Here is a 60,996-nt window from a genome sequence, read left to right as displayed (position 1 = left end):
CCCCACTTCGAGGATACTCTTTGAGCCTGCCCTTTGCTCCAGCTTCCCTCTGGCCGCCAGGAAGAGCAACCTTTCCATTCAGAGGTCAACACAAGCAGCTACAGCTTTAGTTCGAGGCTCGGCCAACTCTCAACCTCTGTGGTGACTGACTAGTCCCTTGCTCTGTTCCTCATGTCTTCTGTCCGTCTCGTTCATCTCAGGTTTCACGCTGATTGCCTTTTATCGCCACCCACCCCCAGGGCTTTTTATTTCTTTGAGGTAGTGGGTTAGAGACCGAGGGCTCACCTTACAGTGCTCTGCTGTTGAGCTGCACCCTCAGCCCTCCCCAGGGATCCTAGACAGGCTGCTCTACCACGGAGTTAGAGTTCAGTCTGGTTTTGGTTTTATTTTCTGCCTTGCAGCTGCCATCTTCTGCTCTCTCCTCTGAGTTCTGGTATGACGGGTGTGGGCCACCACGTCTCGCTCCATGATTCTTATACTTGTTTGTGTCTTATTTTTGAGCAGATCAAATGTAAAGAAAAGTGATAAGCAACTTGAAAAATAAAGAATAGACTTTTAAAAATTTCAAATTTTTAAAAGTCTATTCTTTATTTCTATATTTATATTTGTTTTATATTTTATATTTTTAAAATATTGGGTTTATTATTATTTTTTTGAGACAGCGTTTTTCTGTAGCTTTGGAGCCTGCCCTGGAACTAGCTCTTGTAGACCAGGCTGGCCTCAAACTCACAGAGATCCTCCTGCCTCTGCCTCCCGAGTGCTGAGATTAAAGGTATACGCCACCACTGCACAGTACCACCAAGACCTTTAAAGTCCTGTCTCTGGCTGTCGTTTCCTGTGTCCATTTCCTCAGCCCTCTCCCTCGGCTTGACTCACTCCTCACTCCCTTCCCGCAGTCAAAAGGGAAGGCTAAGGTCTAGCCAAGGCTAAGGTTGTCACCCCCTTTCCTACTGCCAGGGCCAATTTCACACTCCATACCATTGGCCACCTTTTTTGCCGGCAACATAGCTGGAGCCCAGGCGTCTCATTAGCTATGGGGTTGGCAGAAATAAAAAAGTCAGCTAAAGGTGTCGTGAGGGGGCACACACCATAATCCCTGCCCTCCAGAGGCTGAGGCAGGAAGAACATGAGTTCCTGCTCCCCTGGGACTACATAGCCAGACTTCAGCTCATGAAAGAAACAAGGGCCAGCAGGATAGCTCAATGGATAAGGACTAGTCGCTGAGCCCGAGGAGGATCTGAGTTGAATCTCTGGACACACATGGTGGAAGGACAACCAACTCCTGGAAATTGATCTGCATATGACTTTATGGTATGTGTGCAGACATACTACACAGACACAGACACGGGTGGGCAGATGGGTGGACGGATGGACAGACGGTTAGATAGATGTTAAAAAACAAAAATGGGGGTTAAAGACACGGCTCAGCGGCTAAGAGCACTGACTGTTCTTTCAGAGGACCTGGGTTCAATTCCCAGCAACCACAGGGCAGCTCACAAGTGTCTGTAGCTCTAGTTCCAGGTGACTCAACACCCACGGCAAATACCAATGCACATAAAGCAAGAACAAAACAAACGAACAGAATCCTGAGGAAAGGGTAGAGTGTCGTTCAAAGCACAACGTGGGCTCTTGAATCCGCAGCAGCTTGTTCATCTTCCCAAAGCCTGAATAAGTTTGGCTTGGCCAGCATTTCATCCCTGAATGGGGCGGGACCCAGGAAGCCCCTGAGTTTGTGCCTGCTGTGGGAGGAAGGATGTTTCTTCAGTGGCTTAGTCACTGGTAAGTTGTTCACGTTCTTCCACTCTCTTGTAAGCAACAGGAATAAGAAGAAACACGGGACCGATAAGGTGGCTCACTGGGTAAAGGCTCTTACCGTGTGGAAGGCTGATGACCTGAGTTCCATCCCTAGGACCCACATAAAGGTGGAAGGAGAGAACCGACTCAAAAACATTGTCCTCTGCCCTCCAAAGCTTGCTGTGGCATGTGGGCAGCGCCATCACGCAAACATCATACTGCCACTTCTGCTAATAGCAGTAGTAAGATAGCTAAGCGTGGTGAAGGCACTTGCTACCAAGCCTGACAATCTGAGTTTGATCCCTCGGACCCACAAGGTAGAAAGAGAACCAACTTCCATAAGTTCTGCTCTGACCTCCACAAAGGCTCCTGGCATGTACACTCATGTGCATATACACAATTAATTCATTAAAAGAAGAGAGAGAGAGTGAGCAAAACCCATCAAATTGAGCATTCAGAACACTCAGCAGTTCCGTTGTAGGTATCTTTTTTTTTTTTTTTTTTTTTTTTTTTAATGTAGCCCTGGCTGTTCTGGAGCTCACTCTGTAGACCAGGCTGACCTCCAACTCACAGAGATCCGCCTTCCTCTGCCTTCCGAGTGCTGGGATCAAAGGCCTGCGCCACTCTACCCAGCCAGCTCTTTCATACCATGGGGTGAACACTAGTGACCTCTGTTGGAAATGGGTCACCTTCCAGCTGTTCTCGAGGAAACAGTGTTTCACTCTTGGGCTGTTTCGCTGCCCTCTTCCCTCCCTGTCACAGGGTTAGGGGGACCCAATGCATCCCCAGACAAGGGGCCTTGGAGGACACTTGACATCAACAGTATGCTTGGGTCTGAAGTGGGACAGGACATGGTCACTTCCAGGGCCAACATCTCAGTGGGTTCACACAGCACACAACAGTTACGTGCTGTCTGTTACATTACTGTAAAGCCTCAAAGAAGGGATCTTGTTTGGGCTCACAGTTTCCATCAGTCACTCATATTCAAAGAGTGCAGTCGCAGGAGCTCAGGAACAGTTCTGTGAAACCACCAAGACAACAAAGAAAGCATCATCCAGGGCCTGGAGAGGGAGCTTAGTAGTTAAGAGCACTTGTTGCCTTTCCAGAGGACCCAGGTTCAAATCCCAGCACCTGTGGGACAGCATGAGCTATTTAAAAGAAAAGAAAAAAGAATCATTTCTTTAAAAAAAAAAAACAAAAACTGAAACCCTACCTCGAAAAACCAAAAAAAAAAAAAAACAACACTATCTTTAGCTGGGTGGTAGTGGTGCACGCCTTTAATCCCAGCACTCAGGAGGCAGAGGCAGGCGGATCTCTGTGAGTTTGAGGCCAGCCTGGTCTACAGAGTGAGTTCCAGGACAGGCTCCAAAGCTACAGAAAAACCCTGTCTTGAAAAACAAAAACACACACACACACAAAAAAAAAAACACTTTAGATTTATTGATTTTATTCTTATGTGTATGGATGTTTGCCTACCTGTATGTCTATGCACCACATGTGTGCCTTGTGCCTGCTGAGGTCAGAGGAGGGAATTAGATCCTCTGGTACTGGAGTTACAGATGATTGAGTGCTGCCATGTGGGTGCTGGGAACCAAACCCAGGTCGTCTGCAAGAGCAGACAGTGCTCTAAGCACTGAACAATCTCTGCAGCCTCATTGTGTCTTCCTTAGCTTCTTTTCCCAACCCTTAACTCCATACCCTCTCCTCTTCTGTCACTACTAGTTAGTCTGCATTTCTAGATTTTTTTGTATATATTCATGCTATATTATATTTTTAAAATCAGTATCAATTATGCATAATAATGGGTTTCAGCTGGGTGGTGGTGGTACACGCTTTTGATTCCAGCACAGAGATAGAGACAGGTGGATCTCTGAGTTTGAGGCCAGCCTAGTCTACAGAGTGAGTTTCAGGACAGCCATGGCTACACAGAGAAACCCTGTCTCAAAAAAAATCTATAAAATAATAATAATAATAATGGTTCCATCATGGTATTTTCATGGGTGCATACATGCACATTGCATGTTGATCATGCTCACCCTCTTATTCTTCCCAACCCACTTCCTCTTCCCTACTAGTTCCCCATTTACTTTCTCTTTCTCTTTTGGCGATTCAGTGAGTTTTATTGGGGTTGTTGATAAGGACATGGGTATATATATTTTTCAATGTGGCCTCAAACCCACAGCAGAACATTTATCAAGCATCTTCCCTTTTAAGATTTTTTTTACTATTTGATGTAGACATGTGTGTGTATGTGTGTGTCCACATGGTATAGTGAACATGAGTTGCAGATGCAGTCCCAAGTTTCATCATCATCATCAGACAGGTCTCACTGTGTGACCTTGGCTGGACTTGAACTCATGGAGATCTGGCTGGTTTTACCTCCGGAGTGCTGGGATTAAAAGCATACACCAACAAGCATGGCCCAAGTTTCCTTTTTAATGGCAGTATAATATTTCTTTGTATGGCTAGACCATCATTTGTTTATCCATTTGCCTGTGGATTGGTATTTTCATGGCTTCCAGTATGAGATTTGAAAAAGACAAAACTGCCATGGATTTTGAATCATTGTATGGGCATATTCTTTCTTTTGTCTTTTAAAGGTTTATCTAAGTTTTACTTATATGTATGCATGTGTTTACATGATTGTATACCATGTATGTACCAGTGCCTGCAGAGGCCAGAAGAGTGTGTTAAAGACCCCTAGAGCTGGAGTTTTAGACAGTTGTGAGCTGCCCAACATGGATGGGGAATTGAACTCTGGTCCTTGGCAAGAGTAGGAAGTACTTTCTTCTCTTCTCTTCTCTTCTCTTCTCTTCTCTTCTCTCTTCTCTTCTTTTTTTTTCTTTTTCTTTTTCTCGGTTTGTTTTCTTTTTTTGAGGGGTGGGTTTCTCTGTGTAGCCCTGGCTGTCCTGGAACTCGATCTGTAGAACAGGCTGACCGTCAAACTCAGAGATTCTCCAGCCTTTGCCTCCTGAGTGCTGGGATTACAGGCATGGGCCACCACCACTTGGCTTGAGCCTTTTTATGTTGATGCTGTGAATCCCACTGAGGTCTTCAGGCTTCTGCAGCAAACACCGAACCCACTGAACCATTTCCCTGGGTTTTATACCCCAACCCATTCTGCTGTTGCTTAGGGCACCCCTGAACCTGAAACCCTCCCTGTTTCCCTCCTTTACCCTATGATTGAGTTACAGAAGGACTGAGGCATCCTCTCTAACCTCTCAGATGTGCCTAGACTGTACCACAGTCGTTTAAGATTTGCACAGTCCATGAAGGAAGGGACTGGGTCCATGCCATCTCTCCAGTCCCAGCCCCTGGCACAGGATCTCTTACACTGCAAGGGCAGAAATTCACCACCGAGGGCCAAAGCCCAGTTCCACCACCTCCCGCCCACAGGACCCCAGATAAATTACCAAGCACCAATGTGTTCTTGGTTCTTCCTTCTCTTCTTTTGTTCTTCCCCTTTTATGTAGGTTTTCATGTACCCAGACTGGCCTTAAACGCTCTATGTAGCCCAGGCATCCCTTGATCTCACGGTCTCCTCCTCTCAGCCTCCTGAAGCCTGGGATGGCAGGCACGCAACACCATAGTTGGTTTGTGTGGTGCCGGGGCTGGAATCCTGGACTCTGGGTGTGCTGGGCATGGCATTCTACCAACCGAACCGCATTTCCAACCCCTGTCTTTTCTTACTAGTAAACTGTGGAGCAGTCACCCCACCACCTCTGATTGTTGTTGGACGAAGTGAGTCTAAGCCCATGAAGATCTGAGAAGGCGAGGGAGGGACCCTAGTAAGCTCCGAGTGCTGGGCAAGTGGCAGAAATGAGAAGCAGCCAGGTGTAGTGGGTTCGAGGGCATCCTGGGCTGCCAAACCCAAATCATTTCTCAAACAAGAACAAAAAGGATCTTTAGAAGATGGGTTCTGAGGATCTTAAGTGTGTGTCCCTCGCACAAGGACGCCTCCCATCTCCCCGCACTTCATTGAGCAAGGGAGAATAATTCATAAGAAGCCATCTAAGCCACCCCCTTATTCCTCAGCATCCAGGCAGCCCTAAACATTTTTCTTCTAAGGGAGGTTTAGAGCGTAGCTCAGCAGTGAAGCCAGTGAGGCGCTGGGAGTGTGCCCCAGAGGTAGCACTTGCCCAACAAGCACCGGACTCGTGTCCCATCCCCTTCAATAAGCCTTCCAGGAATAGGCTGGTTCTAGAAGTTTCTGCCTTTCTCCACCCCATCTCTCTGATGGAATCCCTTCCGATGACTACAGTTCTCCCTGCTTCCCACCCCGTCTTTACCTTGTTCTCCTCTTGCCTTGCACGAGATGAATGTGAGCAGAGCTGTACCCTTCTGGATCCACCCGAGGTTGTCGCAGCGTGAGCTAGAGCCAGGAGAGGACCTGGGTGACAATATCTTGCCCAAACTTTCCTGATTCCACTATTTTATGAATTAGTATGTTCAATCCAGATAAATTTGAGGTTTTGTTTTTGAGGATTTTTTTTTTGTTATTGTTGTTTTTTGTTTGTTTTCAGAAGTATCTTGGTATGTACAGCTCCAGCTGGCTCGGAGCGCATCATAACCATCCTCTATCTGCCTTCCGAGTGCTGGGATTACCGGTGTGCATCACACTACCTGACTGAAATGTGAATTTTAGATAAATGTTATAATATTTGATAGTAAATAAGGAATAGGGCCAGTAGATTGCTTGGATAGTAGATGCGCTTTCTGCCAAGCCTGAGGACCGGAATTTGATACGTGATAGAAAAAGAGCCAACTCTCACAAGTTGCCCTCTGACTTCCACGTGTGTGCCTTGGCAGGAATGTGCTCAAACACGTAAACAAACAGGCACACACACAATGAGTAAGTAAAATGTAATAGATTGTTTTTCTTTATTTTTGCCATAGATTTATATATTGTGTTTCATATGAAAGTATTTTGCCTGCATGTTTGCATGCATGCACCACGTGTGCACTTTGTCAGAAAAGGGCATCAGAGTCCCGGAAATTGGAGTTTCGGATAATGGCGAACCCATGTGGGTGCTGAGCATCAAACACGGTTCTCTGCAAGAGAAACCAGTTCGCTGGACCCCTGCCCATCTCTCCAGCCCCATGAAATAACTTTTCAAAACAGACATACTGACACCAAAATCCTCGTCACCAGGTATGGTGACTCACACGCGGAGGCAGCAGAACCAGGAGTTCAAGGTCAAGCCTCAGCTACGTGGGACAGCCTGGGCTCAGGACATGTTTCAAAAGCAGAGGATTTTGGGCTGGGGAGATGGCTCGGTGGTCAAGAGCATTTGCTGCTCTCGCAGAGGGCCCACCATCAGTTCCCAGCACCCCAAGGGGAGGATGTTCCAGGAGAGTTCTAGCTGGGAAGAGAAGGGAGCTTGGAGAACAGGGGAGTGGGGAGCTCCTCAGCAGAGGACGGAGGATGGAGCTGACTCCCCGGGGCACCGATAGGGATCGGTGAGCATCTGGGAGCTGCAGACAAGTGGAGCCAACAACCCCAAGTGCGGTTCAAATAGGGCCTGGGGCTGGGGCGGTTGGCTGAGACTCTTCCCACGCTCTCCTTGGCCCGGTACCTGGGGCTCCTCCCGTCTCTCACCCAGTCTACAGTTTCAGAACCAAACATCAAGCCCCCGAGGAGAGGGCGGTTAAAGGTGAGCGGGGCACGAGCGGGGCGGCAGAAAGTGATTGGCGGGCGCCTGAACCCACGGCGCGCGCCACCGCTGCTCCACAGGCCACCAGCCGGAGGAGCGGCTGCCATCCACGTGCTAAGGAGAGAAGGAGGCACCGGACCAAGGGGCAAAGGACACCTCGGAGAGGGAGGGCGGGGGAGCCTGCAGCGCCTAGCCGTCCACACCCCAGTCTAAAAGCCGGGCCTCGTGCAGGCGCAGCGCACGGAGCCCTCTGCCGCTGGCGCTGAGAAGGCGCGGGGTGAGGCAGCGCCGGCTTGAGCATCTGCAGCCCCGCGGAGACCCGAGGCTCAGGAGCCCAGCCCAGTCCCACTCTCCCTGAGAATCGCGTGGAGCTCAGGTGAGCAGGGAAGGTCTTCAGGTATCAGGGGGACTTGGATGCCTTGCGCAGGAGGACTCAGAGCCCCGCCAGACCTCAGGTGCCACAGTGTGCATTCCTAAATCACAGCTGGAGTAGGGGGCTCCCACTTTCTCTGCCCCGCCCCCAACTTGCTCATGAGTGGAGCCAGTAGGGAAAGGGGCAGGCTCAGATGCCAGGGAGGACTGGGCATCAGGAATCCTAATCTATTTTGCTTGACCTTTTAGGATTACCCACTCTGGCTCTCAGGGGTCACCTCCTGGATCCCCATACTGGGCTGGGATTAAATGGTGACCTGGTGAAGGGGGGCCTGACCGAATCCAGGGAGGCAGGAGGGAGGGGACAGATGCCAGGGTGGGGCCTGTGGATTTCCGGTCACCCAGCTTGGCTGCAGGCAGGGGCTAGCTAGGGACCTGGTTGAAGCCTGAAAGGGCAGGAGCTTCTTGTTGGCTCCCAGCCACTCTATCACCAAGCCCGTGACTCTTGAGGCCACCGTGGTGGGAGAGGGGACCGTGTGGCCAGGGCTGGGCTGTGTTTCCGTCTTTAGATTCCTACCTTTGTCAGGCTTTGTGACCTTGGCCCTTTTCGGGGCCTGGTTCTTCCCCTGTGACACTGGAAGTTCCCTCCAGGGCCACCGTATAGAAACAGGGCCAGGATAAAACCACACACCAAGACACCTTGGGAGGGAAAGAAAGGCAGGCCATCTAATCAAGGTCCCAGGTCAGCTGGGGTGTGAAGATCTAGTCCAGTCTGCCAATTTACCCAAGAGCTTGGTGTCTCAGCAAGTGGCCTGTCTGTATGCCTGCCATGGGCCTCCATATCCAAAGGAAGGCTCAAATGGATCTATAGCAGGAGTTAGTGCATGCCTGTGATCCCAGCGCTCAAATGGATGAGGCAGGAGGATTGACGAGTTTGAGGCCTGCCTAAGCTACAGGGTGAGACCCTGTCTCACAACAAACAAAGGGAAAAATGGGGCTGGGATTATAGCCCAGTTGATAGAGTGTTAGCCTAACATGTACAAAGCTTGGGTTCCATACCACACTGTAATACCAGGTGTGGTGGTGCATTGGGGAGTGGGGGTGGATGCAGGAGTTCAAGATCATCCTGGGTTACATGGCAAGTTTGAGGCCAGCCTGAGGAACATGAAACCCTGTCTCAAGACTAAACAACAAAGACTAGTAAAAACAGCCTATGTGTGGTGGCACACGCCTTGAATTCCAGCACTGTGGGGGCCTAAGCAGGCAGATCTCTATGAGCGCAAGGCTGGTCAGCCTGGTTTCCACGAGGCCAGTCAAGGTTACATAGTGAGACCCTGTCTCAAAAATACAATACACACATGCACACACACACACACCGCCACCACTGCCACCACCACCACCACCAATAATAATTACAGCAACAACAACCAAAAAAACAAAACAAAACAAAAACTGAGGGCTGTCTTTGGCCAGAGAAAGAAGGACTGGAAGCCAGGTGGTGGGAACACAAGCCTTTAATGCCAGCACTCAGGAGACAGAGGCAGATGGATCTCTGTGAGTTTGAGGTCAGCCTGGTCTACAGCCTGAATTCCAGGACAGCCAAGGATACACAAAGAAACCCTGTCTCGAAAAACACAACAAATTGGAAGGAAAGGGAAACTCTTTTACATTGACTGCAAACTAAATACCATGTGGGGCTTTTCTTGGCCCCGTTCCTCCTTTATGACCCCCAAGCCAGAAAGGATATTATCTATGCTTTGCAGTTTAGGAAGCAGAGGCCCAGAGAGGTCAAGGCAGTGGCTGGAGGTCGCACAGCCTAGATGTAGCAGAGCTAGGAAGTGAACCCTGGCAGCCTGATCATACATAATGCTGTTTCCCCCTCTGACTCTTCCGCTGTCTTCCTCTGGCTTCATTCCACCCAGCTGTACCTGAGGCTAGAAACACTGTAGGCAAGGAAGTGCTTACTTTGCCCCAGCAGGCTGTGTGGGTGGCGACCCTGTCCTAGATCAGATCCTAAGTGTCCGTATGTCGTATACCTGCCTCCTCCACCTTGCCTCTCTCCGTACCCACATGCCCTAAGCCGGAGACTCCGACAAGGTGGCCTGTCCCTGCCTCTCTTCTTTGAAGCTGATGGTCCTGACAGTGGAGAAGAGGGACCCCCAACCAGGGCAAGGGACAGAACATTGCCAGCGCTAGTCGTGACACTGATCAATACCGCTGTGCCTCCGGGGCTAGACCAGAATCCTGGTTGAGTTGACAGTCCCAGAGCCGTTGCCTACTGGATGGCTCGGGGGGTGGGGGGAGGTCACCTCAACTTTTGTTTCACAATCCGACTCACCAGGTGTGTGACCCGAAATGAATTGTCTCTGAGACACGTTTTCCATCTTGTCCAGTGGCCTGATGCCCTGGCAGAGCAGGCGTGAATGTATTGTGCAGGAGGAGACAAGGCTGACATTCCAGGCAGAGGAGAAGCCTGCGGCAGCCAGCGTCAGAGAGCTTTCCATCCCTAAGTCCCTTTGAAAAAGCAGTCAGACTGTCCGTCCTCTACGTCCTTATTTCCAGGTTCTACCATGTCTTATGATTACTATTATTTTGCATATTGATTTGTTGGTATGTGACTGTATGTGTATGGGCACATGCATGCGGCGGTCAGAGGGCAGCTCTTCAGAGTTTTTCTCTCTCCACCATGTGGGACCCGGGGATTGAACTCAGCTTGTCAGGCTTGGCGTTTGCCAGGTGAGCCCTCTCCCTGGCCCTGTTGTACTTTTTGCAACGACAATACAAGGTAAATGGCATGTCGCGTCGTGGTGGCCTCTGCGGAGGCCAAGCCAACCTCCAAAGCCACTGAGTGGCGCCTGCCCTGTGCTCCTTCTCGTTGTGTAGTGGAGCCCAAGATGGTGCGGTAGGAAAGCTTCAGTCTGTGCCCTGCACCCCTGAGATCTGTCCCAGGAAGCCCCGATCATCTAACTCCATGGCCGGGTCTGACCCGGCTCCTCCCCAGCTAGATGGTAACTTGGCTGTCACCCCGTCTCCAGGGTCCCCCTCTTCTTCTAAGCAATGGGCACAGAATCTACCCAGACACATGAGGAAGCTAGAGGTAATGTCTTCCGATAATGCCCAAAGGGAGAGGCTACACTTTGGAACTTATCTGCTGAGTGGCCTCAACTTTTCCACCTGGAAAATGGACAGGTTGTAACCACCAATGTCTGTGCTGTGCCTTCTGACTTCCAGTCTCTCTTTCTCTCTCTCTTCCTCTGTCTCCTCATCTGGTTTTTTTTGTTTCTTCCCTCATCACTCTCTCTGTGTCTCTGTCTTCCTTTTCTTTCTCTCTGCCTCTCTAGCTTTATCTTTGTCCCTGTGTCTATTTCTCTCTCTGTTTCTTTATGCCTCTCTATTTAATCTCTTTTTCTTTTTGTCTCTCTCTCTTTGATTTCTCTTTTTTGTGTGTGTGTCTCTCTCTCTGATGTGTTTCTTTCTTTGTGTGTATCTCACTCTCTATCTCTCTGCCTGTCCCTCTTTTTTGTTTTAATCTGCCTCTCTCTCCTCTTTGTCTCCCTGTCTCTTTCTCCTCTCTCCTCTGTTTCTCCTGATCTTTTTGTCCTTTCCTCTTCTCTCATCTATCTTTCTCTGCCCTCCCTCCCTCCCTTCCTCCCTCCCTCCCTCCCTCCCTCCCTCCCTCCCTCCCTCCTTGCCTCCCTCCGTGTGTGTGTGTGTGTGTGTGTGTGTGTGTGTGTGTGTGTGTCTCTCTCTCCCCTCCCATGATGCAAGGCCCAGGGCTGGAGACTGTTCTCTGGGGAGACTGCTGGGGGGAACCCTGAGGCCGGTCAGTCTCCTTTGCCTACTTTCCGTTGGTCCAACCCGCCAAACTTCCTTCACAGCAGTGGGTGAGCCCCCATCCTCACAGCTCCTCTACCAGAGCCAGGGACTTTCCAGACCTGCACCGGTATAGTGAGTCTTCCCAGCTTGTCCGTTACACTCTGGCCACCCCTCTGTAAACAGCAGGTACCCACCGTTGGGCTGAGCCTTGCTAGACTCACTGGGTACACAGTACTGGCGAGAGGAGGCCTGAGAGACGGGTCACCCTCCTGCTCCCCGACAGCTATCACTGTCAGGTGTGACAGCCCTGAAGCTGCAGCAGTTTATGGGGTCTCCTCGTGTCGCTCTAGCTGGCGTTGAACCCACAGGTGGCTGCCTCTCTAGTGCTGGGATTAAAGGCATTTGCCACCGCGCTCAGCAAGTTGTTGTTATTTAAAGATTTCTTTTTGTTGGGTGTGATTGGTGGCAGTCTGAGGCCGAGGCACACAGGACTATGAGAGTTCAGTGCGTCCTATACAGTGAGACCCTGTTGTTTTTCAAGTCTTAATTTTGTGTGCATATGTGTTATGTGCACGTGAGTGCAAATGCCCCTGGAGTTCGAGTTGGAGCTGGAGCTGAGGGTGCTGGGAACTGAGCACAGGCCCTCTGCAGAGACAGTACAAGCTTTTAACAGCCGAGGCGTCTCTCCGGCCGTCGTTACTGTTTGTATTGACTTTTTTCTTCTCGGTCCGGGTGGCTGAACCCTACCACTGAGTCACAGTCACCACTCCAGGTCTATTTCTTTACTTATCTGTTTGTGTTGGGATGGGTGTTGTGGTGCGGTTTGTATTTATTTTTAAGAGGGGATGTTAAGAAAGGGTCTCCCAAAGCCCTGGCCTCAAACTCTCTATGTATCAGAAGCTAGCCTTGAACTCCTAACCCTCCTGCCTCGACATCCCAAGAGCCAAGATGACAGGAACATGCTAACATGTTCAATTTCCTACTTTCTAAGACATTTCGAGACAGGATCTTGTTAAGTTGCCCAGGTTAGTGTAAAACTCGCTATGTCGCCCTGGCTGTCCTGGTGCTACTATCTTGGTTTTCTGAGTGCTGGGATTGCAGGCATATGCCACCACACCAGGCTAGACCAGAACTTGTATGAATTTTTTTTTTTTTTTTTTTTTTTGGTTTTTCGAGACAGGGTTTCTCTGTGGCTTTGGAGCCTGTCCTGGAACTAGCTCTGTAGACCAGGCTGGTCTCGAACTCACAGAGATTCACCTGCCTCTGCCTCCCGAGTGCTGGGATTAAAGTCGTGTGCCACCACTGCCCGGCCCAGAACTTGTATGATTTAGATGATTGAGGATATGGTTGAATGCTTTGATTGAACCACTAGATAAGTCTAGCAGGCAGCTGCAGTGTTTGGCTACATTATAATGGGGAATATGTTTTTACTCTTTGCGGGGAGGGCTTTCGAGACAGGGTTTCTCTGTGTAACAGCCCTAACTGTCCTGGAACTCACTCTGTAGTCCAGGCTGGCCTCGAACTCAGAGATTCATCTCCCTCTGCCTCCCGAGTGCTGGGATTAAAAGCATGCACCACCACTGCCCGCTGTTTTTGCTTTTTAAAATTACTGGTGACCCCAGATAGTTTAAGCATAGGTGGTAGCTAATGGAGACCAGGGTGAATGGTTATATTTTATTTACTTTTTTCTTTTTCTTTTCTCTCTGTCTTTCTGTCTCTTTCTCTGTCTCTCTCCCTCTCCCTCTCTCTCTTCCATGCAAGGTTTTACTGTGTACCTCTGGCTGTCCTGGAATTCACTATGTAAACTAGGCTCGCCTCCAAATCACAGAGATCCAGAGTGCTGGGATTAAAAGTGTGCACCACAATGCCTGGCGAGAAGAGTTAAATTTTCATCAACTCTCCCACTAACTAATAGCATGGGGGTGGGGGGCAGGAGGGAAGGAGCAAGACAGGATGGGGGCGGAGGGACAGGATGGGACACTGGAGGTTCAGTTCAATCACTGTACCAGGCATTTTTTGTTACTTTAACAAATTACCAAGACATCTAACATTATAGAGAAGAAAGGCAGGGGCCGGGAGTGTGGGTCCTTTGGGTGAGTGATTGCTCAATGTGCACGAAGTAAGGGATTCTGTTCCCAGCACCATCTGAACCCTTTGTTGTGGTGCACACCCAACACTCAAGACACATAAGTAAGAGGGGTGTCGTGAGTTTGAGGCCAGCCTGGGCTACATAGTGAGTTCCAGTTTCAGACTAGCTAGGACTAAAATAACATAGTTGTATTCTTGTTTTGTTTTGCTTTTGTTTGTTTGATTTTTGAGACAGGGTTTCTCTGTGTAGCCCTGGCTGTCCTGGAACTCACTGTGTAGACCAGGCTGGGCTCAAGCTCACAGAGATCCACCAGCCTCTGCCTTCTGAGCGCTGGGACTAGAGGTGTGCTCTAACATAGCCAGTATAGTTATTTTTTGTTGTGGTTGTTTCCTTCCTCCTTTTCTTCCTCTGTGTGTGTATCTCTGTGTGTGTGTCTGTGTGTCTATGTCTGTGTGTGTCTGTGTGTCTATGCCTGTGTGTGTCTGTGTGGCTATGTCTGTGTGTGTGTGTCTATGTCTGTGTGTGTATCTGTGTGTGTGTCTGTGTGTCTATGTCTGTGTGTATATCTGTGTGTGTCTGTGTCTGTGTGTCTATGTCTCTGTGTGTGTCTGTATGTGTGTCTATGTCTTTGTGTGTGTCTGTGTGTCTATGCCTGTGTGTGTCTGTGTGGCTATGTCTGTGTGTGTGTGTCTATGTCTGTGTGTGTGTCTGTGTGTCTATGCCTGTGTGTGTCTGTGTGGCTATGTCTGTGTGTGTGTGTCTATGTCTGTGTGTGTGTCTGTGTGTCTATGCCTGTGTGTGTCTGTGTGGCTATGTCTGTGTGTGTGTGTCTATGTCTGTGTGTGTATCTGTGTGTGTGTCTGTGTGTCTATGTCTGTGTGTCTATGTCTCTGTGTTTATCTGTGTGTGTGTGTCTGTCTGTGTGTCTGTGTATGTGTGTGTCTATGTCTGTGTGTGTTTTTGTGTCTGTATATGTGTGTGTCTATGTCTGTCTTTGTGTCTGTGTCTGTGTGCGTCTATGTCTGTGTGCGTCTATGTCTGTGTGCGTCTATGTCTGTGTGTCTATGTCTCTGTGTGTGTCTGTGTGTGTGTCTATGTCTGTGTGTGTGTTTATGTCTGTGTGTGTATCTGCACACACAAACATGATTTTGAAGGGGTTGCAGGTGTGGAGGTCAGAGAAAAACGTTTATGGAGTTGGTTCTCTTCTGCCTTTCCGTGGGTTCTGGGAATCAAACAACTCCAGGCTTGAGAGGCAACCCTCACCAGCTGACCCATCTTGCTGCCCAAATAAGGGGAGGAGGGAGTTTCCACCCTCTTAACATAATACCATTGACGTGTGACTTTGGTGATTAAAAACTGTAACTCAAGGAAACAAGTCACAATCAAGCCTCACAGTCACCAATGCCCAAACCTAGTCAGCCACGCTTGCATGATACGGCCGCTACCAAACCACTACACAGTTGGGATCAGTGGCAAAGCTGCTGTCTAGTCTGCGTGAAGCCCTAGGTTCCATCACCAGCACTGCACAAACTGGGTATGACGGTGCCAAGTCTGTGATCCCAGCACTGGGGAGGGGGAAAGAGCTGGAGTTTGAGTCCAGCCTGGGCTACATGACATGCTGTCTCCAAAGGAAAAAAGCAAGGAATAAACAAGCAGCAACAATCGGATGTGTCCCAGCACTCAGGAGGCAGAGGCAGGTGGCCCGCTGGGCATCTGAGACCAGCGGGGCTATCCAGTGACACACCCCGCCTCAAAAAACAAACAAACAACAAACAAACAACCCAGAATAGATTTTTTTTCCTTTGTTCTGCTTTTAAAAAAGAAATGAAGAAGGAAGTGGTGTGGTGGGACAAGGACCAGTCAAGGGGCATGGGTGTGCACCACCGTGCCCACTTCTTTCATATTTATTTATTTAGTGTAGCGGCGGATGTGTAGGACAACTTGTGGGAAGTGGCTCTCTGCTTCTGTTATTGGTATTGAACTCAGTCTTGATGGCAAGAGCTGACCTATCCAGCCCCAGCCCCATCCCCTCCTTTTTTTTTTTTAAAGACAAGATCTCACTATGTAGCCGAGCCTGCCCTTCTTGCCTCTGCCTCCCAAGTGCTGGCGTTCTAGGCACATGCCACCACATCCAGCCCCTGGAAGATAAGATGATCATGTTTCAAGCTGGAATCTACCACCCAGCCGTGATCCAATCAATGGTCACACTTTACTGATTTCTATCGTTTGTGGTGCTGGAGTGGAACCTAATACTCGTGGGTGGATGTGTGGGGGATCTACCATTGAGCTACACCTCAACCTCTCAGTGGGGGATTCCTGGCAGACCCACCCCAAGCTTCACTATGAGGGACACTGGGGCCAGGCTTTTAGGCAGAACTAGAATATGACTACCTATGTCCTGCCCGGGTGAGCCAGTGGGCTTAGCAGCTGTGTGGGCTTCTGGACCCTACCTCAGCCCAGCCAGTGAAGTGACCTGCCACTTCGGTTCCCCAGTCTCCCTACCCCCATTCTATCCCCAGGTTCTCGTTCTGACATCTGTCTACCCAGTTCCCACTCAGTCTTTGGCAAGCATGCTTTCTCGTTGTGTGTCCTCTGTGACCCCTCAGGTGCAAGTGCCCCTGCATACACTGACCTCCACCGTCTGTGGCATTGTTTCTGTCCCTCTCTGATCTCTGCTGGGCATGCGTCTTTCTGCCTGCTGAGTTGCAAGGGGGCAGAGCCTTTGAGCTCCCCTCTCGACTTTCCTGAGGGTCCGATAACAACAAGTAGATCACACGCATGAGGGTGGGTGTTTGGGCAGCAAGGAGATGAAGGAATGGAAGAATAAATAAACGGGCTGTGGTGGCAAGTTCTTGCAATTCCAGTATTCTGAAAGCAGAGGCAGTAGGATTAGGAGTTCAAGGTCATCCTTGGCTACGTGATGAGTTCCAGGCTAGCCCCAGCTACGTAAGACCTGCCGAGAGAGAGAGAGAGAGAGAGACAGAGACAGACAGAGAGAGAGACAGAGAGATAGAGAGAGACAGAGGGGGGGGGAGTGAGGGAGAAAGGGGGCCAGTAAGATGGCTTGGTGGCCTCTGCCTCTGTTTAATCCCTATAACCCACAGTAGACAGAGAGAACAGACTCAAAAGTTGCCATCTGGCCTCCTTGTGTCCACCATGACACCGAGTGTGTGCACACAAGCGCATGCACACTAATAATAACAACAATAGTAGCAGATTTTAAATGGAGAAGTAGGTGAGCATATATATGGAAATACGGCTTAACACAGGAACAAAGTGGCTGGTAGGAGATGGGTGGTGGATGAATGAACAGATAGGTGAAGCCAGGTGAGGTGCCACACACCTGTGATTCCAGTACTCAGGAGGCCTAGAGGTGGGGGAGGGGGAGAGAGAGAATGAACACAACCGACGGCTGAGTTGGATGGGATGGACAGATGGGTGGACAGAGAGATGCTAGATGTAGATGAACAACAGGTGGATCGACACATTGATCACCGCGGGATGGATAGATAAGTCAGCGGATATCTATGGTAGACAACAGAGAGAAGAATGGGAGAACTCATAGGAGGCGTGCTCGTCCAGTTTCTCCACCCCTTCTTCCTCTCTTCTTTGCCTCCTCAACCCCGTTTTCCTCTCGGAGCCAGAGATCAGTGGTTTCTCAGGAAGGACCGGAGGCGGCCTGCACGGAACGGTCACAGCTGCTTGGGTAGCAGCTGTTTTGTTGTTATTGTTGTTTTGACACAGAGTCTCACTGTGCAGCCTCTATCTCACGGGCTCCTCCGGCCTCAGCCTCCCAAGCGAGGAAATTAGTGTTTCGGCACTCTTGGCCTGAGACACTTTTTAAGTTTTATTTTATTATTCTTTTCGAGACATGGTTTCTCTGTGTAACCCTGGAAGTCCTGGAACTCACTCTGTAGACCAGGCTGGCCTCAGACTCTCTCTGCCTCCCAGGGGCTGAGATTAAAGGTATGCGCTACCATGTCAGGGTCACTTTTTATTTTTTATTTTACTTTTGATTAATTTATTTTTATTTTATGTGCATTGGCGTTTTGCCTGCACATATGTCTGTGTGAGAGCGTTGGAGCCCCTGGAACTGGAGTTGCAGACAGTTGTGAGCTGTGGGTGTAGGGAATTGATCTCTGGTCCTCTGGAAGAGCGATCAGTGTTCTTAACTGCTGAGCCATCTCTCCAGCCCCCAACTTTTATTTTCTTGAGACAGGGTCTAGCACCTGCTACGAGGAGGATGACCTTGAACTTCTGACCTTCATGCTTCCATCTCCTGAGTGTTGGGATTACAGCCTTGTGCCGCTTCTTCCAAACCGACGTGGTGATGGGAATCAAATACAGGGCTTTGTGTGTTCTAGGCAAGCCTACAGCCAACTGAACCCCCTCCCCAGTCCTAAGGCTCATATGTTTGACAGGACAATTGGATACTTCTGTTAATGAAAATTAATCCAATCTGACAGCCTTTCTTTAACACAGTTATGTTTATCAGTGTGTGAAGGTCGGAGGTCAGAGGACAGATTGCAGGAGTTCGTTCTCTCCTTTCACCACGTGGGACCTGGGGATCAAACTCGTTGGCAGAGTACGCAGTAAGCACCTGCTGAGCCATCTCAATAGCCCACGTCAATGACATTTGCCTCTCTCCTGCAGGAGCTCAGTGCTCACACAGAAACAAGGAAGTAGCTTCCCTTCTCGTTACCAGTTAGTCACACAGTGAGGCTCTCTCTGGGTTTCGAAACACACTCTCATCCTTAGTCTTTTCTGACTTGGAACTCACATAGCTTAGACTGGCTCCCAACTCACCATAATTCTCCTGCTTCAGCCTTCCAAGTGCTGATTAGAGGCATAAGCCATTGTGCCCTGAATCTTTCTAGCTACATAAGACCATGTCTCAAAAAAAAAAAAATTAAACAAAAAGCTGGGTGGTGATGGCACATGCTTTTAATCTAAGCACTTGGGAGGCAGAATCAGACTCTCTGTGAGTTTGAGGCCAGCCTGATCTATAATAAAGTGAGTTCCAGGACAGGCGGGACTATACAGAGAAACCCTTTCTCAAAAAAAAAAAAAAAAAAAAAAAAAAAAAAAAAAAAAAGCTAATTAATTGAAATACACAAAAAGAAGAAAAAACCCTAAAGTGAATCCTCCAAACACTCCAGTGACTTTACCAGCCGTCTATCACCAGCCCTTACTTCACCTCTCTGTTAACGACACCCCTAGGAGCCTTGATCTTTCCCTTCTGTAAAATGGGCACGGGACTGTTAAGTACATACTTACAATTGAAAGGATGACCAGAAAACAATCACGTATAGTATTCAAGTCTGTAGCATGGGGGCCTGCTTTGTGGGGGTTTCTGTCCTGCCCAGTTCCCACAGCTGTTTAGCCCCAAAGAAAATCACACAGAGAGTCTACATTAGGTTATAAACTGATTGGCCCATTAGCTCAGGCTTTTTATTAACTCTTGTAACTTATATTAACCCATTGTTCTTATCTATGTTAGACACATGGCTCAGTACCTTTTGAAGTGGGGCAGGTCACATCCTGCTTGTTTGGGTGGTCTGGGCAGGACTGTGGAGGAATGAGCTTCCTCTTTCTTAGAATTCTCCAGTTCTCATTGCCTGACCTCTACTTCCTGTCTGGTTGACCCGCCTATACTTCTTGCCTGGCCAATCAGCGTTTATTTCAAACATGATGGCTGGGCGATGGTGGCGCACGCCTTTAATCCCAGCACTTGGGAGGCAGAGGTAGGCGGATCTCTGTGAGTTCGAGACCAGCCTGGTCTAGAGAGCTAGTTCCAGGACAGGCTCCAAAGCCACAGAGAAACCCTGTCTCGAAAAACCAAAAAAAAAAAAAAACCATGATGGACAGACAATTCTCCCACACCACTTCCCCCTCTTTTTTTTTTTTTAAACAAAGAAAAATATCCATAGTCCATTTTTTGGGAATGTGGGCATAGTTTTCCACGCTACTACCAATTGGTTGGGGGCACTGATAATCTTATGGGGACCTAAAGAAAATTTAGAATTATCATCAAGTTCTGACTGGAGTATCCTGTGAGTCTTGATTATCTCAGGCAGTAGTCTTGAATCTGTTCTGGATGTAGAACTCTGACATCTGGGCCATCTGTTCCTACCAGAGATTTCTCAGTAGGTCTTCCCTGATCAAACTTGATCTTTCTTTCTTTCTTTCTTTCTTTCTTTTGGTTTTCCAAGACAGGGTTTCTTTTGTGTGTGTGTGTGTGTGTGTGTGTGTGTGTGAATGGAGCTGTTTTTTATTGATGTGGAAGTGGACTTCTCAGTGAAATCCCCTTGGGTTTAAGACCATGTTCCTGCTTCCTTTCTTCCTCCAACTTCTGCTGCCTGAGCTTCCATGCCAGTAATCCAGCATCCATTTCCTGTGTCAGCAGTACAACTCGTCTTGCAAGCTTCTCCCTTTGAGCTTTTCTTCGAAGTTGGCCTTTCATTGGGGGAGCAGGACGGACATCGGCGAAAGACCCGTCAGGAAGCTCCGTGAGGGGCCCATAGCCGGAAGGGTTGGCAGCCAGTCCCTGTTGAAGTCGCCACTGGCCGCCGGCCCGAGCCACAGCGCTGCAGTGCAACCTCCGGACACCTATGGACAGCCAAGACCCCAATGTAGCCATGCCGTGGCAAAGGGACCCGAAGACAGGGTTTCTCTGTGGTTTTGGAGCCTGTCCTGGAACTAGCTCTTGTAGACCAGGCTGGCCTTGAACTCACAGAGATCCGCCTGCCTCTGCCTCCCAAGGGCTGGGATTAAAGGCGTGTGCCACCACCGCCCGGCTCAAACCTGATTTTTCTTAATTTAGAATAAATCCACCATCTTTTATTTCCTATGGAAGCAAAAGCAAAATCTCTTCTCCAAAAGTAACAATTTTGAAGTCAAGGTATTTTCAAAATATCTATCTTGGATTAATTCAGCCTCATTTATAAGCAAATATCTTTTAGCAGCTGTTGCTCCTTCCTCAGCATTCAAACAATTTAAAGAGAGCACAAAAACATACAGTATTAAGATTCTCTGTGTATTTTTTATCTTTATGTGGCTTTATTTTAACCTCTATTTCTTTTATTTTTACTTTTAACTTTTGGCTTTTTGAGACAGGTTCTCTGTGTGTCTTTGTCCTGGAATGCCCTCTGTAAACTAGGCTATCCTTGAACTCACAGAGATCTGCTTGTCTCTGCCCCCCAGGCATTGGGATTAAAGGTGTGTATTACCACACCTTGAAGTTACAGAAGTCAGTCTACCTCTGTCTCTCAAGTGTTGGGATTAAAGGTATATACCACCACACCCAACTACTCTCTTTTTTTCTTTTTTCTTTTAAGGACTTTAACCTTTTTTTAAAAGCCTGTGTATGTTTTAACACACTGTAAACCATTTAGAGGGGTTTTTTTGTCTTTGAATCTCTCTTTACTGTACATCTTTCTTTTTTTGACCACATGAGTCTTTAATTTACTAAACAATATGGGTAGGATTAAAGCCATGGCTTTGACAGCTAGATCCAGCCCATTTTTTAGTTTTGTGAGATTTTGGGCTCATGGCAGAGGTACCAGCTGGAGCCATGTTTATTGTCACAACTCTATGGCGTTTTAAGGTCCCTGCCAGCAAGCAAGCTGTAGCATTCTGCTCACAAACCACACACAAATGTTTCATAGTCAGACCACCTGCCTGAAAGAGATAGAGTTTGCTCTGGCAGGACGGCCCAGAAAGCCAGCATTTTAACATGGTGTAGCTTTTTTCCTGCTAAGACTGAAGACCAAAAAGCATGCATTTATCTTTTTATTAACACCATTTAGGTGTTTTGTGGCAGGACCTTTTAAAAGAGCTGTGAGGTTTTACAGCTAAAGCTGAGTCAGGAAGCCTCTCTTATATGAGAGTGCTTGCTTGCCTCTAGCAAGCAGAGCAGATCCGAGAAATTGCTGTTACCACGAAGCCATGCTTAACTCTATTATTTTTTTTGTCTAGAATTACTTTTTAAGCTCTTTCAGGCTTTATGTGAATGCAGTAGCCCCACGTTGGGCGCCATTCTGTAACATGAGGTCCAGGCTTGCTTTATTGGGGTTTATGTCCAATTCCCACAGCTGGTAATCCCCCAAAGAAAATCACACAGGGAGTCTACATTAGGTTATAAACTGATTGGCCCATTCGCTCAGGCTTTTTATTAACTCTCTCTTTTTTTTTTTTTTTTTTTTTTTTGGTTTTTTGAGACAGGGTTTCTCTGTGGTTTTGGAGCCTGTCCTGGAACTAGCTCTTATAGACCAGGCTGGCCTCAAACTCACAGAGATCCGCCTGCCTCTGCCTCCCAAGTGCTGGGATTAAAGGGCGTGCGCCACCACCGCCTGGCTTTTTATTGACTCTTGTAACTTATATTAACCCATTGTTCTTATCTATGTTAGCCACATGGCTCAGTACCTTTTTCAACAGGGTAGGTCACATCGTGCTTGTTTGGTGATCTGGTCAGGACTGCGGAGGAATGGGCTTCCTCCTTCCTAGAATTCTCCTGTTCTCATTGCCCCGCCTCTACCTCCTATCTGGTTGACCCACCTCTACTTCCTGTCTGGCTGACCCGCCTATACAAGTCCCTATTTTTGTTTTTGTTTTATTTGTTTTGTCTGCATGAATGTTTGTGTGCCACACAGTATGCCTGGTACCCTCAGAGGCCAGAAGAGGGTCTCAGATCCCCTAGAACTGGAGTTACAGACAGCTTCAAGCTGCTGTATGGCTGCCAGGGATTAAATCCAGGACCTCTGGAAGAGCAGTCAGTGCTCTTGACCTCTGAGCCATCTCTCCAGCCCCCAAGTCTTTATTTTTTTTAATGAGATATAAGTTATGTATTATAAAATTTATCTATTTTCTTTTTCTTTTTTTGGGGGGGGTTCAAAACAGGGTTTCTCTGTGGCTTTGGAGCCTGTCCTGGAACTAGCTCTTGTAGACCAGGCTGGTCTCAACTCACAGAGCTCTGCCTGCCTCTGCCTCCCGATTGCTGGGATTAAAGGCGTGCCCCACCACCACCCGGCTCATCTATTTTCTTTTTGATAAAACTTTGAATTATATTTATTTTTTGTATTTACGTGCGTAGGTGTGTGCCAAAGCACACATGGCAGTCAGAGGAGAACTTTTAGGAATTTGTCCTCTCCTGCCCCCATGTGGGTTCTGGGGCTCAAAGTCAGATCTTCAGGTTTGGTAGTGAGCCCCTTTACCCACTGAGCCGTCTTGCTGCCCCACCCCTTTTCTGCCCATGTTTTCAATGGTTCTTGGCATGTTCGGGGTTGCACAACCTCTTCTACTGTCGAATCCAGCAAGTTGCATCAGCGGAAAAGGAACTCACATCTGTGCCCTGTGCCAGCGGTGGCAGTGACCCACTGTGATCCTCAGTACTCAAGAGGTGGGGGCTGGGGCTCAGAAGTTCAAAGTCATCCACAGTTACAGAGTACATTCTAGGTCACAAAAGATCCTATCATAAAAAAAAATCAAATAAACAATAAATAAACAAAAGTCCTGCCTCCCCGGAAAGAAACAAAAATCAAAGAAAACTGTATCTGTACTTTCTCAGCTTCTGATTCCCTCTCTCACGGACCATGAACATTGTCATTGCCCTTGCCCCCTTTTCCTCTCTTTCTCTCTCTCTCTCTCTCTCTCTCTCTCTCTCTCTCCCTCTCCCTCTCTCTCTCTCTCTGAGACAGGGTTTCTTTGTGTAGCCTTTGCTGGCCTGGAACTCATTCTGTAGACCAGGCTGGCCTCAAACACAGATCTGCCTACCTTTGCCTCCTGAGTGCTGGGATCAAAGGGAATGCTTAATTTTTTTTACTTCATTTTTCTTAGATTTATTTTTATTTTATGTGTATGAGTGTTTTTCCTGCATGTATGTACATGCACCATGTGTGTGCCTGGGGAAGAAGGCATCAGATCCCTTGGAACTGGAGTTACAGGTGTTTGTGAGCCACCGTATGGGTGCTAGGACGAGAACAAGCATCCTCAACTGCTGAGCCGTCTTTCCAGCTCCAGTTTTCCCTTTTTTGGTTTTGTTTGTTTTTCGAAACAGGATTTCTCTGTGTAGCTTTGGAGCCTGTCCTGGAACTTGCTCTGTAGACCAGGCTGGTCTCGAACTCACAGAGATCCGCCTGCCTCTGCCTCCCGAGTGCTGGGATTAAAGGCGTGCACCACCACCGCCCAGCCCCAGTTTTCCCTTTTAAGTTGAATTTTCATTCATTCATTTTAGTGTGTGTGTGTGTGTGTGTGTGTGTGTGTGTGTGTGCGTGCGCACACGCATGCGCACGCACGCACGCAAGCACGAGAGTGGCCTGGTACATGTTGTGATAGCTATAGATAGAGGTTGGCTGGCCCCTTCCTCCGTGTGGGGCTTAGGGATCAAACTTAGGTCTTTAGGTAGCAAGTGCTTTTGCCGACTGAGTCATCTTGATGTCTGTTAATTTATTTGGATCTCTATGGCATGCGGAGAGCAAAGTACCAGATAATTACTTTTTGATTTGTTGTCTCATTTGAGACAGGGTCTAGACCTGTAGCCCTGGCTGGTCCTGAACTCCTGACCCTCCTCCTTCAGCCCCCTTGGACCACAGGCATGCTTCTTCACACCTGGTAATTTTCCAAGTTGTTGTTTAACTGCAGTTGGTCCATTCATATGTTTAGACACATGCTCCAAAAATGAGACAGGCACATAAAGTATGGATTCTCTCTTTCCCCACCCTCTGTGTGCAGACTGATAGGTAGAAAGATAATCAATGGGTAGGTAGCTATATTTATAGAGAGGTGGTTGGATGTCACATACATGGCTGGGTACAAGAATTGGTGGATCGGGCCAGGTATGGTGGTGCTTGCCTTTAGTTACAGTGCTCAGGAGGCAGAGGCAGGCGGATCTCTGAGTTTGAGGCCAGCCTCGTCTACAGAGTGAGTTCTAGGCCAGTCAGAGCTATAAAGTGAGACCCTGCCTTAAAAATAAAGAAAGGTAGATAGCCGGATAGTTGATGTGATAGTGATGCTATTGTCATCTCAACAGAATCTAGAGCTGCTTTTGAGATAAGCCTGTGGACAGGTCCAGAAAGGGATTCTTCTAATTTTGTTCACTGAGATATGACCCACCCGCTGTGGGCAGCTCCATTCCCTAGCTGGGATCCTGGACAGCGTTCATGGAGAAAGGTTATTGAGCCGCAGCACCTTTCCTGCTTTCTGTGTCCTGCTGTGACCAGATGTTCCGAGCTCCCGCTGCGTTCCCCTCTCCTCCGCAGCACGATGGTGCCTTTGAACTATGCACCAGAGCAAACACTTCCTCCCTCAATTTGCTTTTGCCGGAGTACTTTATTACCGCAACAGGAAAAGTAACTAAGGCACCATCGAATGGATGGATGGTAGGGAGAGCGATCATCTGATGAAGGGGTGGATAGTAGATGGACAGATGGTGGGTGAATGGACGTGCAGACAGACACTTGAATGGATAGATGAACAGATAGATGAACAGTAGGTGGTTAGATGGATGGCATCATGGTTTGGAAGAAATTTGCCCCCAAAGGGAGTGGCACTATTAGGTGGTGTGGCTTTATTGGAGTACGTATAGCCTCGATGGGGGAAGTGTGTCCCTGTGGAGGCAGACTTGGAGGACTCCTATATGCTCAAGATACGGCCCAGTGTCTCAGACCACTTCCTGCTGCCTGTGAGTCAAGATGTAAGAACTCTCAGCTCCTTCTCCAGCACCATGTCTGCCTGCAGGCTGCCCTGTTTCTCTCCATGGTGATAAGGGACCAAACCTCTGAAACTGTAAGCGAGTTACCACAATTAAATGTTTTCCTTTATAAGAGTTGCCTCGCCAGGCGGTGTTGGTGCACGTCTTTAATCCCAGCCCTTGGGAGACAGAGACAGGTGGATCTCAGTGAGTCTGAGGTCAGCCTGGTCTACAAAGCGAGTTCCAGGACAACCAGGACTGTTACACAGAGAAACCGTGTCTCAAAAAAAAAAAAACAAAATTAAAAAAAAAAGAGTTGCCTCAATCACGGAGACTCTTCCCGGCAATAGAAACAGTCACTAAGACAGATGGACAATGGGCGAACAAACGGATAAAAAGATGATGACTGGATTGGTGGGTGGGTAGATAGATGGTGGTGGATGGGTAGATAACGAAAGGCATGATGGATACAGACAGACGGATTAGCAAGAGATGGGTAAATGACATACAGTCCAGCTGGAACACAGGTGCATGGATGATGGATGGATGCACAGGTGACAGACGTGTAGATGGGTGGATGAAGGGGTGGGTAGATGGACAGATGGACACAGCATAGCTAGCCGATAAATGTGACTAACTCCTCTATTCAGCAAATATGCATTAGGTTTTTTTTTTTTTTTTCTGTTTCTTGAGACAGGGTTTCTCTGTATAGTCCCGGTTGCACTAGAACTAGCTCTGTCGATCAGTCTGGCCTCAAACTCACAGGGGTCCTCCTGCCTTTGCCTTCTGAGTGCTGGGATTAAAGACATGAACCACCAAGTCTAGCCACCTTTGCTCCTTGTATGTTCGTTTGTTTGTTTTTCGAGACAGGGTCTCTCTCTGTAGCTTTGGAGCCTGTCCTGGAACTCACTCTGTAGACCAGGCTGGCCTTGAACCCACAGAGATCCACCTGTCTCTGCCTCTCAAGTGCTGGGATTAAAAGCATGCTTCACCACCCGGCAAAATGTTTTTCTGAACAATTTATTTATTTTGGTTGTATGTGCATTAGTGTCACATTTGCTCTTAAGGGGGAAGTTGAACTGTAAAAGATTCCTGGTTTTGCCAGGGAATTTGCCACCTAGTGGGAAAGAGAGGCCAGTGCGCACACTGTGAATCTCGGCAGAAGGAAATCCAACTTGTAGTGATTGGAACCAGGGCGTGGGGACCGTAAAGAAAAGGTGGTACTTCAGTGTGGGCAGTCTAAGGGGGAGAAACCTCAAGAGGCAAGCCTGGGAGGCTAAAAGGGCATCAGGAAGGATTGCTGGGAAAAACTGGGTCTCCACACCCAGTCAGGAGTCATCCTGCAACCGGTGGACCGTGAACCAGACTGAGTTATTTTAGAGGCTGTGAACTCTGGGCATCGGGTACTAGAGGGCAAGGGAGAAAGGCACCGAGAGGTCACCCAGGCCAGCTGACACCGTGCCACCTGGAAGAGGCCTCGTGTCATGCCATGTCATGCCACTGTGGACAAAATCAAAACTTTGGGACGCTCTTCTATTTGTTACCCACTACGATGGTTTTTGTTGTTGCTGTTTGGAGGTTTTTGTTTTGACTTTTTAGACGTTTATTGTGTTTATTTCTGTACGTGTGTGTATACGAGTGTGTGTGAGAGAGACAGACATGGAGAGAGAGAGAGAGAGAGAGAGAGAGAGAGAGAGAGAGAGAGAGAACACGCCCATGTGCCAACAGTGTTCTTGGGTGAAGGTCGGGGAACAGCTCGTGGGAGTTGGTTCTCTTCTTCTACCATGTGGGTTCCAAGGATTGGTCATCGGGCTTGGCAGCAGGCACCATTACCCGCTGAGCCATCTTGCGGGCCCTGTTTTGTTTTGGAGTGACAGGGTCTCACTATGTAGCCCCAAGTTGGCCTCAGAGTTGCATGTAGCCAGCATGGCTTTGAACTCCTGGTCTTCTGCCTCTATTTCCCAGTGCTGAGATTGCAGAGGTGAATACCACACCTGGTTTACGCAGCGCTGAGAGATTGAACCCACAGCTTCCTACTTGATGGATGAGTAACCAACTAAACTACAGGCCCAGCCTTGGTCTGGAACTTTCTATGTAGACTAAATTGGCCTTTAAATGTGATGATCTTGTCTCTACTTCCACAGTGCTGGGAATTTTATAAGCAAGCTATCTTTATTTTATTCCTTTCCCCTTTTTTCTCTGTGTAGCCCCGGCTATCCTGGAACTCTCTTTGTAGACCAGGCTGGCCTCGAACTCAGAGACCCACCTGCCTCTGCCTCCCAAGTGCTGGGATTAAAGGCTTGTGCCACCACCACCTGGTTTAAGCCTGTCTTTTTTTTCCATTTGCTTGTTTTTTGAATCAGGGTTTCTCTGTGTAGCCTTGGCTGTTCTGGAACTTGCTCTGTAGACCAGGCTGACCTCGAACTCACAGAGATCCACCTGCCTCTGCCTCCTGAGTGCTGGGACTAAAGGTGTGTGCCACCACTGCCTATCTTTTTTTATTGCTGAGGTCTCTAAAGGTTTTCCTCAGGGCCTGGGAAATAGAATGAGGTACAAATGAAGCTGCTTGTTTGAAGAACAACTGATGTGGGCCGGGGTGTGAAGTAGGGTCACCGAGGATCCTTCCACCCTACTCCCCTAGTGAGTGGAGTCTGTGGAATACAGCTCAGAGATTTTCCCCCTGTGGTAGGAGGCCTGGTGCACAGAAAGCAGCCTCTGAGCCAACATCTTCACATCTTGATCAGGCTTTGAGATCCTTGGTTGTGTTTCCATTACTGTGTGGTGTGTGTGTGTGTGTGTGTGTGTGTGTGTGTGTGTATGTGCAGTGCAGTGCAGGGGATCGAACCCAGGACCTTGGGAAGGTTGGGTAAGCACTCTACCACTGAGCTGTCCTTAGCTGGTGTCTCAGAAGAGGACTTTTACCTGTTCAGTTAGGTAGCTGTTATTAATGCCCAGCCTGGTGTTTGTCCTTTAAAAAAAAAAAAAAAGACAGGATCGGAAACTGGACCTCAGAATCAGTGAGAGAACTTTCTGAGCAGAAAGCCTGCTTGAGTACAGGGGAGGTGATCTAGAGAGGGTGGACTCTCAGGGACCCCCCCTTCTGAACTTTGTTATAGAGATATAGGACAATCATAAGAGAAGTTGGGTGCAAGCTAACATTGGGGTTCCGTCACACAGGATGCTGGAAAACTGAACAAAGGCAGGCGAGGGACATATTAAACTCATTATGAAGCAGGGAGCGATCTTGAACTTCTGATATTTCATTTATTTACTTAGTTATTTAGTGTTTATGTGTTTGGGACCGCGTGTGCCACGCACACGTGTGGAGTTCAAAGGTCAGCGTAAACAAGTCCAGTATCTTCTTCCACCGTGTGGGTCCTGGGGCTGGAACTCATGTCATCAGGCCTGGCGGCAAACATCTTCACGTGTTAGCCATATTGTTGGCTCTAACTTAGGGTCTTTTTGCCTTTACCTCCTGTGTGCCGATACCCCAGACCTTCGCCATCATGCCAAATTTTTGTGGAGCGGATGATTGAACCCAGGGCTTCATGCATGCTAGGCATGCACTCTATCAACCGGGTTGCAGCCCCATCCCCAGCCAATCTTTTCTGAGACCTGAGAAGTAGAGACTAAAAAGGAAACAGAAAGAAAGACCATCGCCCAAGCGCCAGGACCAGTAGTTTCATACCGGGCTCATTGATTATACTAATTTAAACCCCACCCACCACCAAAGACACGCCCACCCCAAGGACCTATCAGGAAGACTGGAGCGTGGCCATGGTAATAAGGCTCTGCTGGCTACGTTAGGCGCTCTGGCTGCTCCCCAGAGCGCAGGGGAGTTGGCGACTTAGTGGCCATGGCGCGCGCTCTGGCGGATCTAGCAGTGGATTTGCAGGTGCCCCGGGTCGTCCCTTGCCCTGATTCGGATTCGGATACAGACTCGGAGGATCCGAGTCTCCGGCGCAGCGCGGGTGGTTTGCACCGATCACAGGTCATCCACAGCGGACACTTCATGGTGTCCTCGCCGCATAGCGACTCGCTGACCCGGCGACGCGACCAGGAGGGGCCCATGGGGGTCGCCGACTTCGGGCCGCGCAGCATCGATCCGACACTCACCCGGCTCTTCGAGTGCTTGAGCCTGGCTTACAGGTGAGGGCGGACTGGGGAGCGCGAGTCCCAGCTTTCCGTGGGGGACCGCGCACTGGGGCTCTGTTCCCACGATGCTCCGGGGAACTCTGAACACAACCTAGGCATTCTTCCCCTCCCCGGGTCCTGAGCCATTCTCCTGACCCAAGCTTGTGAATCGTTTGCGTTCTATTATCTGCTCGTGGCGCCACTCTCTTGCCCTCCACTCTGCAGGGCCTCTTGCAGTCGGGCCCCTCTCCCTGGTTCTCTGCTTCTGCCCCTAAGAAATGACAGGTGTCCCTCACACTCCCCAAACTATGAGCCATCCCTTGCACTCCCTCCCTCCATTCGTGTGACTCCAGGACTGTTTCAACTATCCCCAGCAGTCCCCGCAAAGTCCCACTCACTTCCCTGCACACTGCAGTTCTCTGGTTATCGCCCTCCTAGCCAGTGTCAACTCATATGGAAACAGTTTCTCGCCTGCTTCCCGATTGCCCGTACGCCGTCTGTTTGGTTTGATTTAGCTTGGTGAGACAGTCTCACTCTGAAGTTCAGGTTGGGTTCTCGTGGAGCTAGGTAACCCAGGCTAGACTCCTTTCTCAGCCTCCCAAATACCGGGATTACAGGCTTGAGCCACCACGCCTGATTTAGAACGCTAAGTCAAGGTTAGCGGGAAGAGGGTGCGCGGGACCCGCCCAGAGCCAGCAGGGGGTGCTGCAGTCCGCCTTGCGTTGAGACTGGGGAAGCCTGGTCGCCCCGAACCAGGGATCTGTGGGAAACTGTAACGCAGCCAGGAACCCCCTGCTACAGAGCTCCGGGACCGCACCCAGCCCCAGCCCCACCTACATGTCCTAGAGGAGGGAGCGAACTGGGGTCCTGGCCCAATGCCCTGGAGCAAAGTTCCCGGGAGCAGAGGGACCAGGATAAATTATCAACCGAAAACAATCGGCGAGCAAGGGGGATCGGCCGGCCTTGATCTTTTCTCTGTAAATACCACGCTTCTTCAGCCAGCCTCCTCCCTTTCGTAGAAACGCTGTCCCCTGGCCGTAGACCCGCACCTGTAGCCCCATAAGGGACCTGAAGCAGGGGTGGGGTTTGCGGAAGAGCGTGGTCTACCGCGTGGTGGCGGGGCTGCGAGACCCCATTGGCTGGAGGCAGTGTAACCTTGGCCCACATGTTCTGGCCTCAAGCCCAGGTCCTGTTGCAACCTGATAGTTCAGGGCGCTGAGACCAATGTGGAAAGTTCAAATTCCTTGTCCCATTCCCCCTCCCCCGCCCTTGGACATCATGAGACTCCCTGGGAAGAGGGCATTTAAGGTCTCAGAATACCACCAGATGCAGCTCACACTGGGACAGTGCTTCATCTATCAAAGATTCCCAATTATTGGAGTTTACATGGGGAAGAGGGGATATCCTTCCCCCTCCCTCTTTCGTGGAGATAGGGTTTGACACTGTAGATCAAGCTAGCCTGGAACTCACTATTCAGCAGAAGCCGGCCTCCCCAAGAGCTGGAATTACAGGCATGAGGAGCCTGTAAGGAGAACCCCACAAGAAGCCTAGGGTTCTCAGGTACTCCCAAAGGGTCACCCATTTCCCAACCACTCCCAACTCGGGCTTCCTGCTTTGTCTACACAGCACTCAAGGCTGGCTTGCTGGGCTTCCCAAGTCAGATTATGAGCAGGAGAGGTTATAGGGAAATAGTACTTGGAGGGACCGAACACACTCCCAGAACTGCTCCTTCAGAGGCTAGGGTAGAGAGCGCAGTGTTTCCTCCCCAAGGCACCAGGACATTAAATTCTCTTAAATGGGGTTCTAAACACCAGGATGGGGGAGGCCAAGTACACAGGAGTCTTTGGTTCTGCACCCTTGGTGAAGGAAAGCACAGAATACGGGCTGGGAAATTAGCTCCACAAGTGATGGTATTTGCAGCATCAAAGTGGCTGGAGAGCACGGACTCCATGAAGTTGTCCTCTGACCTCCACCCACCTGCCGGCCATGCACATCCCTCCCAGTAATAAGGAATAAAAACCAAAACAAAAGTAAACACCCCATGCTCAAGCTCAAAGACCATTCGTGGTTGAGCATGCCTGGAATCCCAGAATTCAGACTGAGGAAGGAAGGTCAGGAGGTCAGGGTTAGCCTCTGCTGCATGGAAATTTAAGGTTTGGGGCTAGCCCAAGATACATGTCTCAAATAAATAAAGAGATCCTGTCTCAAAGAAGGAAAGAAAGAAAGAGAGAGCGCGAAAGAAAGAAAGAAAGAAAGAGAGAGAGAGAGAGAGAAAGAAAGAAAGACTTCCAAAGACAACCCCCCTCCCATGATAGGGGTTCTCTGAAGCAAAGGGGTTTTCAGAGGGTGAGAGTCTCCAGAGAGCAGCTAGTGAGGAGGGGCTGGGGCAAGCAGGCAGGCGGTCCAGTGGTGGGTGGATCTGGTCAGTTAGACAGGGAGAAGGGCGCCCGCACAGGCCTGTGTGCTTCACCCTCGCCAAGGAACTTCTGGCACACTGTGTTCCCTGGTTCTGTGGGTGGACGCCCCAGGGAGGACAGCTGTAAAGCTTTCAAGAAGGCTCTTGTCTAGGGAGTGCTGGCACGCATGGGTCTGTCATCCCAAGACTGCTGGCTGAGGCAGGAGGATGAGGATCCAGACCAGCCTGGGCTGCATAGCGAGTTCCATGTATTAAACTAACTGACAACAAAGAGGGACTGGGGAAGTAGCTCTGTTGGTTAAGTGTTTGTTTGCCTTGGGAGCTTGGGGCCCTGAGTCCAGTCCCCAGAACCCACAGAGAAAAGAGCCAGGCTTGCCAGTGTGCATTAGCGGTCCTGAGCCCAGAGACAGATGGATGCTTGTGGCTCCAAGGTCGGTCGGCTTTGCTTACTTGGTGGGTGAGTTCCAGGTCAATGAGAATGTCTCAGAAACTAAGGTGGAGCCGGGCAGTGTTGGCACTCAAGAAGCAGAGGCAGACAGATCTCTGTGAGTTCGAGGCCAGGCTGGTCTACAGAGTGAATTCCAGGACAGCCAGGGCTATGCAGAGAAACTCTGTCTCGGCAAACAACAACAACAAAACCCCAAGGTGGAGAGCATCTGAGGAGCAATATTTAAGATAGTCCTCTGGTCTCCACAAGCCTAACCCTCCCTTTCCTCTCCCCTTCCCTCCTCTGAGATTTTCTGTTTTTCCCCCATTACTCACAACTTCTGAACCTTGACCCTAGAATTTTTTTTTTTTTAACCAGACCAGTCTTCTCCTCACATGCATCCAACCAAATCCTTTTCTTTTGGCTTGATCTTATCACAGACTCATCGCCCTCAGCCTAGGCTACCAACCCTCTGAGGGAGCTGGAGGCCAGACAGCAGAAGGCTGAGCGAAACCTAACGGTTGCTGGGTTACAGACAGGGGCCACAAACTCAGGAGTGTCCCCCATTCACCCCACACCACCAAAGAAGCTGCCCCAGGAAGAATCCACGTCCCCCACCCAATCACGTTGCCTTACTGGACAGATGGTATTTATCTAGCTCTGGGAGGTAGGGGGCCAGCCATCAGGCTAGGGGTGGCCTGTTTGGGTAATGAAGCCTGTTGTGTTCTGAGGTGGCAACCCCTCCACCCCACATCCCACACCCTGGCAGCCACCATTAACCAAAAACAAATACTGGAGCTGGGAGACCAGAAAGGAGAGGAGGCCCAATGACCCATGTACTCAGGGCAGTACAGGAAGAAAGAAAAAAACAAATCAGGTGGCCATCTACCCACCGCTTACCCAGATCATGAGGGAAGCCACCAGGAGAGCAGGCCTGACTTTTTGTGTGCATATATTGTTCTGAGGATGGAATCCAGGTCTTGTCCAGTTCCTGGGCAAGCTCTCCGTCACTGACCCACATCCCCAGCCCCTCACTGGGGGATTCTAGAAAGTCTTCTATAGCAGAGCCACACCCCCAAACCCAGCCTTTCTCAAAGGCTAATTCTTTTTTTTTAAATATAAAAAATTCATTTATTTAGTATATACAGTATTCTGCCTACATGCATGCATGCATGCATGACAGAAGAGGGCACTAGACCTCTTTACAGATGGTTGTGAGCCACCATGTGGTTGCTAGGAATTGAACCCAGGTCCTCTGGAAGAGCAGCCAGTGCTCTTAGCCACTGAGCCATCTCTCCAGTCTCTGGAAGGCTCGTAGGAGCCTCCCTGAGCAAGAAGTGAAAACAGATCAAAATGTCTTGGATGCAAACTTGGCTTATAGACAATGAAGAAGGAAGGGATAAGGGTGAGGTGGGGAGGTGTCCAAGATCTTTATCATCTTCATCTTGGCCTCTCAGGTCAGCTTCCAGGCGGTGATAATGTGGCCTGTTCTCAGAGGGACCTTTGGAGCTGAAGTCATTACCTACGGTCAACTCCTTCCCACTGTGTATTCTGTGGATCCCTAGGTTAAGGTCAAGATTAAGATTCTGTTTCCATGCTGTCTTCCTTTGGCCGAATGATTCTTTCCATTATGCTACTGGGAGAAAAGCATGGCTTTCTGTGGACCTCTATATGGCCACACATGTGTTGTGGGCACACGGGCACTTCCTTCTTATCCAGGCAAACTGTCCTTCTTCCCCTAAGTCTCTTATGGGTAGACAGACCTATGGGAGCCCATGTGACTGGCAAGCAAAAAGGGACTGGAAGCAAGGCATGGGGATACACACAATAAATCTCATCACTCAGGAGACAGAAGCAGACACATCTCTGTGAGTTCAAGGCCAGCCTGGTCTACATAGTGAGTTCTAGGCCAGCCAGGGCTACATCCTTACTATGTCCCTTTGGGAATGACTCTTTTCCTCCCTGACCGTCAGGAAGGCCATTTCATCCTATCTCTCAGAAGTGGATATTTGGAGCTAGAGAGATGGCTTATTTTAAAATAAGATGTAAGAAATGGATATTAAAGCCAGGCGGTGGTGGCACACGCCTTTAATCCCAGCACCTGTGAGGCAGAGGCAGGCAGATCTCTGTGAGTTCGAAGCCAGCCTGGTCTACAGTTCCTGGACAGGCCCCAAAGCTACAGAGAAACCCTGTCTCAAAAAACCAAATAAATAAAATGCAAAAAAAAATGGGTATGAGAAGCTGGACACAGTGGTGCACACTTGTAATCCCAGCACTCTGGAGGATCAAGCCCAACATTACCCACTCGAGGCTTACTCTATGCTATCTGAAGACTAAGAAACCCCTCTCAAAGACAAAAGAAGGGGAGAGATATGCGAGCCTTTCATGATGGAGCACACCTCCTATAACTGCAGTACTGAGGGTTAAGGGTGCTGAGGCAGAGGATTTCTTGCTTTTTTAAAAAGCTTTTTATTAGCCTATATTAATTTATACACCTTTATGGCATTTTATACACGTGTATAATGTATTTGGATTACACCCTCCTGTCCTCACCCACTGCAACTCACATCCTTCCTCTTCTTAGTTCCCTTCTATTTTCATGTCTTACTTTTATGGGGAGGGATTCCCTGTGTAGCCATGGCTGTCCTGACACTCACTCTGTAACCCAGGCTGGCCTTGAACTCAGAGATCCACCTGCCTCTGCCTCCCAAGTGCTGGGATTAAAGGCGTGTGCCACTGCCCAGCATCAAGTCTTACAATTTTAAATAAATATTGTGTGTGTGCTTGGGAGTGAATGCCTTGGCGTGGTGGTCATAGGACAACTTGTAGGGGTCTGTTCTATAGCCCTCCACCATGTAGGTCATGGGGATCAGACTCAGGTCACCAGGCTTGACAGCAAGCACCCTTACCTTCATATCTGCTGAGCTGTCTAACTGGCCCTCATGCCTTTTCCTGTTGTTATCTAGAGGGTTTAGGGTGACTATAGCTTCATGACTGAAGGGTTATTTGTAGGAGCATGGGCTTCCTACCAGTGTCTTTACAGCTTCAGAGACCGTCTCACCCTCTACCAGCAGCTGCCAACTGCCTATAGATTCTTATAGGGTGGGGCCTCTAGAGTCCTCCTCAGGGAGGGGTGGGGCCATTAGAATCCTCCTCGGGGAGGGGTGGAATCTCTAGAGTCCTCCTTGGAGAGGGGTGAGGTAGTTAGAGTCCTCCTTGGGGAGGGGTGGGATCTTTAGGGTATCTCTGACCAGGAGGCACCGTAATTTCTAATTCCAGGCCAGTCTGGACTATCTATAGAAATTGTTGGGCTGCTGGGCAGTGGTGGTAATCCCAGCACTCGGGAGGCAGAGGCAGGCGGATCTCTGTGAGTTTGGGGAGGAGAAACCCTGTCTGGGGAGGGAGGAGGACAAAAAAAAAGAAGGAAGGAAGAATGGAAGAAAGGGAGAGAGAGAGAGAGAGAGAGAGAGAGAGAGAGAGAGATATTGATTCTTGGTCTGGAGCAATGGCTTAGTGGGCAAGAGCACTGCCTGCTCTTTCAGGGACCCAGGTTCAATTCCCAGCACCTACATGGCAGCTCACAACTGTCTGAAACTCCAGTTCCAGGAAATTTGACACCCTCACACAGACAAATGTACAGGCAAGACAGCATTGCACAGAAAATAAAAACAAATCTTAAAAAAAACCTCCTTCCTCATCTACATGTGCGCAAGCGCATGCGCGCGCGCGCGCGCGCGCGCGAGCACACACACACACACACACACACACACACACACACGCTTAATGTGAAAGCTCTCCTCCTTGAGGCCAATGGACAGCATTACTCTGAAGACAGTTGGTAAGAAGTGGGAGGAGATAACCAATAAACACAGAGTGGGGTCTGGATGGCTATTTGTAAGGTTTCAAGCCTATTAGATTATAGACAGGATTTGGGGATTCTGGGGACATTCCAGCCATAGTTAGACGGCTGCTGTTGAAATGCTTTCATCTTCTCTCTTCCTGCCGCACTCTGATCTCCCTCTCTCCCTCTCCAATAGTGGCAAGCTGGTTTCTCCCAAGTGGAAGAACTTCAAAGGCCTCAAATTGCTGTGTCGGGACAAGATCCGCCTCAACAATGCCATCTGGAGGGCCTGGTACATTCAGTGTGAGTGGGCACCATGGGTCCCTTGGGGTTGGGAAGGTTCCTTCAAGCCAGAGGGCTCCATTCCTAGAACCCAGAGCCAGTTCCTGCAGAGTGCACGGCGTCAGCATTGTAGAGAAAGTGAGCTCTCAGTGCAAGGACCCTTGAGCATCCTCCGGCCTTCAGAGGGTCTTGAGGAACTTGTGCTAAATGGCACTATTTTTACTTTAGTTTTTTGAGACAGGGTTTCTCTGTAGCTTTGGAGTATGTCCTGGAACTAACTCTTGTAGACCAGGCTCAAACTCACACTCCCAAGTGCTAGGATTAAAGGCGTTTGCCACCACCACCCAGCCAAAGGTCACTCTCTTTTTTTTTTATTTATTTGTTTATTATATATGAAATATTCTGTCTTCGTGTATGCCTGAAGACCAGAAGAGGGCACCAGATCTCATTACAAATGGTTGTGAGCCACCATGTGGTTGCTGGGAATTAAACTCAGGACCTTTGGACGAGTAGGCAACATTCTTAACCTCTGAGCCAACTCTCCAGCCCCCCAAAGGTCACTTTCTAAGGTGAGACAAGGACAAGATACAGCCGAGGGCACTTTGAAAGCTCTGAAGGAGGAGGCAGTGGATGCTAATTCAAGACTCTTGACATATTCACCAGCCCCTTCACTAAGTAAACTACTTGAGATTCTCTGGAAAAGAAGCCAGTTAGAACCAGAGCTCAGTGGTAGAGCACCTGCCTAGAATCCCCCAATGAGGGGCTGGGGTGTGACTCAGTGGTAGAGCACCTGCCTAGAATCCCTCAATGAGGAACTGGGGTGTGGCTCAGTGGTAGAGCACCTGCCTAGAATCCCTCAATGAGGGGGCTGGGGCTCAGTGGTAGAGCCCCTGCCTGGAATCCCCCAATGAGGAGCTGGGGTGTGACTCAGTGGTAGAGCACCTGCCTAGAATCCCCCAGTGAGGGGCTGGGGCTCAGTGGTAGAGCCCCTGCCTGGAATCCCCCAGTGTGGGTCTAGGGGAGTCATCCAGTGGTAAAATGTCTGCCTAGAATCCATCAACAAATGAGGGGCTGGGGATGTGGGTCAACAGTAATACACTTCCTTATAATGTTCAAGTCCCTGGGTTCCATTTCCAGCACCACAAAAAGGGTACATGTGGGGGCATTTATATACCCCACTGGTCCGATTGCAATGCTTAGTAAATGGAGAAAATCTTGCACAGATCAGTCTTTCTCTGTGTAGCCCTCCCTGGCTGTCCTGGAACTCCGCCAAAGACCAGGCTGACCTCGAACTGAGATGTGCCTGCTTCTGCCTCCCAAGTGCTGGAATTAAAGGCATGCACCACTACTGCCCAGCACCACCAGCTGTTCACTGAACATCCTGTAGGTACCTGGTGTGATTTAGGCAGATGTTGGGGGTGGGGGGGAACAGGACTTATGTCACTCAGACAGGTGTCTTGTCTCTGCTTCTTCCTTGGCTGTTTGACTTCAAGCAAGTCAATAGGTTAGCCTCTTTGAACCATGTCCTTGTCTATCCAATGATGGCGGATCTGCTAAAGACAGATACAAGAGGGCCTAGCACTAAGATGAGGTTCAGTGAATAATATATCCAGAGGAGGTTACAGTCGTGTATTTGGGGACAGCCCCTCTGTGGCAAGACAATAGAATCATAGGCTGTGCTGGGCTGGGAACACAGCCCTAGAGAAATACATTTGCTTTAGTTGTCTCTGCTGGCCCGCCAGATCCCATCCAAGCAGAAGGGGACTGTGAGACTCTGGGTTCTGTTGACTCATGTGCCCAACACTTGAATAAATTATCTTGTTTAAGATCCAAAAGCAGCCAGGCATGGTGATGCACTGTAGAGGCAGAGGCAGGAGGATCTCGGTGAGTGTGTCTGCATAGTGAGTTTCAGACCAGCCTACATGGTAAGACCCTGTCACAAACAAGAAGGTAGAGGAGAGAGCAGTGGGGGCGGTGGTAGCGGATGTGGCAGGATCAAACTTGGGGGTCGATAGCAGAGGGGCCTTCTTCATCCAGTCCACTGTGTAGCAAGGTCCAAACCACCCTAAGCTAGTGAAATCCTATCTGAAACAGATGTGGGGGCATCAGGACACATTCCCGGGGAGAGTTTTCAGACCCCCCCCCTTCTCAGATGTATAGTATCCTGCACTAAGGAACGCCCAAGTGAAGGACTGGGGGGTGTGGCTCAGCAGCAGCACTGCCTAGATGCCCCCAGTGACGCGCATGGAACTACAAGCTTTTTGCACGGCTTCTCTGTGTCTTATCACTGAGAAGTTTTCTGATGGGCTCTGGGCGAATTAGGAAGCTGTAAAGCCAGGGTGGGGGAGGGAGGAGTCTCCCCACCTTGGTGTTCTCTTTTCACGCTAAAACTAGATGGGCACAAGTGCGCTGTTGGTGCCACAGAAGTTAATTCATCTTTTCCTTTGCTCCCTTCCTTCCCCCTCCCTCTATTTCTTTCTGTGTGTCTATGCAGGTGTACATGTGTATACAGGCAAAGGTCCTACCTTAGCTGTTATTCTATCTCATTGCCACACACAAAGTAGATGAGGCTTAGCTGGGCGGTGGTGGTGCACACCTTTAAACCCAGCGGGAAGCAGAGTCAGGCAGATCTCTGAGCGTTTGAGGCCAGCTGGTCTACACAGCGAGTTCTAGGACAGGCTCCAAAGCTACAGCAAACCCTGTCCCAAAGAAACAACAAACAAACAAACAAACAAACAAAAAAGCAGTGTCTCCTTACCGAGGGTTAGACTTGAATTCAGTGTGTAACCAAAGGTGACCTTGAACTCCTGAGCTTCTTCCTTTCTCTGCCTCCTGAGTGCTGGCAGAAAGGAGAAGCACCACCACACCTGTTTTCTTTCCTTTCTCTCTTCACTTCTTCCGGCTTCTCTTTTGTTTGTTTGTTTGTTTGTTTGTTTATTATGCATACAGGGTTCTGCCTGCTTGTGAGCCTGCAGGCCAGAAGAGGGCACGACATCTTATTACCGGTGGTTGGGTATGGCTCTGGTAGAGCACCTGCCTAGAATCCCCCAGTGAGGGGCTGGGGTGTGTGGTTGGCAGGGTTTAGCAGTATTACACTTGCAAAGTATGCAAGAGGCCCCTAGGTTCAATATTCAACATTACAATCAATACATAAATTTGAAAAATTAAGGAGCTGGAAAGCCAGGTGGGCTTGGCTTTGCCCCCTCTTAAGGTTCTGGGGGCTGAAGAGATGATTAGTGGTTAAGAGAACCTGCTGCTTTTGTAAAGGACTCGGTTTGGTTTCTAGTACCCACACAGTGACTCCCAACCATCTACAACTCCAGTTTCAGAGGATCTGATGCCCTCTTCTGCCCTCCACAGGAATCAGGCACACATGCACATACAGGGGAAACACTCTGACCTCCACAGGAGCCAAGCACGCGTGTGCGCGCGCGCGCGCACACACACACACACGGGAAAAACTCTGACCTCCACAGGAACCACACTCTGACTTCCACAGGTGCCAGGTGCACACACACACGCACACACACACACACACACACACACACGGGAGACATTTATACATGCAAAATAAAATAGATAAACCTTTAAAAGATTTTTAAGTTCCTTAAAAGGTGGCTGTGATGATGTAAGCCTGTAATTTCAGTTACTCTAGAGGCTGAGGCAGGAGGATGACCAGTTAAATTCCATCTGAACTGCACAGGACGACTGTATAAAAACAAAACAAAACTATATAAAAGAGGGCAGGCCAAATGACTTGGTGGATAAAGGTGTTTTCCCCACTGAGGCTGATGATCTGAATTGGGTTCCCTGGACCCATATGAAGATAGAAGGAGAGAACCAACCCCAGAAAGTCCTTTTCTGACTTCTATACGTGTGCCTCCTTAGCACACAAAATAAAGAAATGTAATAAGAATCTAAAACATTGAGCCGGGCAGTGATGGCACACACCTTTAATCCCAGCACTTGGGAGGCAGAGGCAGATGGATCTCTGTGAGTTCCAGGCCAGCCTGGTCTACAAGAGCCAGGTCTAGGACTGCCAAGACTGTTACAAAGAGAAACCCTGTCTTGAAAAACGAAACAAAACAAAAATCTAAAACATCATAATAGTAGCAAAATTGTGGATGTAGCTCAGCGGTAGAGGCTCTAAATTCAATCCCTAGTAGGGAACAAAAGGACAAAGGCTTGTGGAGGAAGCTTGGCTTCCATCGCTGTAGAAAGTGCCATTCTCATCTCACCCATCAGGGGGAGCTACAGTTCCTCCGCAGGTCCCTATCTTTATCTTGGCTGCACTTCCTTCCGTGTCCACCACTCGTCTTCGACGTTCCCAAAGCCTCTTGGTTTCTTAGCGCTGCCAAGGCACGTTGCACCTCTCCCTGGACAGGAGGGACTTTCCAGTTTAGCTTATCTATCCCAGGTTTATTTGCTTTCCTTATTTGTGCTGCTGTGAGCACCTCTGACTTATCCCTGAGCCTCTCATCCCGGCATTGACCCCCCCCCCCCCCCGCAAAGGTACAAAGGGTTGGTAAATGAAGGAAAAAACACGGAATCCCCGAAGTGAGGGGCTTGGGACGAGGTGCAGTGGTAGAGCAAAGGCATGGAGGATATGATTGGTGTTAAATGAAACCCGACACAGCCCTGTGTACGGAACACAGGGTCCCTGAGAGGGGGAGGAGACAGACAGGGTCCAGCCGTTCCTAGATAATCTTTCCCGGTGTTCACGTCCTCATCTGGGAAGCCAGGAGGGAGATACTCTGGAAGACTTCCTTGTTCTAGGACCCTGGTAATCTACACACCCGAGGGTCCATCCCTTTGTCTTCTCTTCTTCCTCCTTTTTTGTTGGATCTCTCGTAGTCCAAGCTAATTTGAACTCAGACTCACAAAGAATAATCTTGACATTTTGATTCTTCTGTTTCCATTTTCCAAGTGCTGGAAGCAGGCATGTGCCATCTCACTGGTTTGGAGTTTCTAGGTTCTCTCTCTTCCTCTCTCCTTCCCTCCTTGTTGCTCTTTGTAATACTAGGGCTGGAACCCAGGGCCTCACATACACTAGTCAAACACTATATACCACTGAGCCACATTTCCAGTCCTTCCCTGGGGCATTCTAGGCAGGGGCTCTACCACTGAGCCACACCCCAGACCCTCCCTGGGGGATTCTAGGCAGGGGCTCTACCACTGAGCCACACCCCAGCCCCTCCCTGGGGGATTCTAGGCAGGGGCTCTACCACTGAGACACATGTTATCGCAGCACTGTCTGTGATGAAGGTCTGCTGAATCAATAGACCCTGAAAAGAAATAACTGTCAATGTGTAGCATGGGAAAAAATCACAGGAAGACCTGGAGGAAGATGTTCCCTGTAGAATAAGACTAGAGAGGAGTCTGGTGGCATGGCTCATGTCGGTAATTGGCACTCAAGAAGCTAAGGCAGGAGGATCACAAGTGTAAGGCAATCCTGAACTATATAAGATAGTTTTTCACAACTATCTTAGGGTTTTTATTGCTGTGAAGAAACACCATGACCATGGCAACTCTTTTTTTTGTTTTGTTTTGTTTTGTTTTTCGAGACAGGGTTTCTCTGTGGTTTTGGAGCCTGTCCTGGAACTAGCTCTTGTAGACCAGGCTGGTCTCGAACTCACAGACCATGGCAACTTTTATAAAGGAAATAATTTAATTGGGGCTGGCTTACAGTTCCAGATGTTTAGTCTATTATGGTCATGTCAGGTGGCATGGTGGCATACAGGCAGACATGGTGCTGGAGACGGAGCTGAGAGTTCTACATCCACATCTGCAGGCAGCAGAAGCAGCTGTGTGCTACACTAAGCATAGCTTGAGCATAGGAGACCTCGAAGTCCACCCTCCACAGTGACATACTTCCTCCTGTAAGGCCACATCCGCTCCAACAAAGCCACACCTCTTCTAATACCGCCACTCCCTATGGGGGCCATTTTCTTTCAAACCACCACATAAACCAAACAAATAAAAGAGGCAGTAGCCTATGGCTGGGATACATGACAGAGACAGGAAGCTGGGACCGCCAGATCAGGGGGCGTTTGGAAACCTCCAGTCTGAGTCTGGAGGCTGTAGGGCGCTATGCAGTGTTTTAGACCCATACCAGCAGAAATGATGAGTGTGAGGCTGGAGTCTGGGAGATCCATGCATAGAATGACTCAGACTACGGGGTGAGAAAGGATGGAGAGGAGGGGCCAGGGATGAACCGTCAGGGATCCTGCTGAGTTGGCATGGCTGTTCTGTGGATTATCGGAAAGCCGGAAACTGCTAAGGAATCTTTGCAGTTTTGGTTTTTTATTTTTTTTAAGATTTATTTATTTATTATGTATACAACATTCCTTCCATGTGTGCTTGCATGCCAGAAGAGAGCACCAGATCTCATTATAGATGGCTGTGAGCCACCATGTGGTTGCTGGGATCTGACCTCAGGATCTCTGGAAGAGTAGCCAGCACTCTTAACCTCTGAGCCATCTCTCCAGCCCCATCTTTGCAGTTCTGGAATGTCAGTAGGATGAAAATTCAGGGAGAAAGCTCCTGGGGCTTATGGAGGAGGTGGGGGCTATGCCTGGGACCGAGAAGGATGGAGCTGGGCCTTCTGGGAAGATACTGAGTTTCCAGACTGAAGAGGTGTGCGAGGTGAGGTGTGAGTACCTGTGACAGCTGCAAAATTTGGAGCAAGGATAGATGTTCATTTATTAGAATAACGAAAGGCAGAAAGACTGGAGCGGGGGGGGGGGGGGGCTAGAAAAGAACCTGGAGCTGAAGCAGGAGGATCAAGAGATTGAGGGCTGTCTAGAGAGATGGCTCAGTGGTTAAGAGTGCTGGCTGCAATTCCTAGAGGTCCTGAGTTCAATTCCCAGCATCTCCATGGCATCTTTATACACAGTCATTGGTAGTGGGGTCCATTGTGCAGATGTACATGAAGACAGCATAATCTTAATAATAAATCTTTTTATCTTTAAGGTTTATTTTTAGATATATTGGTGTTTTGCGTGCATGTATGTCTGTGTGAGGTCACCAGATCCCCTGGAACTGGAGTTACAGATATTTGTGAGCAGCCGTGTGGTTGCTGGGAATTAAACCCAGGTCCTCTGGAAGAGCAGCCAGTGTTCTTAACCACTGAGCTATCTCCCCAACCCCCCAAATTTCTTTTTATAAAGAGTTTGAGGGCTGGAGAGATGGCTCAGCAGTTAGGAGCATTGCCTGCTCTTCCAAAGGTCCTGAGTTCAATTCCCGGCAACCACATGGTGGCTCACAACCATTTGTAATGAGGTCTAGTGCCCTCTTCTGACCTGCAGGCATCCATGCAGACAGAATACTGAATACATAATAAATAAATAAATAAATCTTTTTTTAAAAAAAAAAAAAGAAAAGAAAAGAATTTATACAAGACCTGATGATGTGTCTTCTCGGCACACTTGCTCCCAACCAGCCACTGAAGACAGGTTGTGGCTCAGCAATAGAGTGCTTAGAATCTCCCAGTGAGAGATGGGGGCGTGATTCAGTAGTAGAGCTTGTGCAGAGAGAGAATGGGAAAGTCGGAGGGAGGGAGGAGAGTTGACTTCAAGGGTCGTGAACTTGTCTAGAACGCAGGAAGCCCTGGGTTCCCTCGCCAGCATTGCATAGAATTGGCATGGTGGTACACTTGGGAGGCTGAGGCAGAAGGATCAAGAGTTAAAGGCCATCCCTAGCTACCTAATGAGTTTGGGACCAGCGAAGGACCAATGTCTTAAATGAAAAGCAAAGAGAAAAGGATCAGGCAGGATTATAAAGTGTGTCACTCGACTTCCAGTCTCCTAGGGTGGAGGATGAGAGGTCTGGGTGCCTCTGACCTGATCCTCTTCCCTCAGATGTGCAGCGGAGGAAGAGCCCAGTGTGTGGCTTTGTGACCCCTTTGCAGGGGTCTGAAGCAGATGAGCACCGGAAACCTGAGGTAGCTGTTGATGGACTGCCCATCCCTCTGGTTATCCACCCTGAGGTTCCCTCTCGCGGTTGGGTGTGATATGGGTTATGGGAGGACCGACCACTTAGGGCATCACCCTGAGCCCTGACATCTGCCCTCCCCCAGGCTGTCGTCCTGGAGGGGAATTATTGGAAGCGGCGCATCGAGGTGGTGATGCGCGAATACCACAAGTGGAGAATCTACTACAAGAAGCGGGTCAGTGGGACTGGCAGGGGCAGAGCGTCCCCTTGGAGGGGATCCCATGGTCCCACCCTAACCTATATCCTCGAACCACCCTTTTAAGTCTCAGCATGATAGCCACAGGGTCTCCCCAGGGCCAGTTTCTCTCCCCGGTTGTGGAAAGGGGCGGGTCCTGGGGGTGGGGGGTGGAGGGGGCGTGGCTCAGTGGGGAAAAGGGATTCAGGGTCCAATTTTGTGTCCCCGCAGCTCCGTAAGTCCAGCAGGGAAGGGGATCTCCTGGCTCCCAAGCAGGTGAGTGTTCAGTAAGTCTAGCTGGGCATCAAGGAAGGGCATCTGGGAAGTTGGAAACTGGAAAATCGAAAATGGCTGCCTGGCTGACCAGGACAGAAAATGGGAGAGGAATGGGCGTGGCTTCCACGATGGTGCGGGTGATGACTTCAACTTTCTCTTCTTAGGAAGATCTGTTGTGAGACAGGAGGATTGTAGTGAGTTCCAGGCCAGCCTGAGTTAGATTATGAGTCCAGCGCCAGTGTAGGCTGCAGAGTGAGAATTCCTTAAGAAAAACAAACAAAACAAACAAAAAAAAGAAAGAAAGAAAGAAAGAAAGAAAGAAAGAAAAGAAAAGCGAGCAGATGGTGGGAGGCCTAAGGGAAAAACAACCACAGGATGGAAGTTTCAGACAGAAGAAACCAGAAGACGGAAAGCCAGGGCAAGGCAGAGGCAGGAGGGTTGCCTGAAGGTCAGTTCAGGAGCTCTGAAGCTAGCTTGGAGGCTGTCTTCAAGAACAAAAATAAAAACAACTGAAACGGGCTGGAGAGATGGCTCAGAGGTTAAAAGCATTGCCTGCTCTTCCAAAGGTCTTGAGTTCAATTCCTGACAACCACATGGTGGCTCACAACCATCTGTAAAGGGGTCTGGTGCCCTCTTCTGGCCTGCAGGCATACAGACAGAATATTGTATACATAATAAATAAATATTAAAAAAAATAACCAGTACCCAAAGAGAAAATAAAGAAGGAAAGTTAAAAAAAAAAAAACAACTGAAACTTGGCTTGTGGGTGCATACCAACAGTGCTGCCTCTAAGGAGGTAGAGGCGGTAAGGTAGGGAGTTTAAGGCTATCCTCTGCTACACAGAGGATCCGGGCTAGCCTGGACTACATGACACCCTGCCTCCAAAAATTAAAGCCAGCACGATGTGACAGTGCTTGCTTTTAATACCAGCGCTCGGGAGGCTGAGGCTGTTGGGTCTCTGTGGGTTCGCAGCCTGGGTTACATCATGATCTCCAGGCCAACTAGGGCTATCTAGTGAGACTCTGTATTTTTTTATTTGCTTTTCAAGACAAGGATTTTTTGTATAATAGCCTTGGCTGTCCTGGAACTCGCTCTGTAGACCAGGCTGTTCTTGAGCTCACAGAAATCCTCCTGTCTCTGCCTCCCAAGTGCTAGGATTAAAGCTGTGCCTCGACTGCCCGGCTGAGGCTAAAATAGCCAAACTACAGCCGAGAGAGCAGGACGGGCTATTGGCTGGCCATCCTGGTCTGCTTCCTAGAGTTGTTAGGGGCCAATAGGATGACCTTGACCTTTCAGCCAGTAAGCCAGGCCCTCCAAGGTGCTGTCTTTTAGGGCTTTCCCTCCAGGGTGGGGAATCACCTCATCCTCAGGCAGGGATAACATGGAGGAGCAGGGCAGTGACCTCTGTGTCCTGCCAGGTGGAAGGTGGGTGGCCGCCACCAGAGCGATGGTGCGAGCAGCTCTTCTCCAGCGTGGTGCCCGTGCTGCTTGGAGGCTCCGAGGAGGAGCCCGGGGCTCGACAGCTTCTGGACCTCGACTGCTTCTTGTCCGATATATCCGACACACTCTTCACCATGACACAGCCCAGCCCCTCGTCCCTGCAGCTGCCCTCAGAAGATGGTGAGGAGAGAAAAAGGAAGGGGGAGAGGGGCTGAGCCGTCTCCCCTGCCTGCCGCTTCCAACCTCACCATCTTCCCTTCAGCTTACGTTGGCAATGCTGACATGATCCAGCCAGACCTGACGCCACTGCAGCCCAGCCTGGATGACTTCATGGAGATATCAGGTGGGACAGGTCCTTCATCAGGAGTAAGGACAAACCGAAAGGGTTAGTCTAAGAGAAAAAAAAAAAAAACCCTGGGAGACTATAAGGCTTTGTGTAGTGGGAGGATAAATGGTGTTGTAATCATGTGTGTGTGTATGTGCATGTGTGCTTATGTGTGTGTTTATACATATGTAGTGTTCCCAAGAGCTTATGCCTACTAGGCTGGTGCTCTACCACTGAGCCATACTCCAGCCCCTCACTGGGGGATTCTAGGCAGGGGCTCTACCACTGAGCCACACCCCAGCCCCTCACTGGGGGATTCTAGGCAGGGGCTCTACCACTGAGCCACACCCCAGCCCCTCACTGGGGGGATTCTAGGCAGGGGCTCTACTACAGATCCTTTATGGTCTAGCGTGGGAGAGTCCTTCGGTTTAATTTTAAGCACTTCATAAGCCACTGTGACTGACAAGAGAATTCCAAGCGTCAAATCTCTCTGAGTCTTTTTTTTTTTTTTTTGAGAAGGGGTTTCTCAGTGTAGCCCTGGCTTTTCTGGAACTCACTATGTAGAGGAGGCCTTGAACTCATAGAGACTTGCCCACCTTTGCCTACTGAGTGCTGGAAGGAAGCAAAAGCATGTGCCACTACATCTGGCTTAGAAGCATCAAATCTCTTTAAGAGGGGCTGGAGAATTGGCTCAGCAGTTAAGAGAGAGCACTGGCTGTTCTTCCAAAGGACCAGGTTCAATTGCCAGCAACCACATAGTGGCTCACAAACATCTGTAATGAGGTCTGGTGCCCTCTTCAGGCCTGCAAGGGATACACACAGACAGAACACTGTATATACAATAAATAAAAATACATCTCTTAAAGCATTTTAGACAGTGGTAAGTTTCTCAGGCTCCTCTCTTTTCCCAGGCTACTGAGTTACTGATGTGTTTCTTGAGATCCTGTCCATGTCAGTATGAGCCCATGAGGACTAAACGTCTTTCTTCCTCTCTCCTGTCTCTGGTTTTTCTTTTGAAAAACAGACAGGTGTCTTAGGGTTTTTTTGTCGTGAAGAGACACCATGGCTATGACAGCTCTTATAAAGGAAAGCATTTAATTCGGCTGGCTTACAGTTCAGATGTTTAGTCCATTGTCATCATGATGGACATGGCGGCATGTAGGCAGACATGGTGCTGGAGCAGTAACTGAGAATTCTACATCTGGATCTGCAGGCAGTAGGAAGAGACAGTGACACTGGACCTGGCTTAAACTTCTGAAACCCCAAAGCCCACACGCACCCAGTGATACACTTCCTCCCACAAGACCCGACCTACTCCAACAAGGCCAACCTCCAATAATGCCACTCCCTATGAGCCTACTGGGGCCATTTCATTCAAATGTCCACCCTAGTTTTCTGTCTGTTGTTGTAACAGATACTTTGTCAAAAAGCAGCTTAGGGAAGGAAAGGGTTTATCTTCTCTTCTGGGAAGTCCATCCCTGAGGGAGGTCAGGGCAGGAACTCAAGCAGGAACCATGGAGGAACAAGGTATGCTGCCAGGGTACTCGTTGGGATGACTGTTGCTATCATGAAACACCAGGACCAACAGCAGCTTTGGGGGGGGCGGTAGTTTATCTGGCTAAACTTCAGCATCATAGTCCATTGCTGAAGGAAGTCAGGACAGGAACCTGGAGGCAGGAGCTGATGCAGAGGCCATGAAGAGGTTGCTTCCTATTGTTGGTTCTTCATGACTTGCTCAGCCTGTTTTCTCACAGAAAGTTGGGTCCCCTGCCCAGGGGAGACTCCAGCCACAATGGCCTGGGCCCTCCCCTATCAACCACGAATTAAGAAAATGCCCTATAGGCTTGCCTACAGCCTGATCTTAAGGAAGCATTTTCTCAGTTGAGGCTCCCTCGAGTAGACATAAAATGAACCAACACACTTTGATACCTCCTGTGTCAATTAACAATAAAGACAGCCTGATCTAAGCAGTCCCTCGGTTATGGTCCCTTCTCAGGTTACTTTAGAAAACCATCAAGTTGACAGATAAAGTTAACTAGGTTACAGGTCTTATGCAGTCCAGGCTGGCCTCAAACTTGCTGATGCCAAGGCTGCTCTGAACTCTGATCCTCCTGTCTCTCGCATTAGAAGACTAGAGTGTGTATTTATCACCATGCCCACAGTGTGTGCCCTCTCCTTCTTCTTCTCTCTCTCCATCCCCCATACCTCACTTACTTGAGATAGAATTTTACTATGTAGCCCAGGATGGCCTTGAACCCATGACCCTTCTGTCTCAGACTCCTGAGTGCTACGATTCCCAGTGTGAGTCACAAGGCCTGGTACAGCTTGCTCCCTGTTTCCAATGGGGTCTTCCTTCCCCACAGTACTGTATTTTTTTCTTTGCTGATTTTCTTTCTTTCTTTCTTTTTTTATTGTTGTTTTGGTTTGTTTGTTTGTTTTTCAAGACAGGGTTTCTCTGTGTAGTCTTGGATGTCCTGGAACCCGTTCTGTAGATCAGGCTAGCCTCGAACTCAAGAGATAGATCCTCCTACCTCTGCCTCCTGGTTGCTGGTGCCGTGTGCCACCATTGCCCGGGCCTGCCTGTATTTCTAGCTCACTGCTCCTCACAGCATGCATTTAGGAGCCTTCAAAGTTATGCTGGGGGGTCAGCTGGGGGTCAGGAAAATAACAGGGCTGAGCTGAACAGCAGAGTCTCAGAGAGAAACTTCATTCAGTGACAAGTCCCCTTCTAAGCTCCTTCCTTACAGGGTCCTGGGCCTGTCATTCAAGAGGTGAGGCCAATCACACGGGTACTAGGGAATGAGGAACCACCCCTACCCCCACCCCTGCCTTAGTCCTGGGAGGGTGGGGTCTGCCAGGGGCAGAAGTGTTGATGGCAGTGCCCTGGGAGCCGACCTACCCCCAAGGACAGCAGCTCCATCTTGTCCCACAGACCCCTACCACAGGTAGGAACTCAGCTCTGCCCACCCAGCATCTGGGCAAAATGCAGAGGGGTTGGAGTTTGCAGTAACTTTTCAGTCAATGCCAAGTGGACGATGTTTGGGGGCGAGCATGGCTCTCCCAGAGCAGGTGGCTACAGTGACCCTCTGGAGCTGGCCCTGCGCAGGGAGAGCCTCGAGCCACCAAGGTTTCCATTCTGTCCCTGTTCTGGAAACCCCGTTGAAGGTGCAAAATTATACAGAGGCGGGGGGGGGGGGGGAGGCTGGGGAAGGGCAGGTGCAGGGACAGAGAGTGGTTGGTTAGTGTGGGGACCAGGCCCGGAAAGAACTGGGGCTTGATGGGAAGCTCTCTGGAGGCCGCCTGGAAGAGATGTGAACAAGGGGAAGGTGGCTGTTTTGGCATGATGTGTTTGCCACTGGACAATGCTCTAATCTTGGACTTCGCGTGGCCCTTGGGGGATAGGGGTAGAACTCTGGTGACCACTTTCTGGTCTCTCCATAGATCCCTTTGTAAAAAGTGGGGGCACAGGGCAATATAAAACCCCTTCTGATACTGGAAGAGATGTGGGCATGGCAGGTGTGTTCTCAGTCACATCCAGACATCCAAGGACGAAGTAGACAGGTGCTTCCTGTCACTGCATACTGATACTCAGAACCTGTTTGGTTTTTCTGGCCAGGCAGAATCACCTAAGACAAACACCCACGCATATACACACATGCCATGCACAACACATTTGCAAGCTCAAACACATATTTATACACACATATCACCACATACATACACACATGCACACACATACATACAAAACTACCACACTCATGTGCTCATACACATGGGCAAACACATAAGCATATATACATGTACACACATGGCAACATACATACATATATATATACTATAAACATATACACGCTTACACATATAGAGGCCTACGTGTGTGTATACATGCATATACACATGCACACAGCATACACATGTGTGTATATACATTCACATATATATGTATGTTCTCAGACATGTATGTACGCATATGCACACATATATACATATATACACAAATACACATACCACATAGACATATACACACGAATATACATAACACATAGACACGCACATACCATATAGGCATATACATATGCACACCCTGACCCTATGACCTTCTTGAACTCATTTGTTCTTGAGAGGTGGCTTGTGTTAAAAGGTCTGACCAGCTCCTCCTGGCTTGGGATTCTGGAGGGAAAATGGGGGAGCACAGCTCACCAAACCCTGTGGGGAGCTACCATGCTCTGCTCTGACCGAGATCTTGGGCACAAAACACATGCTGGTCAGGGTCAGAGAAAGGTGCCCGGAAGGGAGCGGGTAGGCGGGTGTCGCCCCAGCCCGGGATGTGGTTAGGCTGTGAGCAGCCTGCTTCCCAAAACCAGAATAGCTCAGAACTTACACAACCCATACTCTAAACAATCTGGCTGCCTTGCCTGCCTCTCCTATAAACTTTTCAGGCTTCCTGGCTCCCTATCACTCACACCCCAACTCTGAGCCCACTCTGTGTTCCCCAAATGTCAGCCTAGGCTCCGCTCTTACAGCCTCAACTTAAATGATCTTCCAACAAGTCTAGCCTATGCCTGACCCACTGACCTCATGAATCTGCTCACCCTTGATTCATCCCTGACACATTGAGGCAACTCCCCTGTACCCCACCTTTTTCCTTCCCAGAACCTCTCTATGACCTCTTCTTTCTAGAATGCCAACAGTGCTAAAAAGAGGAGCAGACACAGGGAGAGGAAATGAGCCCAGACTGGGGTGCCATGGGTGGGCAGCTTCCTGGGGTCCCTGCTCCCTCCCTCCCAGAGCCCAGCATCTCTCCCAAGACCATCCTGCCAATCTCCTACCCATCTTTAGTGCAGCTTCTCCTGAGTGTGACAGACACCATTTCACAGTCTCCCATGGAAACCTTCCACCTCTCCTGGTCCCTGTCCCACCTCTGCCCCTCATGGGGACTGTATCAAAGACTTAGCCTGAGTCCTTAATATCATTTGCTCCCTTGTGCGTCTCAATTACAGATTTCTTCACCAATTACCGCCCCCCGCAACCGCCCACATCCTCAAACTTCCTGGAGCCCCCCAGCTTTGGCCCTATGGCTGACTCCCTCTTCAGCAGTGGAATCCTGGGCCCAGAGATGCCACCTCCAGCCTCTGCTTCCTCCTCCTCGGGGATGACCCCTCTCTCAGGGACTACCTGCCTACAGGTGAGTGTACCCTGTTCTGTGCAGCCTTTCCAGGACGTCTGAGAGCTAGCTCTGGCTCTGTGTGGGGCCAGGAGGTAGCTAAACACTTTGTTGGGCAACCAGAAAGAAGAGATCTTGGGAGAGCACAGCCCCCAGAGAAGACCCTACAAAGCAGAACTAGATGAATTGAATGAGAGAGTGGTAGAGGAAGGCAGAGGGCGTAAGAACCATAGAACAGGGCACAAGCCAGAGGATTTGGGTTTTCTTGCCATTGTTTTTTGGCTTGGGTTTGGGTTTTTTGTTTTGTTTTGTTTTTGTTTTTTTTTTTTTTTTTTTTTTTTTTTTTTTTTGAGACAGGGTTTCTCTGTGGCTTTGGAGCCTGTCCTGGAACTAGCTCTGTAGACCAGGCTGGTCTCGAACTCACAGAGATCCGCCTGCCTCTGCCTCCCGAGTGCTGGGATTAAAGGCGTGCGCCACCACCGCCCGGCTTGGGTTTGGGTTTTAAGACAGGGTCTGTCTCTGGGCCCTGGATGGCCTTGAACTCACAGAGATCAGCCTGCCTCTGCTTCAAGAGTGCAGGGATTAAAGGTGTGCGCCACCCAGCTTGCCCAACATTCTGGGTCTGAGTGAATGAATGGGCAGGTGAAGGGCGAGCCAGCTGGGAGGGAGAGGCAGGAATATGTGCGAGGAAGCAGGATGGGAGTGTGTGTGTTTAGGCAACTGTGAGTTGGCGTCTTGTTTCTAGAACTCCGATACCCATACCAGTCCAGAAGTCATTTCCCTGCGATTGTTAGCTGTCTCTTCTAGTTTCATTTCTGTTGCTGTGCTAAAATACCCCGAGGGAGAGCAAGTTAGGGGGAGAAAAGGGGTTTCTTTCAGCTAGGAGCCCCAGGTTACAGACCGTCAGTGTGGGGCAGTCAAGGCAGGAACTTCCAACAGTCACACCACGTCTACAGTCAAGAGCAGAGAGAAGTGGCGGCGAGCATGCTCACTTATGTTCGGCTCCGCTTCTTTACTCTGACACAGTTCAGAATCCCCTGCCTAGGGAATGACGCCTCCCACCGTGGGCTCCGTCTTTCTTCATCACCTGACTTAATGAAGATACTCCCCAATAGACACGCCCACAGGCCAACCCACCATAGCAGTCCCTCACTGAGACTCTTCCCAGGTGGTCCTAGGTTGTGTCACGTAGACCGTCAAGCCTAACCACCACAGTGTCCTTTTCTCCTCTCAAGGAAGGGCCACATGCTTTTGTAGTTGATTGTAAGAGGTCTGTCTCCTCCACTGGACAGACAGCTTCTTGCTGGAAGGGCTGTTTTAGCCACCGCTGCATTCTCTGTACCTAGTGGTTTCCACACACAGAAAGGGTTGCCCGGTGAATGAATGCATGAGAGTAAGAGAGACGTGTGTGGCAGTATATGGAAAGATCGCTGTAGAAAATGGCGCCAGCGTATGTGGGTAAGTGAATGTAAAGGAAATGGGCTGGCGAGTGGTCGGATGCCCACATAAACAGTTTGGTAGATTGATTGAATGAACTAGCAGTGCCTGGGCTGGGGATACCTGGCTTTGCCAATGGACGGATGATTTGTTACGTTAGTGTTTGGTGAATGTGCGGGTGGTTGATGAATAGACAGATGGAGTACGAATGGGTTGATGGGAAAATTAAGAGAATGCAGGTGGTCGGATCTCTTGGTCAGTGGCTGGCTACCTGTGGGCTGGAGCAGTAGCCAGTCTCATCACGGTGCTGCATTTAGAAAAACAACCCCACAGAAAGAGTGATTTTGCTTGTGATTTCAGAGGCTTGAGTCTGTCATGGGGGAGGAGGTGAGACAGAGCAGAGAAGCTAGGAAGCAACGACAGAGGTGGTGTGGGGAGGAAGAAAGCCTTCACTAGAGGGCTTCAATCCCCACCCCCACTTATTCCACCTGGGCCCCCAGACTGTGGGCTGGCATTCTTGGTGTGTCTCACCCCCATATCAGTTACTTTGTCCCTTGCTGTGGCATACTACCTGGCAAAAAGCAACTTAAGGAAAGGTTTCTTTTCTTTTTTTTTTTTTCCCTGTGGTTTTCGAGACAGGGTTTTTCTGTGTAACAGTCCCGGCTGTCCTCGAACTCACTTTATAGACCAGGTTGGCCTTTAACTCACAGAGATCCGCCTGCCTCTGCCTCCCCAGTGCTGGGATTAAAGGCGTACGCCACCATGCCCAGCACAAAAGTTTTCTTTTGGATCATGGTTTAAGGGATACAGTGGAGAGGGCATGACAGCAGCGTGGAGAGACAGCTGATCGGACTGGGTCAGGGAGCGGAGAGGAGGATGCTGGTACCCGGTTTACATGCTTACTTCTATTTGATGATAATGATGATGGTGGTGATGTGCGTGTGCATGTGTGTGTGTGCACACGCGTGTGTGTGTGGGTGTACAGGCATGATGTAGAGAGGTATGCATGACATAGTGTACATGTGGAGGTCAGAGACCAACTTGAAGGTAACAATTTTCCTCTTGCACTGTGGCACCGTGTGGGCCCCAGGGACTCGAGTCAAGGCTTGGTAGTGAGTGTTTTACCCACTGAGCCATCTTACTAGACCCCCTACTTACTACTCTTTAATTTATTTTGTGTGTGTTCACAAGCGTGTGGGTGTGTGTGGTGGGTGCCCATATGGACATCAGAGAGTAACTTTCAGGAGCTGGTTCTCTCCTTCCCCCATGTGAGTTCCTGGGATCAAACTCAACGCATCAAGCTTGGCAGCAAGGTGCTTTCAGTTCCTGAGACATCCTGCTGGCCCACTTTTTATTAAGCCTGGGATCCCATCCCCGTGGAATGGTTCTATCCACACCCAGGAGTCTTCTCTCTCAATTAACCCTCCCTGGAAACATCCTCAGAGACACACCTGAGAGCTGTGTTTCACTGATGCACTGCCCATGTCTTAATGGAATCGAGTTGACCATGGAACTTAACCAGCCCACCCCACCCTCTTTGTTTAGACACTCTGGGAATGCCCTCCACAAACCACCAGTGTGCCTCACCAATCTCCTAGGCATTCCTCAGGTCTACCAATCCAGATTAGCCATCACATCTGGGGGTGGAATAGAGAGATGCGTGAGTTCATAGATGAGAGAATACATATGTAAATGGATGGATGAGTGGACGGGTGGGTAGATGAGTGGATGGTTGGATAGATGGGTGGGTGGGTGGATGGATGGGTGGATGGGTGGGTGGGTGGATGGATGGGTGGATGGATGGATGGATGGATGGACGGACAGACGGATGGATGGATGGATGGGTGGATGAAGAATGAACAATGAGATTGGTGGATGAGTTAGTGTTTTGATGGATGAAGAGCGGATAACTGGAAGGAAGACTGGTAGACAATTGGCAAATAGATGGATAGGTAAATGAAGACTAGATTAATAGCTATATTGGATAAATTATCCAGTGGGTGAATGGATCACGAATTACCAGAAAGACTGATGTGCCATGCCTAATTTGTGCATACAATTTGTACTAGGCTACAGTTGTACATTAGATTATGATTTCCAGTGTGTGCGTGTATGTGCATGTGTGTGGATCAGTTCTCCTGTGTCCTCAGTACCCAGTCCAGGACATAGCCAGGACAGAGGTTTCCCGGTGGGTACAGGCAGGTCCCTCCCCTGCTCTTGTGAGTATCATCCTGTCTCCCTTGCCCCTCATCTAGGCTCGGAACAGCTGCCCTGGACCCTTGGACCCCAGTACCTTTATGAGTTCTGACTTCCTTCTTCCCGAAGACCCAAAGACCAAGATCCCACCTACTCCTATGCCTCCTCCTCTCCTTCCATACCCCACCCCTGTCAAGGCGCAGGGCTTAGAGTCCTGCACCCCAGCTCACTTCCCTACAATGGCTCCAGCTCCCACTTTGTTGCCAGAAGAGCCCCTCTTCTCCGCCAGGTTCCCCTTCACCACAGTCCCACCTGCTCCAGGAGTGCCTACTCTTCCTGCTCCTACCACTTTCGTTCCCAGGCCGCCACAGCCTGGCCCTAGCCCTGGCCCCGCCCCTTTCCCTGTAGACCATCTGCCCCCTGGGTATCCAGAGCCTGCCTTTAGGTCTCACTTCGCCATACCTCAGGATGTGCAGCCCAGATGCAAGCCCTCCACCTCGTCCCCAGGCAGCCGGAGAGCCAGCCCCCCTACCTTGGCCCCTACCACTGCCAGCCCCACCACCACTGCCAGAGACAACAACCCCTGCCTTACACAGCTTCTCAGGGCAGGTGAGATGGGGGAGGCAGGTGGACAAGGTGCTGGGAGGGGGTGGGCAGGCTACTAGGGCAGAAGGCTAGGGTTTTAGGGTGAGCTTGGGGGACAGAGAGAGGGTGGAATGATGTTAGAGACTTGAGCTATATCTGATAGGGTGTGTGGGCTGCTGGGGAGCAAGACGGGGTCTTAATTGGTGATGGACTTGATTGGGCCAGTCTAGTGGTCCTCATAGTACTGCCTGTACTCAGCCAAGCCTGAGCAAGCACTGGAACCTCCAACTGTGCCCAGCACCCTCCTCCGGCCCGCAGAGTCTCCGGTAAGATGGTGGGCACTGGGATGTAAGGGCCACTCTAGGGCCTTTACCCCAACTCTCTGCCCTTCTCCATCCCAGCAGGATACAGTCTCTGAATTCCCCCGTGCCCGTGCCTTCTTTCCCCCAATCCCGGCCCCTACACCACCTCAGCCACCTCCAGGCCCAGCCACATTGGCCCCTCCCAGGTCCCTGATTGTCCCCAAAGCAGAGCGGCTCTCACCCCCAGCACCCAGCGGTAAATAGGGGCTGGAGGGATTGTGGGTCTTAGAGGAAGGAGGGAGGGGAAAGATGAGGGGGGCTGTGACTGTGATCGGAATGACAGGGACGGGGCAAGGGGACCTTCTCTCTTGTATGTCCGTCTGTCCTGGTCTGTCCCTGCCACAGGCAGTGAGCGGCGATTATCAGGGGATCTCAACTCCATACCACCCCCGGGGGCACTGAGTGTCCACCTATCTCCCCCTCAACCTATCCTAAACCGGGGTCGCATAGACAATAACAAGGTATGTACAGTCTCCTGACCTCCAAGATGCAACTGTTACCAATCCTACCCACGGCTTCCCTTAGCCTCATCTCATGTTCTGTTTCCAAGATGGAGAACCGGCGCATCACACACATCTCGGCTGAGCAGAAGAGGCGTTTCAATATCAAGCTAGGATTTGACACCCTCCACGGACTTGTGAGCACGCTCAGTGCCCAGCCCAGTCTCAAGGTGAGCCCCTAGCCAGAGATGCACATTCCCTTAGAGTCATGGAGCCCCTCCTTGGACCAACACCCAACACCAGATCCCAGGGCCTGCCAGCACAGAGGCCCACACTGGTGGCGCCCGCAGGTGAGCAAAGCAACAACACTGCAGAAGACTGCCGAATACATCCTGATGCTGCAGCAGGAACGGGCGGCCATGCAGGAGGAGGCACAGCAGCTGCGGGATGAGATAGAGGAGCTCAATGCCGCCATCAAGTAAGCAGGGGTGAAGCTCAGCAGAACGCCTGCCTAGAATCCCCCAGTGAGAGGCTGGCCTGTGGCTCAGTGGTAGAGCACCTGCCTAGAATCCCCCCAGTGAGGGGCTAGAGATGTGGTTTGTGGTAGGGTGCTTGCATAGCATCTGCAAGAACTGGGTTCCATCTCCAGCACCTTAAAAAACAAAACAAGGGGCTGGAGAGATGACTCGGCAGTTAAGAGCACTGGTTGTTCTTCCAGAGGACCTGGATTCAATTCCCAGCATCCACATGGCAGCTCATTACTGCCTGTAACTCTAGTTTCAGGGGATCAGACAACTTCACACAGACATATATGTAGGACAAACACGAAGGCACAGGAAAAGAAATAAATACATAATTAATAAAAAAACAAGGCTGGGGAGGGAAATGGGAGGCTGGGAGGAGGTGGAAACTTGTTTTTTTGTTTATGTTTTTTTTTCTTCTTTTCTCAATAAAAAAAATTAAAAAAAAACAAGGCTGCCTCAATAAATATCAATAATAAAAACAAGGCTGGTTGTAGTGACGTACACCTTTAATCTCAGCACTTGGGAGGCAGAGGCAGGCAGATCTCTGTTCAAGGTCAACCTGGTTTACAAAGCAAATTCCAGGACAGCCAAGGCTACACAGAGAAACACTGTCTCAGAAAACAAACAAACAAGCAAAAAGTACTTAAGAGCTGAGGTAAAGGAGGCGCGTCCTCACACTCCCTGATTTTTTCCATCCATAGCTTGTGCCAGCAGCAGCTGCCAGCCACTGGGGTGCCCATCACACATCAGCGCTTTGACCAGATGCGTGACATGTTTGATGACTATGTCCGGACCCGCACACTGCACAACTGGAAGTTCTGGGTAGTATCCTTAACTTGGGCTGATGGCCTGAGGGTAATAGTGATGGCTGCTGTTGCTACAGTCAGACCAGGCTATGTATTAGACCACAGGCTGAGCCATAGGACCCCAGGAAATGGGCTTTGGTTCTGCCCTCTGTTGTCAGGCCCTGGGATTGCAAGAATGCTTGTCAGCTGAGAGGGAGGGAGAGCAGGGCGGGCCGGGGTGGGGGTGGTAATGCAGTTGGGAGATGTCCCTGAAGGCAGTCTGGAAGTATCAAAAGTCCAAGTCGTGCTAGGTCTAGAAAAGGCAGGGCATCCACTTTTTCCTGAATCCAGGGTTGAGCTGTGTTTGATTTCCCATACTAGAGATTGGACAGGAGCTCCGTCCCAGCTCTCTTTTAGCTTTTTATTTTGAGACAAGCCCCAAACTTGTGATCCTTCTGCTGCCAGTCTTCTGAATGGCTGGAATTACAAGCCTGTGCCATCAGGTCAGTATTTGTGTTCTTGACTGAGCCTAGAGATGTGGGATAGGCTAATACAGAATAAGGGCTCTGGAGGAACTAAGCGGAAGGATAGAGAGATTCTGAACAATCCTTGGCAGGGAGGGAGGGGGGCAGAGTGACTTCCCATAGCGTTCACATTTAGACAGTGACAGGCTTTTCTTGGCACTGACTTGGGTCCAGTGTCATAGCTGTTTGTGAGGTGGTGGAGTGCTGTCTGGACCACTGGTGTGTTCCTTGACTCCAAGCCCAGTTCAGCATCCTCATCCGGCCTTTGTTTGAGTCCTTCAATGGGATGGTGTCAACCACAAGCTTGCACAGCCTCCGCCAGACGTCACTGGCTTGGCTAGACCAGTACTGTTCTCTGCCTGCTCTCCGACCAAGTACGTGAGCCATCTTTCTGCCTACTAACATGTGAGACCTTGCAGAGCACCTGCCTAGAATCCACCAATAAGGAGCCTGGAACATGGCTCAGTGTTAGAGCACCTGCCTAGAATCCCCCAGTGAGGAGCTGGAAACATGGCTCAGTGTTAGAGCACCTGCCTAGAATCCCCCAGTGAGGGGCTGGGGACTTGCCTGAGCAGAAGAACACTTACATCATCATGCACAAGACCCTGAGTTCAGTCTCCAATATCATACACACACACACACACACACACACACACACACACATATACACATACTCACACTTGTGGGACTTCAGAGCAGAGAGTTGAAACCCAGCCTGCCTGGTTCCCAAGTCTTGTCTATCTTGAATACAGCTTAGGGTTTGAGGCCATTCCACCATATCACACCCTGGATGGTCCTTGAGTCTTTAAAATACCTAAAGAAAGAGGTCCTGGGAACAGCCACCTGCTTAGCTAGCTGGTATTTCTCCCATGTTCTTGACTCCATCCCTAACTCCCCCTCTTCTTCCAGCTGTCCTGAATTCCCTTCGCCAGCTCAGTACATCGACCAGCATCCTGACCGATCCGAGCCGTGTGCCTGAACAAGCCACACGGGCAGTCACTGAGGGTACCCTGGGCAGACCATTCTAATCCTGGTGAAAGTTTCCACGTCCCAGGGCTAACTCGTGGGCACTCCCCTCTTGATCCTGGCTAACAGCTTCCCTGGGAGTCTAGCAGGTTCCAGGGTTTACACTTACCACCTCCTGTGGATGGAAAAGAACCCAGTTCCCATCCCCGCACTATACGAATGCTGTGCGTTCTGGTGACTCATACTCCATCTAATAACAGAGGACCCCAAAGGCATTAGCAGCTGTGACGCTGGGGACCTAAGCCAGCCACTCAGGGAGCTCCGAGGAGAGATGCGGTCAACCTGTGTCCTCATGACTCCCTGCTTTCGGACAAAGGGCATCACCCTTCCTTTGTTCCTGAGCAGGGAGGCAGAACAGGAGATCCCCTCTCTTTGTCCCTGCACTGGCGACATGGGGAGCTGTAGGGTGGCTTCCTGGGTGGCCACTGAGATCTGATGCCAGGAGCCATCAGGGCAAGGGGCGACCGGAGCAGGGTAGGCATCTTGCATGTATGTAGATGTGTGTGTGCGTATGTGGATTTTATAAAAATATTCTTGAACAATAAAAGCAAAACTATCTGCAAGGGTGTTGGTGTGATGGCAGCACAACTGTGGGACACAGAGAACGTGGAGCAGCCCCGGGTGGCTTTACAGGGGCCCTGTGGGTCATAAACCACCTTTTTTTAAAAATTTATTTATTATGTATACAACATTCTGCCTTGATGTGTGCCCGCAGGCCAGAGGAGGGCACCAGATCTCAGTACAGATGTTGTGAGCCACCATGTGGTTGCTGGGAATTGAACTCAGGACCTCTGGAAGAGCAGCCAGTGCTCTTAACCTCTGAGCCATCTCTCCAGCCCATAAACCACCTTTGAGGGCTTTTTCGTTTGCTTGGGTGCAGATGAAGTTGCCCATGCTTGTACATGCAGGCCAGAGGCTGATTTGGGTATCTTTCTCATTGCTCTCCACCTTCTTTTAAAATGATTCAAAAAAGATTTTAGGGCTGGACATAGTGATGCTCACCTTGAATCCCAGCACTTGGGAGGCAGAGGCAGGTGGATTTTTATGAGTGAGGCCAGCCTGGTTTATATAGTGAGTTCCAGCCCAGCCAGCCAGAGATAGATATTGAGACACGGTATATATATACAAACATGCATACATACATACAGAGTTACATATATGTATCATATTTGGGGGGGATTTTTTTTTTGAGGCAGGAACTCTCTCTCTGTTGTTGTCTTGGCTGTCCTGGGAC

At 49.6% G+C, this 60,996-nt stretch overlaps 1 protein-coding gene and 1 pseudogene across 3 annotated transcripts; one reads left to right on the top strand and one right to left on the bottom strand.

The window, feature by feature from the left end:
• Positions 1-20,001: 20,001 nt before the first annotated feature.
• On the bottom strand, positions 20,002-20,365 carry LOC121446530 (annotated as a pseudogene).
• Positions 20,366-29,256: 8,891 nt separating this feature from the next.
• Positions 29,257-60,469, top strand: Mlxipl (MLX interacting protein like). Of its 3 annotated transcripts, none has more exons than XM_041648443.1 (17): positions 29,257-29,560; positions 36,426-36,532; positions 44,371-44,453; positions 44,589-44,678; positions 44,910-44,954; positions 46,373-46,574; positions 46,657-46,737; positions 51,720-51,904; positions 55,576-56,125; positions 56,360-56,427; positions 56,575-56,659; positions 56,809-56,924; positions 57,014-57,133; positions 57,254-57,381; positions 58,129-58,252; positions 58,981-59,110; positions 59,646-60,469. In XM_041648443.1, exons 1-17 carry the CDS (start codon positions 29,268-29,270, stop codon positions 59,762-59,764), a joined length of 2,526 nt encoding a protein of 841 aa, XP_041504377.1. In that variant the 5' UTR covers positions 29,257-29,267; the 3' UTR covers positions 59,765-60,469. The 3 variants fall into 3 exon arrangements, with proteins under 3 accessions (XP_041504377.1, XP_041504376.1, XP_041504375.1); XM_041648442.1 differs by having other exon boundaries at positions 56,506-56,659; XM_041648441.1 differs by having other exon boundaries at positions 56,503-56,659.
• Positions 60,470-60,996: the final 527 nt, after the last annotated feature.

The sequence above is a fragment of the Microtus oregoni genome, unplaced genomic scaffold (genome assembly GCF_018167655.1).
Source record: "Microtus oregoni isolate MIOR12 unplaced genomic scaffold, Mior012 000003F_ref0000135, whole genome shotgun sequence".
Lineage (NCBI taxonomy): Eukaryota > Metazoa > Chordata > Mammalia > Rodentia > Cricetidae > Microtus > Microtus oregoni.
Note: the sequence above shows the minus strand (reverse complement) of the source record. Positions and strands in the feature narration are given on the sequence as shown.

What these genes read in the sequence shown, in the direction of transcription:
- Mlxipl (XM_041648441.1), top strand. Translation starts at nt 29,268, where the DNA reads ATGGCGCGCGCTCTGGCGGATCTAGCAGTGGATTTGCAGGTGCCCCGG. An exon ending in TGCTTGAGCCTGGCTTACAG is followed by an intron (nt 29,561 to 36,425) that starts GTGAGGGCGGAC and finishes CCTCTCCAATAG; the next exon opens with TGGCAAGCTGGTTTCTCCCA. An exon ending in TCTGCCTGCTCTCCGACCAA is followed by an intron (nt 59,111 to 59,645) that starts GTACGTGAGCCA and finishes CTCTTCTTCCAG; the next exon opens with CTGTCCTGAATTCCCTTCGC.